Consider the following 72,089-nt stretch of genomic DNA (forward strand, 5'->3'; position numbering starts at 1 on the left):
CAGCCATCAGATAGGAAGAAAACATGACAGGTATCCAAACTGGAAAGGAGGAAGTAAAACTGTCATCATTTGCAGATGACATAATATTGTACATAGAAAACCCTAAAGACTGCATCAAAGTACTACTAGATTTGATAAACAAATTTGGCAAGGTAGCCAGATATAAAATCAACATCTGGAAATCAATGGCATTCTTATACACCAACAATGAACTTTCAGAAAGAGAAACTAAAAAAGCAATACCATTTACCATTACAACTAAAAAAATAAGATACCTAGGAATAAACTTAACCAAGGATGTAAAAGACCTGTGCTCGGAAAACTACGTGACACTGAAAAAAGAAGTAAAGGAAGATATAAACAAGTGGAAGAATATACCATGTTCATGGATTGGGAGAACTAATAACGTTAAAATGTCCATACTACCCAAAGCAATTTATAAATTCAATGTAATTCCTATTAAAATACCAACAGAATATTTTACAGAACTAGAACAAACATTCCAAAAATTTATATGGAACCAAAAAAGACCCTGAATTTCTGTAGCCATCTTGAGAAAAAGGAACAGAGTGGAAGGGATCACATTACCAGATTTCAAACTGTGTTACAAAGCCATTGTAATCAAAACAGCCTGGTATTGGTACAACAAGAAGCATATAGATCAATGGAACAGAACAGAGACCCCAGAAATAAACCCACACCATTATGTTCAGTTAATATTTGACAAAGGAGGAAAGAGCATCCAATGGAGTAAAGACAGTCTCTTCAATAAGTGGTGCTGGGAAAATTGGACAGATACATGCAAAAAAAATGAAACTAGACCACCAACTTTCAACATAAGCAAAAATAAACTCAAAATGGATAAAAAACTTAAATGTAATTCATGAAACCATAAAAATCCTGGACGAAAACATAGGCAGTAAAGCCACAAACATCCCACGTCGTGGAATTTTCACTGATACATCTCCTAGGGCAAGGGAAACAAAAGAAAAAAAGCACACATATGGGATTACATCAAACTAAAAAGCTTCTGCACAGCAAATGAAAAGAGCCTCAAAATACAAAGGAATACCACGGTCTGGGAAAACATATTTGCCAAAGATGTATCTGATAAAGGGTTAATTTCCAAAGTGTACAAAGAACTCATACTACTCAGCAAGAGGAAGACAAACAACCCAGTTAAGAAATGGGCAAAGGACATCAATAGACACTTCTCCAAATAAGAAATACAGATGGCCAAGAGAGAGACGAGAAAATGCTCAACTTTGCTAATCATCAGAGAGATGCAAATTAAAATCACAATGAGGTATCACTTCACACCTGTCAGAATGACTACCATCAACAAATCAACAAAGGACATGTGCTGGTGAGGATGAGGAGAAAGGGGAACCCTAGTACACTACTGGTGGGAATGCAGACTGGTGCAACCACTACGGAAAACAGTATGGAGGTTCCTCAAAAAATTAAAAATGGAGCTGCCTTTTAACCAGTGATTCCACTCCTAGGAATGTATCCTAAGAATCCTGAAACACTTATCAGAAAGAATATATGTACCCCTATGTTCATAGCAGCACAGTTTACAATAGCTAAGATCTGAAAACAACCCAAGTGCCCATCGGTAGATGAGTGGATGAAAAAGCTGTGGGACATTTACACCATGGAATACTATGCAGCTGTAAAGAAGAAGGATCTCGTACTCTTTGGGCTAATATGGATGGACCTGGAGAAAGTTATTCTAAGTGAAATAAGCCAGGCAGAGAAAGACAAACATTACTTTATCTCGCTTATATGTGGAATCTAAAGAACTTAATAAACTATGAATGGAATAGATTCAATGACATGGAAGCATAGATGAGACTGACAAATGTCAGAGGGATGAAGGCGGGCTGGTGGGTGGAGGGGGAGAGAGTAACCAAAGAATTTATATGCATATATGCACAACTCAAAGACATGGACAATGGTGGGTAGAGGGACTGGGGAGGGGGATGGGACAGGGTGGAACGGGTCATTGGGGAGAAAAAGGGACATCTGTAATACTTTAAACAAAAATAAAATTTAAAAAAAAAGAAATGCAGACTAAATGCTCAGCTTCCCACAGTATGCCCTGCTTTTTTTCTTTGTCTGAGTCAATCACTGCAGGGAAACCTTGTTTATATCTTTCTACCTCCAGACTGAGACCTGCTCCTTCCAATCAGAACTGCTCCATAGTAATCAATCGGGAAGCATAATAATGACCATTCAGGACTGTGAGAATCAAACCAATCAAGAGTGTAGGAATTTGGATACTTCATTTACATAAAATGGACCTAATTGGCAACCTGGATGGGAAATTTCAAGATAAAAGGCGGCTTCTCCTTTGTGTTGGCAGAACACAATTTAAGTTGCTACCTAAAGCTGTGTCTCCTGCGCTGCAGCTCCTTTTGCCCAAATAAATGCTTTTTGTCATTTAAAAATAATAAATAAATAAATAAAAATAAATAAATAAATAAATAAATAAATAAATAAATAAAGACACATGAAGTGGAAAGGCTTGAAAGACTACATTTTTTTGACTTGAAAGACTAATTTTTTTAAAGATGATAATATTGCTTTAAGAGATGTACAGATTCAACACAATTCTTATCAAAATTCCAACAGTGTTTTTTGCAGAAATAGAAAAACCATCTTAAGATTCGTATAAATCTCAAGGGAACCCAAACACTGTTGAAAAAAAAAAAAATTGGAGTACTTACTTGGTTTCGTAATTTACTACAAATCTTCAGTAACCAAAGCAGTGGGAGTAAGGACAGACATTTAGACCAATGATGTAGAGTAGAAATAAACCCTTGTGTGTAGACCAAATGATTTTTGACAAAGGTGCCAAAACCATTCCATGGGGAAAGAACAGTCTTTAGAACAAATGGTGCTGGGAAAACTAGATATCCACATGTAAAGAATAAAGTTGGACACTTACCTAACACCACATATAAAAATTAACCCAAAATTGATCAAAGGCTTAAACATAAGATCTAAAACTATACAATTTGTAGAAGAAAACATGGGAGGAAATCTTCATGACATTGCATTTGATAATGATTTCCTGTGTATGACACCAAAAGCACAAGCAACAAAAGAAAAAAATAGACAAATTGGACTTTATCAAAATTTTAAAAGTCTGTGCACCAAATAATACTATCAACAGAGTAAAAAGGCAACCCAGGGAATAAGAAAATATTTGCAAATTATGTATCTGAAAAGGGACTAGTATTCAGAATATAAAAACAATTCCTAAGCCTCAACAACAAAAACACAAACAACCCAACTCAAAAATGGGCAAAAGACTTGAATTGACATTCCTCCAAAGAAGATATATAAATGACCAATAAGCACATGAAAAGATAGATACTCAACATCATTAATTAGAGAAATACAAATCAAAACCACAATGAGACACCACTTCACATTCAGTAGGATGGTTATTATGAAAAAAAAAAAAAAGGAAAAAAAAATAAGTGTTGACCAGGATGAGAAGAAATTACACTTGTGCACTGATGGTGGGCATGTAAAATGGCACAACTGTGGAAATCAGTATGACAAAAAATTGAAAAGAGTTACTATATGATCCAATAATTCCATTTTTAGGTGTATACCCCAAAGAATTGAAAGCAGGGACTCAGATATTTATACTCCTATGTTTATAGCAGCATTATTCCCAATAGCCAAAAAGTAAAAACACCTCAAATGTCGATAGATGGATGAATACATAAACAGAATGTACATACAGTGAAATATTTTTCAGCCTTAACAAGGAAAATTCTGACACATGCTATAACATGGATGAACCTCAAAGACATTAGTAAGTGAAATATGCCAGACACAAAAGGACAAATGATTCCACTTGTATGAGATACCTAGAATAGTCAATTCCATAGATACAGAAAGTAGAATGATGGTTTCCAGGGACTGAAGAGAGTAATGGAGAGTTATTTTTTAATGGACAGAATTTTAGTTCAGAAGATGAAAAAGTTCTGAAGATAGATGCTAATCATTGCACCACAATGTGAATGCACTTAATGCTGATAATATTTACACTTAAAATAGTAAATGTTATGTTATGTATATTTTACCACAATAAAAAAAACTTTAACATACAGATGAAATATTTTCATTTGGAATTTTTCCAGTTTTATTAAGAAATATTTGACACACATCAGTGTATAAGTGTAAGGTATACAGCACAATGGTTTGATTTTTATATATTGTGAAATGATTAGTTAGCATCCATTATCTCATATAGATACAATAAAAAGAAAAGAAAAAAATGTTCTCCTTGTGATGAGAACTTTTAGGATCTACTCTCTTAACAACTTTTGTATATATTGTACAACAGTGTTAACTATAGTTACTATGTTGTACATTATATCCCAAGTGCTTATTTATTTTATGACTGGAAGTTTGTACCTTTGACAGCCTTTCTGCAAGTGCCCCTACCCCTATCCCTTGCCTCTGGTAACTCCAAGTCTGATTTCTCTTTCTATGAATGTGGCGTTTTTTGGTTTAGGGGTGGGTTTTTTTTTTTTTAGATTCCATATATAAGTGAGATCAAAAAACAGTTTTTAAAATTTTTGTTGACAAAATTATAGCTGCCCCCCCCCACTTTCCCCACATTTGCCCCCTCCACTTAGCCCTGTCCCACCTCAGGCAAAAAACACAATTTTGAAATTTAAAATATGCATAATAAATCTACTTGCTATCACAAATAAATGGTTACGAATTTTATGTTATGTATATTTTAACACACACATGCATACACACAAACCAACTAGAAATTCTGGAGTTGAAAAGTATAAATTAAATTTAAAAATTCACTGGAGGGGCTCAACAGCAGATTTGAGCTGACAGGAGAAAAAATCAGCAAACCTGAAATTGAAATGAGATTTTCCAATCAGAAGAATAAAAAGAAAAAACTATGAAGAAAACTGAACAGAGCCTCAGAGACACATGGGACACAATCAAGTGCACCAATATATGCATAATGGTAGTTCCAGAAGGAGGAGAGAGAGAAATGGCAGAAAGTACACTTGGAGAAAAAAATGACCAAAATGTCCCAAATTTGATTTTTTAAAACGAAAAATACCTATCCACATTTTCAAGTAGCTCAACAAATTCCAACTAAGATAAAAACAATGCAATATACACATAGATATGTCATAGTAAATTAATAAAAGTCAAAGAGAAGCTTGAAAGCAGTAAGAGAAAAATCACATCCAAGTGATCAGCAATAATATTAATAAGATACTGAGAAGTTAGCTTCTCATCAGAAACCATGAAGGCCACAAGACAGTGAGATGACATAACTGAAGTGCTGAAAGAAAATGATTATCAAGCAAGAATTGTCTGTTCAGCAAAACTATCCTTCAAAAATGAAGGAGAAATTAAGGAATTCTAAGATTTTTTAAAAAACCCAAAATCTCATTGCTAACAGATGTGTCATACAAAAAATACTATTGAGAGTTCTTGGGGCTGAGCTGAAAGGACTCTAGATGGTACCTTGAATCTACAGAAAGACATAAAGAGTACTAGTAAAGATAACTACATAGGTATATAAAACACAGTGCAACTGTATTTTTTGTTTGTATTACATTTTTTTTCTGTCCAACCTAAAAGATGGTGCCATAAAGCAATAATAATGAAACTGTTAATGTGCTTATAATGTATAAAGATGAAATTTGTATGGCAATGACAGCACAAAACAGGGGGGAGGAAATAAAGCTCTATGGGAGCAAAGTTTTTGTATACTATTGATATTAAATTAGTATTAGCCCAGACTAGATTGCTTTGAATTAATTGTAATCTCTAGGACAACCACTAAAAAAAGCCCTCAAAAATACACAGTAAAATAAATGACAAGAGAATTACAATGATAACTTAAAATATTTAATTAACACAAAAGAAAGCAATAATGGAGTAATAGAGAGGAAAAAGACATAAGACATATAGAAAACTAATAGCAAAATGACAGGTATAAATCCAATCTTACTAGTAATTGTATTAAATGTAAATGAATTAAGTACCTCAATCAAAAGGCAGGGATTGGCCAAAGGACCTGAATAGACACTTCTCCAAAGAGAACATACAGATGGCCAACAGACACATGAAAAAATGTTCACCATCACTAATCATCAGAGAAATACACATTAAAAACACAATGAGATATCACCTCACACCTATCAGAATGGCTACCATCAACAAATCAACAAGCAACAAGTGCTGGCAAAGAGGTGGAGAAAAGGGAACCCTCATGCACTGTTGGTGGGAATGTACATTGGTGAAGCCAGTGTGGAAAACAGTATGGAGTTTCCTCAAAAAATTAAAAATTGTACTGCCTTATGACCCAGTGATTCCACTTCTGGGAATCTATCTGAAGAAACCCAAAACACTAATTTGAAAGAATATATGCACCCCTATGTTCATAGCAGTGTTATTTACAATAGCCAAGATTTGGAAGCAGCCAAAGTGCCCATCATTAGATGAGTGTATAAAAATGCTGTGGTACATTTACAAAATGGAATACTACTTAGCAGTAAAAAAAGAAGGAAATCTTACCCTTTGTGACAGTATGGATGGACCTAAAGAGTATTATGCCAAGTAAAATAAGCCAGTCAGAGAAAGACAAATACCATATTATTTCACATGTATATGAAATCTAATGAACAAAATAAACAAACAAAATAGAAACAGACTCATAGATACGGGGAACAGACTGACAGCTGTCAGAGGGGAGAGGGGTTGGGGGGCTGGGTGAAAAAAGTGAAGGGATTAGCAAAATAAAACAACTCATAGACACAGAAAACAGTATGGTGATTACCAGAGGGAAAAGGGGTTGGAGAGATAGAAGAGGGTAAAGGGGAGAAAAATAGTGACAGAAAAAAACTTGACTTTGGGTGGTGAAGACAACACAATATACAGATGATGTATTTCAGAAATTGTACACTTGAGACCTATATAATTGATTAAGCAGTGTCACCCCAATAAATTCAATAAAAAGAGATGAGAAAAAAAACGAGATTGCAGAATGGATTTAAAAAGCCATAGTGAACTATATTATACATTTTTCTACAAGAGACATATATCATATTTAAAGGCATTGGGTTGGGAATAAATGGATGGAAAAAGTTGTATCATGCAAACAGTAACCAAAGGAAAACTCAAATAATTATGCTAATATCAACAAAATAAACTTTAAGACAAAATTATTACTAAAAAAATAATGTTTTATAATGATAAAATAGTCAACCCATCAGGAAGACAAAAAATATAAATGTATATACACTAATATAAAAGCCCTAAATTACATGAAGCATACACTGACAGAATTGAATAAAGAAATAAACAATTCAACAATAATTCTCAAAGATTTCAATACCCCACATTCAATAATGGATAGAACAAGTACACAGAAGAGTGACAAGGATATAGGAGACTTGAATAACACTATCAACTGACCTAACAAACATCTGTAGATATTCACCCAGTAACAGCTGTATACACACTCTTTTCAAGTGCACATGGAACATTCTTCAGGGTAGACCATATGTTAGATCATAAAACAAGCCTCGGTAAATTTAAAAGGACTAAAATAATATAAAGTATGTTCCCCACTCAAAATGGAAATAAATTAAAAGTCAATAAAACAAGGAAATTTGGGGAATTCACAAATATCTGGAAATTAAACAACACACTTCTAAATAATCAGTAAGCCAAATAGTAAATAACAAGGGAAATAAGAAAATACTTTGAGAGGAATGAAACCAAAAACACAACCTGCCAAAACTTAATGGATACAACTAAAGCAATACTTGGAAGGATATTTATAGCTGTAAATGCCCATATTTAAAAAAGAAAAAGAAAGATTTCAAACAAAAACCTAACCTTCCGTCTTAAAAAACTAAATTAACCAATAAAGAATAGAAAAACAATGGAGAAAATGAACAAAATCGAATTGATAAATCATTAACTAAGCTGACAAGAGAGGAGGAGACAGGAGAGAACCCAAATTGCTAAAATAAGAAATGAAAGCAGGACATGACTACCATACTTACAGAAATAGAAAGGATTATAAGGCTATACTATGAATAACTGCATGCCAATAAGCTAAATAAAGTAGATGAAATTGATAAATTTCTAGGAAGAAACCACTGAAACCGATGCAAGAAAAATTAAAAATTTGAGTAAACTATAAGTAAGTAGACAGACTACAAGTAGAATAGACTATAAGTAAATCTTAAGAGATTAAACTAGCAATAAAACCAAATCCCACAGAGAAAAACCCAGACTCAGATGACTGGTGAATTCTACCAAACTCTTCATGTTCTCTTCCAAAAAAAAAAAGTAATAATAATAATAATATTAATTCTTCACACTCTCTTCCAAAAAAATACAATAGTAGAGAATACTTCCTAACTCATTCTATGCGGCCAGTGTTACCTTGCTATGAAAACCAAAAACATCACAAGAAATGGAATCCAGCAACTTATAAAAAGATTTATACACCATGTCAAATAAGATTTATCCCAGGAACTTAAGGTTGCCTTAACAGTCAAAAATCAATGAATATATACTATATTAATAGAATAAAGGACCAATAAAATGCATTCATCCCAATGGACGCAGAAACAGCTTTTGACAAAATTCAACAAGCTTTCATGATAAAGCAATAAACAAACTAGGAATAGAAGGAAACTTCTTCAATCTGATCAAGGGCATCTACTAAAATGCCAGAACTGACATCATACTTCACAGTAAATGATTTGATGCTTTCCCCCTATGATCAGGAATAAGACAAGAATGTTTGCTTTCACCACTTCTATTAAACATTGTACTGAAGTTTCCAGTATACACATATGCATTCAGATTGTAAAGGAAGAGGTAAATTTCTATTTACAGATGACATAACCTTGTATATTAAAATTTTTAAGTGATGCACACACTATTAGAACTAATAACCAATTTCAGTAAGATTGCAGGATACAAAATCAACATATAAAAATTAATTGTATTTCTACACACTAACTGCACAATCTGAAGAAGAAATTAAGAAAACAATCCTGTCTACAATAGCATCAAAAAGAATAAAATACCTAGAAATATGTTTAATGAGTGAAGTGTAAGACTTGTACATTGAAAGCTGTAAAACGTTTCTGAAATAAATTAAAGACCCAAATAAATGGGAAGGCATCCCATGTTCGTGTATCAGAAGGCTTAATATTGTTAAGATGGCAATAAGCTGCAATTTGATCTGCAGTCATTCCTATAAAATATTCAGCTAGAGTTTGTTGTTGTTTTGGTTTTGCAGAAATGGATAAAATGATCCTAAAATTCATGTAGAAATACAAGGAATCCAGAATAACCAAAACAATCTTGAAAAGAAAGAACAAAATTGGAGCCCATTCTTCCCAATTTTAAAACGCACTACAAAGCTACAGTAATCAAGGAAGTATGGTACTGGCAAAAGAATAGATGTGGAGATCAATGGAACAGAATTGGGAGTCCAGAAATAATCCTTTGCATATACAGTCAGTTGATTTTCAACAAGAATGCCAAGACAACTCAGTGGGGAGAAAAAGTCTTTTTAAAAATAGTGGTGGGAAAACTGTATATCCACAGGCAAAAAAATAAAGTTAGATCCCTACCTCATACCATATTTAAAAATTAACTCAAAAAATATATACAACACTTTGCATAATTATAAAGGCAGTGTTTATTAAAATACATTTTGTTTTTCAAAACTGAGCTATCAGCTTTTAGAGTGTGTACACATTTGGAGAGGACACCCTGTATTAGATATAAGAGCTAAAACTATAAAACCCTTTCAAAGAAAACAGTTACTTTGGATTAGGTTCTTATGGTTTTTTTAGACACAATACCAAAAACACAAGTGACAAAGAAAGAATAGATAAATTGGACCTCATCAAAATTTTAAACTTTTGTGCTTCAAAGGGCACCATTAATAAAATGAAGACAAATACACATCACAAAATGGGAGAAAATATTTGCCAGTCATATATCTAAAGGACTTTTATTCAGAATAAAGAATTCATAACTCAACAATAAAAAGACAAACAATCTAATTTAAAAATTGACAAATGATCTTAACTGATATTTCTCCAGGGCAGATATGCAATTGGTCAATAATACATGAAAAGATGCTCAATGTTATTACCCATCATGAAAATATACACCAAAACCACAATGAGATACCAGTTCACACACACTAGGATTGTTATAATCAAAAAGACAATTAACAAGTGTTGGCAAGGATGTGGAGAAATTGGAACCATCATCCACTGCTGGTAGAAATGTAAAATGGTGCAGCTGCTTTAGAAAATAACCTGGCAGTTCCTCAAAAAGTTAAACATGGAGTTACTCTGTGATCCAACAATTCCACTCTCATGTATCTACCCAAGAAAAATAAAAACATATGTCCACATAAAAACTTGTACATGAATGTTCATAGCAGCAGTATTCATAGTAGTCAAAAAGTGGAAACAACCCAAATGTCTCTCAACTAATGAATAAACAGCGTGTTTATCCATATGATAGAACATTATTCAGCCTTGAAAAAGAATAAAGTACTGTTACACACTACAACATGAATGAAGCTTGAAAACATCATGCTAAATGGGAGAAACCAGATGTTAAAAGCCATATATTGCATGATTCCATTTATATGAAATTTCCACAAAAGGCAAATCCATAGAGACAAAAAGTAAGTTAGTGGTTGTCATAGGCATAGGGTGGGGGAGTTGGGAATGGGGAGTGACTGTTAATGGATTTAGGGCTTCTTTTGGGGGTTGATGAAAATGTTCTAAAGTTAGATAATGGTGGTGGCTGCACAACTCTGTGAATATATTAAAATCCACTGATTGTGCACTTTAAAAGAGTGAATTTTATGGTTTGTGAATTATATATCAATATAGGTCTTTTTTTTAAGTCACTCAAGTTCATTCTTCTGTGAAAGAGTCCTCTATTTCACAGCAAGGACAAAGGGACAGAAGGGAGAATTGGGAGGCCTGTGCTGCCATTTATTGAGTGCTTCCCCTTGGTAGGCATTGTGTGGAACACCTTACATACCTTCATTCATTTGAATCTAGAACTAACTTGTGAGAAAGGAATTACCATCTCCATTTTATAGCTGGAGAAACTGAGGCACTTGCAGGAAGCGGCAGAGGCAGGATTTAAACCCAGATCTGTGCTCCATCTTCTCTTTCTGAGGGCCTGGCTATGGGGACTCCTGCCATGGGTGATCCTGCTCCTTTGATCCACTTCTGCCTGGAGACAGAGTGAAGGACATAATGGGTACCGGTCTGGTCTCTGTCTCTGATGCCCCATCCAACTCTTCCTCTCAGGGCTGTGGGCTTGGGTGGGGTAGTGCAGATGCGCTCGGCCCTGGCTGGTGAAAACCTGTGTGGAGCTCAAGGTTCTCAGACTAGCTGTATTTTTATCACAAGTCATAGGGAATTTCCAGACCAGGAGATCAATACCACTTCATTATTCATGGCCAGAGCTGAGGTGGAGTCTGGGGCTGGCAGCCGGTGACAGCTGTGCTTAAGGGCTACTGCAGACATTTCCTCCACAGGACAGGGCTCCCACCCTCCCTTGCCCTAGCTCTGTCCCAGCACTACTAGGTGCTTTACAAAGGTTCACCTCATTTATTCCCATGGCTCAAGAGTAAGTAAGATTGATCTAATGCCTGGTTTACTAAAGTGCAGAGGGTTGAGACTTGCCCAAGGTCACACAGCTAGTAAGTGGCTGGGATGGGTTTCAAACGGAGGTGGGAGAGAGGTATCAGTGGCAACCCCTCTAAGGAAGTAATATCACCTTTCCAGACTCAGTTTCTTTCCCTGCCCCTGCCCCCTACACCTCCAGCCCAGCCTCCCCACCTGCCTGAGCTCTCTGAGGACAACCTTCCAAGCAGTGTCAGCTGACTCAGTAAGGTAGGCAACAATTCTCACTTGACAGGTGAGGAAACTGAGTCCCAGGAACGGAGAAACCACAAAGCAGCATATCAGTGGCTGGGCCCTGACCAGAACCCAGCTCCCTCCTTTCCAGCTGAGCACCATTCCCACAGCACACAGGCAGACACTCCAGTTTTCCAGCCCAGCCTGGAAAGTTTGGGATGAAGGCTTTTAATCACATCCTCCCCACAAGGGCCCAGGGCCCAGTCAGGAGTCTAAGCCCCAGCAGCTTCCAAAAGTAAGAAGATGCCCTGAGGCCTCATTGCCTTTCCCCACTATGCCCACCACCAGCTTGGCCTCAGCTAGAGCCTTGCAGAGGTGCAGAGGAGACCTGGGGAGCATCAGTTCTCAGGCAGGCAGCAGCAGCAGCTCTAGATGCTGACCCTGAGCCCCAAGTGTACCATATTCTCCAGCAGCCACAGGCTCCTTGCTCCTCCTCCCCCAGCAGCCCTCAGGACTGAGGCTGATGCCTGGAGCCAGGCAGTCGGTGGAAGCCTCATCCTCTGTCCCCAGAGACATCTCAAATGACCATTAAGCTTTGAGCAGATGCAGACAATGGTAGGCAAGGGCCCAGGGCAGGAAGCATTTTGTTCTCTGCTAATTGGCCTCTTATGGTCACTAGAATGTCTGGGGCCTATAAGGGAAACAGCCACATCAGTTCTCATGGCTGCTCCTCCGTGGTCCCAAACTTCAGTGCTTCAGGCCTGGTGGGCAAGCAGGCATCTGGACAGCCAGCACTCCACAGCAGGGAAGGCAAGAAGGGGGGTTGGCATATGATCTCAGCCCCATGGAGTCTCAGTCCCTGGGAGATGTAGGAGGGTCAGGGAGTCTGAGGGGCAGCAGACACCTTCCTTGCTCAGGCAGAGCTTCCCAGCCTTGTTTACACTGAGACCCTGGGCTCTGCTCCTGCTCTCACATGAGCCCCCTTCACCAACACAGACTCTTAGACCCTTAGAAAGTATCTTTCCCCCCGTCTTTCCTCCACTGTTCTGATGAGGAGGATGAGGCTTAGAGAGGGAAAAGGCTGTATTATGCAAAACAGTGGCAGAACTGAGGTGAAGCTCTGCCTATCTCTCACCCTGCCTGTGCCCCACTACCTTAGCTTAGAGACACCAACTCCTCAGAAGGTGAGGCTTGTGGGATTGACCTCTGTTTCTCCAGCTCTGGTGTCTGGTGTTTCGTAAGGGCTTAATAAGTGGTTTTAGACCGATAACTTCCTGATCTGAGCAACTCCTTAGAGACCAGTTGAGTTTTGGAGAATCCTGATGACTTCCTCAAGTAGGCTGATCCCTGGCTTTAAGCCTCCCTCAGCTTCTGCCCCTCAAAGCCCCTAGTCTTTCCTTGCTCTGGGATATTTCACATCCAACAGGCTTTGGTTCCCTGCTTTACCCAATTCCAGTCTCAGATCATGCTATGTCCTGAGCCACATCCAGAGAAGGTTCACCCAAGTCAATCCAAAGAGACATCAGGCACCAGAAAACTCTTAGGCAGGTCTTAAGTTACAGAAAGGGGCTGGCCTTTGAAATCTCTTTGATCCTTGGTCCCCAGACCACAACTTCATGTCTTTCTGGGTAATTAGAGTGTTGTCAGTATTCTCAACCACTGTCTTCCCAGTACCACCCAAAGGAATCCCTTCCCAAGCAACCTCTCTCCATGTTCCTCTTTATAGGCTTAAGTCCTTCAAGAAACATCCCCAGGGTCTGCTGAGAATGACCAGGTCTGCAGACCTTGCATCATGGCATCTGCCTGGCCCAAGAGTCAGATCAGCACTCCTGTCAGTGCCCACTGCCTGCGTCATGCCTAAGCTTGCTCGCCCTTCAGGCACTGCCTCAGTGAGCTTGGCTACCCTTATCAGGGCCTTCTTGGCATCCTTGTCAATTTTTCCAGCCCTTTGTACCCACCCTACCTTCAGGCTTAAGCCAAACTGGCCTCATACCTGAGCTCCCTGGATGTGAAAAGAAATATCCTTACTATGTGACAAGCATTGTAATAGGTACTTAGATGGCCACCACCTCATTTGATCCTCACATCAACTTGTTGAAGTGGGCATTTATAGTTCTGATTTACAGATAAAAAAACTGAGACTCAAAGAAATACTCACTAGTTAAATGGTGGAACAAGAAGTGAAACTAGGCCTGCCTGATTCCAAAGACCGAATTGGGGAATTAGGAATAAGATGAATTGGGGCCAAGGAGGAAGCCTGGAAATGTGGCAGCAACCGTGTGGGCTTAGAGATATCCTTAGTGGACCTCCGAGAACGATGGGGAATAACAGCTGGCATTTGTTGAGCACTTACTGTGTACTAAGCACTGTGCTAAGTGCTTTATATGCATTGTCTCCTTGAATCCACACAACACAAGAACTCAGTGACTTAGATAATATTATTGTTTCCCTTTTATAGAAACTAAGGCATAGAGAGCTGAAACACCTACCTAAGGCCACCCAGCAAATAAGTGTAATGAAGACCTGAATGCCATACATTGCACTTGCTCTTTCTACTTGTACACAGGGAGGGTGATTGATTGGCCCTGATGAACTCAGAGCTTAGATGACAGAACACTGGATGAAGGGAGCAACCTGCAAACTGTGAAGGGCCATGCACATGTGTTCCAGCTGGGGACAGAGGCCAAGGAACCAGGAAGCTGAGTTTTATTGGAAAAGGCAAAAGAGAATACGAGCTCAAGGCAAGGTGTTTCTAGGTGTTGTAGCCATGGGAAGAGGGTTAGACAGGGAGCCCTACAAAATGGGGCCTGCTGGGCCAATGCAGGCACTCAGAGCAGGCTGAAGCAGAGGTCCCAAACTGAATGACTTTGAGAAGCCAGGAATTGAGGATCTGAGCCAGGAGTCAGCAACCAAGGGCAGCCAAGGCACATTGAGGGAAGTTGAGGGGATGGGGCTCTTGCTGGGTAGGGAGTCAAGGATCCACCGGCCCACGGAGATTGGAGAGGAGGTGCAGGTGAGTATGCAGATACCTCCATTCGAGCCACCAGCAGGAACTCACAGCCTTGTTCCTGGGAACAGCACACAGACACCAATGCCTCTGAATCTAAGCCCCCTGGGGGAAATTGCAGAGGCAGACAGGAGTTGGGGACAGCCAAGAGAACCAGGAAGCTGGCCTTAAAGGCTGGCAGGATATTGGCAGATGGAGAGTGGGGAAGCATTCCTGGATGGGGGCGCAGCAGGCACAAAAGCCTGGCACAAATATCTCATCTGTAAGTGCCTTTTTTATTTTATTTTCATTTTTTTTTCAATTAGAGTTTGCATTCAATATTCTTTTGTATTAGTTTTAGGTGTACAGCATAGTGGTTAAACATTTATATAATTTACAAAGTGTTCCTCTCGATAAGTCTAGTGCCCATCTGGCACCAACCATAGTTATTACAATATTATTGACTATATTCTCTATGCTGTAATCTACATCCCCATGACTGTTTTGTAGCTACCAATTTGTACTTCTCAATCCCTTCACCTTTTTCACCCAGTCATTCAACCCCTTACCCCTCTGGCAACTACCAATCTGTTCTCTGTATCTATGAGTCTTTCTGTTTTGTTTGTTGGTTTATATTGTTCTGTAAGTACCAACTGAGTGGCATCCACACCCTCAGCGGTATCAACACAGATAACCCCTCTCTCCTTTATTATGCCCAAACTCCTCTGGCAGCACAGCACTGGATTTTAATTGCTTACCTATCAGACTAAGAGCAAGGCAGGACCTGTCTTCCTAGCCACAATTTATTGAGGGCCTATTTCGTGTTGGCCTCTTTACATACCTTGCTTCTCTCCATTGTCCAAAAATGCCGGGTTGTATCTCACTGAGGTCCATAGGCCTAGGGGCCTAACTTGGTGCTAAACCCCAGTGCATTCAGTGTAGATGCTAGTAGTAAAAAAAAAAAAAAAATGAGGAATGAGCATGGGCGTTGGTGACTAACCTTGGTCATGGGGTGAGTCTCCAGGGTAGTATTCAGGGATTAGGTGTGGAAGGGTGTGTGTGCATCTGCTAGTCTGTCTTGGTGGCAGCAGGCTCAATCCACTAGGAGCTTGTGCTAAGGGAAAGATGGGGCTTGGGACCAAATCTTCCTGAATTTCTCAAGGACTAGAGGAGACACCAAGAGCTCCACTCTGCTCCTCCTCCTGAGATTCCCATGATGGGCTTGGCACCCTACCCCCATCCCACATCCTTCCAGCCACTCTTCCTTCCTTAGCCCCAAATAAAATCTCATCAGCATATTAATAGGATATTGTAGTTTCTAATAAGAATCCAGAAAACATTTATCAAGCAGATTAAAGACAGCTTCACCCCATTAAACAGCTGGAGCCCTCCCCGGGGATCCTCAGGTAAGGGGAGGGGTGGAGTGGCTGGGAGACTGTTTTTTCTTCTGGCTTGGCAAGAGGGAAGTCAGAAAGAGAGCCACAGGGAGAGGAGCTGGGCTCAGCCCCCCAGGCTCCTGCTCCCCATTTATTTCTGGGTTCAAAGTTAAGAATTGGATCAGTAGAGCAGTGGCATTACTGCCATCCATGGCCCAGAAGGGTCTTCTGAGCAAAGAGGTCTGGTGCCTGGTGCTGACAGTACCACCACACCAGCTGGGGCCCTCCTCTAACCCCAATCTCAGCCTTAATCACACCCAGGCATGGAGGTAGCCAAGGCTGACCACACTGCCACCAGCCTCTGCCTTTTCACTTCAGTTAGATGAACATCTATAAAGAAGGGCCCACTTTGATTGGGCATCTACTATGCGCCAGGCACCACATGGAGCACTTCCCCATATGGGATCTCACTGAATCCATACAACAACTGTACGAACTAGATGTCTGCCTTCAGTCTGCTTTAGATATGAGAAAAATCAGGCCCAGAGAGGGGAAGCAACTTGCACAAGGTCACACAGCAACTCTGGGATTCTAGTCCCATTCTGTCTGATTTTAAAGCCCACATGCCTTCCTTTATACCCTGTGGATTAATCGCCACTTTCTCAATGTTAATGACCTTGCTATGTCCTGGGTTTCACTTCCCAACTTCCTACTTCTTTCCCAGAGCCTGGGTGGTATGATGGAAAATATGAGACAGTAGAGATAGAAAGGTCTGGATTTCAATTCCAGCTCTGCCATCACCTAGCTGTGTGACCTTGGAAAATGTCACTTCACCTCTCAGTCTCTGTTTTCTCATCTGTCAAAAGAGGCTGGGACTCTGAAGTCCTTGTGAAGACTCAATCAGAAGTACTTGGTAGACATTGACCACTAGCACTACCCTCTATACCTTGGCTTTTTTCATCTGTCAATGGGGCTAATGTCGCCAACCCTAACTGCTTCTGTGCGCAGGGAGGGCTGTGGCAGAATGAAGACAGTGCAAACAACAGAGTGCTACCCAAATGTAAAAGTCATTGCCAACAGCCTTCTTTGTCCTCAGCCAAGCTGGTAGAAGTGTCCTGTGTGCCTCAGATAGGGCCAACAAGACACCTGGGGAGCTGGCTCAAGCTGGGGCCTTACACTCAGGAAAGGAGAAAGAAGTAGGAAAGGAGAAAGAGGTAAGATTTTGAGACATTTCTTGGAAGGCAATTCTCAGTGCTCACAAGTCCTTGGTTCTTAGCTCCCCAAGCATGGGGAAGTGACAGGAGAGATGCCTGACTTGTGATTCATACCCCCTTGACACTATTCTCCCCTTCCAACACTGTGCCCCTTGCTGTTCTTCAGTCATGCCAGACACACTCCAACGTCCAGGCACTTATGTTTGCTGTTTCCTTTGCCCCAAATCCTCAGACTGGCTCTCTCAGTGCCTTTAGGTTTCTGCTGAAATGGCCACCCTATTTAAATTTCCACACATAACTCTCCTACCTACCCCACTCCCATAGTCCTTACCTTTTTATTTTTCCTATTATTTATCACCTTCTAACATGGCTTATAATTGACTTATAAGTCTTGGTCATTATCTATCACTTGCTAGAATGTAACCTCCAAGAAGGCAAGGATCTTTGATTTGTTCACCGTTAGGTCTCCAGTGCCTAAATCAGTGCCTAGTAATAATATTTATTGAATGAAACAGTCTAGGGACCCTTTCAGTTCAGGCCTGAACTTGTATTCTCTCTGCTAAGGCTGGACATCTTTTCTGGAAGGAAAATCTTGCTCTAGGTTTGGTCGTCTATTTATTCATTCATTTAATATGTGTGTGTGTGTGTGTATGTGTGTGTGTGTATGTGTGTGTACCGTTCTAGGTACTGGGGTTACAGCAGAAACCAGTGAGACGTGGTCCCTGCCCTAATGAGCTTCAATTTTAAGGTGTAGGGAAGACAATAAATAAGCAAGCTGATTTAAAAGCATGCTCAGGCCCTAGCCAGCTCAGACTGAAGGGTCTTGGGTTTGATTTCAGTCAAGGGCATGAACTTCTGGTTGCAAGTTGGATCCCCTGCTGGACCAAAGCCTCATGCGGGAGGAAACCAATGGATGTGTCTCACATCAATGTTTCTCTCTCTCTGTCTCTCTCTCTCCCTTCCTTCCACTCTCTCTGAAAAGCAAAAAAAAAAATATATAATGAGGATTAAAAAAAAAAGTTTAAATGAATAAATAAAAGCATGCTCAGTGCTATGAAGAACAGAAAACGGTGTGATGTCCTAGAGTGACTGTGTAGTCAGTGAAAGCTTCTCAGAAGATCAACATTGGAACTGATACCCTTGTGAAAAGACGAAGCCAGTCAGGCCATATGCTGTGGGGCAAAGCATTCCAGGTGGAGGGACCAACAAAAACAAAGGCTTAGAGACAAAAGTGCTAATCACCAGTGAGGGGTGCTAGGCCTGATCTGCTTTTCATGCATCACCCTTTTGGAAGGTGTCTTGTAAAGCCAAAGTAACATCCCACCTGGAAACATGCGTGTGTGTCAGTTACCTGCATTCATGTGCAAGTGTGTTTATGTATGTGTGGTGTGTGGGTGTGTATCTGGGTAGGGGTTACTGTAGAAATGGTGTCATGTGTCCCTAGGCATATCGCAGGGTACAGTCTGGGCAGCAGCTCACTCGATTCTCAGGAAGAGAAAGGAATGGTGGAAGGAGCATAAAACTTGGAGTCCAGAGGTCCTATGTTCAAGTTCAGGCTGCACCACTGGCTGGTATCTAATGTAAATTGCATATATAATTTTGGCCTCATCCCTTTACCTCCCTATGCCAGTGTCGTCATCAATAAGATGAAAGGAGGTGAGATTCCAAGATGGCAGTGGATTGAGTGGAAGCTACACTGACATTCTCCCAGGACCGAACTGGAATTATGACTAAAATAGAGAAAAACTGTCCTGAATAATCAACTGAAGACTAGCAAGAGAGCACCTTCATAACCAAGGACCTAAAGCTGAGACCACAGAGAGACTGGTAGGAAATGGGGAGGTATGAGAGAGCTGGCTGGGCTCCCACAGGCAACAGCTAAAGGTCCAGAGGGATATCCCAGGTGTGGGGGGTTTCCAGTAAGAACTCTGGGGCCTAAACCCCAAGCTGGGCTCCCCAGCCAAGAGCACCAGAACTGAGAAAGGTGCCCACATAACAATAGCTGTGAAAAAAACAGCGGGGTTGATGTCTGCCAGGGAGAGATGCCTAGAAATGCAGGCATCTACTTAAAGGGACAATGCACAAAGTTTTGTGTGTAACCACACACTTAGGGATCTGGCAGAGTGGACTAAAGCTGTGTGAGAAGAATTTGGGGTTTCAGGCTTTGGAGACAGAGCTCAGAAGGCAGCCATCTGGATTCCTGTGCTGAGTCATTCACCCATTCTACAGAGGACATCTTTATCAGGCAACCTTTGCCAGCCAGGCGTCTTTTGCCTGAGAGGGGAACCAATTGCTCCACTCATTGGAAAACCTCTCACCCCATGCTGTGGAGTTTACCCCTTGTTAGGGCTTACAGCTTGAGGCTCATTAAGAGACTCAGATTAATCAGCTTGCAGGTAGAGGCAGACCTCTGGGTGCTTTGAATCTTTGCCTGATCTGCTTCTGGACCTGAGTTTTGTAAAAGCAGACCTTAGTGTGAATCTTGGCCCTGTCCAGACACACCAATCCCCAGAAGAGGGCACCACAAGCAATGGATTGTTGATAGCTCCAAACAGGGCACTCAAGGCCAATCACAAACAGTGTCTGACATTGGCCTGCACCAAAGACCATCCAAAAGACTGAGAGTCTTAGCAGATCTACCTAATACAAAGAAACAAACCCAAACAGGCAGCCAAAATAGTTAGACAAAAAAACAACCTCCAAATAAAAGAACAAGATAATTCTCCAGAAGAAGAGAAAAATGAAATAAAGATAAGCAATCTATCAGATATAGAGTTCAGAATACTGATTATAAGGATAATGAGAAAAGATATGGAAACTATGATGGAAATCAAGAATGCCATAGCAGAAATAAAGAATACATTGGTATCAGATTTTTAAAAATTAATTATTGGAAGAAATAAACAGCAGAGTAGAGAAGACTGAAGATCAAATCAGCAAATTAAAAGGGTAGAAAAAATCACTCAGAGAACCAAAAAGAAAAAACAATTAAAAAACAGGATAGTTTAAGGGAGCTGTGGGACAACATGAAGAGTATCAATATTCACATTGTAGGAGGCCAGAGGGGGAAGAAAGTAAGCAAGGTATAGAGAATCTGTTAGAAGAAATAATTACAGAAAATTTCCCTAACCTGGTGAAGGAAAAAGTCACACACGATTAGGAGGCACAGAGAGTCCCAAGCAAGAAGAATCCAAACAGACCCATGCCCTGACACATAATAATTAAAATGCCAAAAATTCAAAACAAAGAGAAAATCTTAAAGGCAGCAAGAGAAAAGCAACCTGTTGCCTACAAAGGAGCTCCCATAAGGCTGTCAGCTGATTTCTCATCACTCTACAGGCCAGAAGGGAATGGCATTCAAAGTATTGCAAAAAAAAAAAAAAAAAAAAGGATCTGAAACCAAGAATACTCTATCCAGCAAGGCTATCATTCAAAATAGACAGTAAAATAAAGAGTTTCCCAGACAAAAAAGGTTAAAGGAGTTTATCACCACCAAACCAGCACTGCAAGAAATGTTAAAGGGACTTCTGTAATAAGAAGTGGAAATAGAGACAGAGAAACATAGGCATAAAGAATTAAAATGGCAATAGATAAGTACCTATCAATAATAACCTTAAATGTAAAAGGCCTAAATGCTCCAATCAAAAGGCATAGGGTAACTGAGTGGATAAGAAAACATGACCTAAATATACGCTGTCTACAGGAGACCCACCTCAGAACAAGACTCACACAGGATGAAAGTGAAGGGATGAAAAAAATTTTTCCATGAAAATGAAAATGAAAAAAAAGTTGGGTAGCAATACTCATATCTGACAAAATAGACTTCAAAATGAAGACCATAACCAGAAAAAAGAAAGGTTACCACATAATACTAAAGGGATCTATCCAACAAGAGGATATAACCCTGATAAACATATATGCACCCAATATAGGAGCACCTAAATTTATTTTTAAAAATCTTCTGGAGGACTTTAAGGGAGACATCAACAGCAATAAAGTATTAGTAGGGGAATTTAACACCCCACCAACTTCACTGAATATGTCTTCCAGACAAATAATCAACAAGGAAATGGTGACCCCAAATGACACTCTAGATCACATGGATTTAATGGACATTTATAGAACATTCTACCCCAAAATTGCAGAATAAACATTCTTCTCAAATGCACATGGGACATTCTCCAAGATAGACCACATGTTAAGACACAAAACAAGTCTCTACAAGTTCAAGAAGACTGAAATCATATAAAGCATCTTCTCAGACCACAATGGCATGAAATTAGAAAATAACTGCAATAAAAAACAGAAAAAACATTCAAACACATGTAGGCTAAATAGCATGTTAGCAAACAATGAATGAGTTAACCGATGAGATCAAGGAAAAAATAAGAAACTTCCTGGAAAGAAATGAAAATGAAAACACAACAATCCCAAATCTATGGGACACAGCGAAAGCAGTCATGAGAGGGAAGTTCATAGCACTATAGGCCTACCTAAAAACACACACAAGAAAAACCTTTTATAAGCTAACTCTACAACTTAAAGACTTAGAAAAAGAACAACAAGAAAAGCCCAGGGTAAGTGGAAGGAAGAAAATAATAAAGATCAGAGTGGAAATAAATGACATAGAGACTAAAAATAAACAAATAAATGAATACAAAAGATCAATGAAACCAAGAACTGGTTCTTTGAAAATATAAACATGATTGATGAACCTTTAGCCAGACTCCTCAAGAAACAAAGAGAGAGGACTCAAATAAGTAAAATCAGAAATGAAAGAGGTGAAATAACAACTGACACCACAGAAATACAAAGGATTGTAAGAAAATACTATGAGTAACTGTATGCCGACAAGTTGGAGAATGTGGATGAAATGGACAAATTCCTAGGAAAATACAACCTTCCAAAGTTGAGTCAGGAAAAATCAGAGAACCTGAATGGGCTAATAATAGCTGATGAAAGTGAAACACTAATAGAAAAACGCCAAGCACAAAAAAGCCCTAGCCCAGATGGCTTCACAGGGGAGTTTTACCAAGCATTCAAAGAAGAACTAACACTTATTCTCCTCAAACTATTCCAAAAAATCCAAGAGGAAGGAACACTTCCAAGCTCTTTTTATGAGGCGAGCATCATCCTAATTTCAAAACCAGATAAGGACACTGCAAAGAAAGAGAATTATAGGCCAATATCCCTGATGAACATAGATGTTAGAATCCTCAACAAAATATTAGAAATTGGATCCAGCAATATATTAAAAAGATCATACACCATGACCAACTGGGATTTATTCCAGGGATACAAGGCTGGTACAACATTCTCAAATCAATAAAGGTGATACATCATATAAACAAATTGAAAGACAAAAATCACATGATCATATCAATAGTCGCAGAAAAAGCACTCAACAAAATGCAACGCAAATTTTTGATAAAAAAACAAAGCAAAACAAAAAAAAAAAAACTCTCAGCAAAGTGGAAATAGAGGGAACATACCTCAACATAATAAAGACCATATACGACAAACCTACGGTCAACATCATACTCAATGGAAAAAATCTAAAAGCATTTCCCCTAAGAACTGCAGCAAGACAGGAGTGTCCACTTTCACCACTCTTACTCAACATAGTACAGGAAGTCCTAGCCACAGCAATCAGACAAGAAGAAAAATAAAAGTTATCCAAATTGGAAAGGAGGAAGTAAAACAGTCATTATTTGCAGATTACATAATATTGTACATAGAAAACCCTAAAGACCACCAAAAAACTACTATATTTATTTATTAATTAAATATATCTTTATTGATTTCAGAGAGAGGAAAGGAGAGGGAGAGAGAGATAGAAACATCAATGATGAGAGAGTCATTGATCAAGCCCACAAATCGGGCATGTACCCTGACCAGGAATCGAACCCCGATTGCCTGGATCCTAGGTTGACGTTCAACCGCTGAGCCATGCCCGGCCAGGCAACTACTAGATTTAATAAATGAATTTGGCAATGAAGCAGGATACAAAATTAACACACAGAAATCCATGGCATTTTTATACCCCAACAGTGAACTCTCAGAAGGAGAAACTAAAAAAACAATCCCATTTACCATTGCAACAAAAAAATTAAGATACTTAGGAATAAACCTAACCAAGGAGGTAAAAGATCTGTACTCGAAAAATTACCAGACACTGCAAAAAGAGATAGAGGAAGATATAAACAAGTGGAAGAATATACTGTGTTCATGTATTGGAATAATCAACATCATTAAAATGTCGAAACTGCCCAAAGTAAATTTAAATTCAATGCAATCCCTATTAAAATACCAACAGCGTATTTCACAGATCTAGAATAAACACTTCAAAAATTTATATGGAACCAAAAAAGACCTCAAATATCCACGGCAATCTTGAGAAATAAGAACAAAGTAGAGGGATCACAATACCAGATATCAAGTTCTACTACAAAGCCACTGTAATCAAAACAGCCTGGTACTGGCACAAGAACAGACATATAGATCAGTGGAACAGAACAGAGAACCCAGAGATCTACCCAAGCCATTATGGTCCATTGATATTTGACAAAGGAGGCAAGAACATCAATGGAGTAAAGAGAGTCTCTTTGATAAATGATGTTGGGAAAATTGGATAGGTACATGAAAAAAATAAAACTAGACCACCAACTTACACCATACACAAAAATAAACTCAAAATGGATAAAAGACTTAAATGTAACATGTGAAACCATAAAAATCTTAGACGAAAACCTAGGCAGCAAAATCTCAGACATCTCTCATAGCAATATGTTTGCCGATACATTTCCTAGGGCAAGAGAAACAAAGGAGAAAATAAACAAATGGGACTACATCAAAATAAAAAGCTTCTGCACAGCAAAAGAAACTATCAACAAAATGTAAAGGGAACCTACTGTATGGGAGAACATATTTGCCAATGACACATCTGATAAGGGGTTAATATCCAAAATGTATAAGGAACTCATACGACTTAACAAAAGGAAGACAAACAATCCGATTAAAAAATGGGCAAAGGACCTGAATACACACTTCTCCAAAGGGGACATACAAATGGCTAAGAGACATATGAAAAAATTCTCAAAGTCACAAATCATCAGAGAGATGCAAATTAAACAACAATGAGATATCACCTCACACCTGTCAGAAAGGCTACCATCAACAAATCAACAAACAACAAGTGCTGGAGAGGATGTGGAAAAAAGGGAGCCCTACTACACTGCTGGTGGGAATTCAGACTGGTGTAGCCACTGTGGAAAACATATAGAATTTGGTCAAAAAATTAAATATGGAACTGCCATTTGACCCAGTGATCTCACGTTTAGGAATATATCATATGAAAGTCCAAACACCAATCAGAAAGAATTTATGCACCCCTATGTTCATAGCAGCGCAATTTACAGTAGCTAAGTTCTGGAAACAGCCCAAGTGCCCATCAGTAGGTGAGTGGATAAAAAAGCTGTGGGACATTTACACCATACTATGCAGCTATGAAAAAAAGGATCTCTTACCCTTTCGGACTGCATGGATGAATCTGAAGAGTATTAACACTAAGCGAAATTAGCCAGTCAGAGAAAGACAAGTATCACATGATCTCACTCATTTGTGGAATCTAATGAACAAAATAAACTGATAAACAAAATAGACCCAGAGACATAGACACATGGGACAGATCACCAAATAGCAGGGGGAAGGAGGGGGTGGCAAAGTGGATGGGGAGACATTAATCAAAGAACTTATATGCATATGTGCATAACCCATGGACACAGATAATTGTCTAGGGTAGGCCTGGGGGTGGGGGTGAATACAGTGTGGAGGGGATCAATGGGGTGGAAAGGGGGCCATCTGTAATACTTTCAACAATAAAGATAAATTTTGAAAAAAGGGAGAGGTTGAAGTGTGTCCCTCCTGCATGCCAGCCTCTTCCCTTTGCTTCTCACTCCAAGAAAGTGGCATCTCCTAACTCACAGAGGTAGTGGCAGAGGTGGGAATTGGTGGGGTGGCATTTAAAGGCTGATGACTGGGTTCTGTGCTGGCTTGTGCCTGGGTACCCTGGCTCATGGTGGAGAGGAGCTCCCTTCCCTCTCTCTTCCCAGCTAGCTCATTTCTTCCCTTGTTGGGGATGCCCTTATCCAAATGCTGGCGCACAGATGCTGAGCTTCTCAGGTTCCTTGCTGGGCCTGGCCGAGCCAAGTGCCTGAGCTTAGGCTCTGACTGCTCCCCTCCCCCTGCCACAAGTGCCAGCACCAGCACCAGGCCCCCTTCACCCCACATTGCTTTCACTGCTCTTCTCTGAACTGCCTCCAGCTTGGCTGCATCGCTGTGATAATGAGGTGTTTGAGACTGAACGCAGTGGGCTCAGTGGGGCAAAACAGCAGGCCAGAGGCTTGGGAGACAAGCTGGAGCAAGGGCGGAGGCTGCCCCTGCTGGCCCTGGAAGCCACCAGGTACTCCTACTGGGCCCACCAGCCCCAGTATCATCCTAGGCCCCACTGCCTGGATCCCAGGGGCAAAGGCTTAAGATGAAAATAGGGCCACTTGTGGAAAATCCAGCTCTAGGATGATGCCAGTGATGATAAGAAGAATCTTGGGTTTCAAAGGGATAACCTGCTAATAACCCCTCATATCGGTACAATAAGTCGGTGTTTATGAGGCACTTTCACTCATTCTGTAAATGTTTACTGAGCGCAAACTCAGTGCCAGGCCTCATGCTGGTCAGGGGGGAAAAGAGGAACAAGATGGTGAGCTGGCTGCCCAGTGGGGAGACAGACACAGAACTGGGCAATGATGATAGGGGGTAGTGGGTCTCAACAGGAGGCACAGTAAGCCAGGGAATGTGGTGCCCAAGGCAGTCTGGAGTATGGTGGGGGTTGGTGGAAGGTGGGAAGGTTGCTCAGAAGAGGAAACTTTTGGAGCTGTCATGAAGAAAGAACAAGGATTAAGCAGGCAAGGGAGAGTGAAGGTTGGAAAGAGGTGTCCTGTGCACAGGGAACAGCCTGAAAAGCCCAGAGGACACCTTAATCCTCAAAACAAGCCCAGAAGGCAGGCATTCTATTTTCTAGGTGGTAAAACAAAGGCCCAGGTGTAATCATAATGCTTTGCTTTTGGGACAGTGTTAGATTGATAAAATGGTTTCTCATCCATCCGCTCACTTTTCTGCTAACCCTATGATGTAGGGACTTTATCTGCATTTCACAGATGGGAAATAGGCTCAGAGAAGGAAAGTAGCTAGAGATACAAGTGCTCAGCTTTTCCCAAGTTTCCCAAATTGGAGATCAGCATTTGGAGAGACAGAGGGTTCTAAAGGTTCTAAGGGAGATGATGGTGCCATAAAGTCATACTCCTGAGCCTTCTTTCCACCCTTGGGTATCCCTACCTTATGCCATCCCCCTTTCCCCATGCTGATCTTCCCATAGCTAGAACAGAGTTTGGTTGAGAAACCACTTGCTCAGAGCCTCCATTCAATCAGAGGATGACTGGAGTATTGGTACTTCCATGAATCATTCAGGAGCTGTGGCAGGCAGGATAGGAGCTGGGAGGAGGAAGGGAGCAGGTGTTCCCGCATACCAAAGATGGTAGCTGCACAGGAAGTGACCCCAGAAGCTGGACCCTCATCAGTTGCCTAGTCTTTCTCTCTCCACCCTGAGAGAAATGGAGAAATTGCAAGCCCATAGTGTAGGGGAGGAGAGGACTCTGACAATAGGTCATACATAGTTCCTGAGTGCTTCCAATACACTACACCTCAGCTCCTTTACTCCTCACGATAAGTCTGCTCTTAGTGTTATTGTGCAGATGAGGAAAGAGAGAGCTGAAGTAACTTGCCTAGAGCCTATAATGGGCCCAAAGTTTGTGTGCCCCAGAATTCATATGTTGAAGTCGTAAACCACTAATGTGGTGGTATTAGGAGGTAGGGTCTTTGGTGAGTAATTAGGTTTAGATAAGGTAATGAGGGAGGAGTCTTCAGGATGGCATTGGTGCCCTTACAAGAAGAGACCAGAGAGCTTGTTTTCTCTGCACTCTTGCTCACTCAACACGTCCCCATCCCCCACCCCTCCCATGTGGCGACACAGCAAGATGATGGCCATCTATACACAAGAAAGCAGGCTCTCACCAGACACCGAATCTGTTGGTACCTTGATCTTGAATTTCCCAGCCTCCAGAACTGGGGAAAAATAAATGCCTGTTGCTATGACCAAGTAACTCAGTTGGTTAGAACGTCATTCCCATAAGCCAAGGTTGCAGGTTCAATCTCTGGTCAGAGCACATACAGGAAGCAACCAATGAATGCATAAATAAGTGGAACAACAAATATCTCTCTCTCTCTCTCCCTCCCTTCCTTTCTCTCTCTAAATCAATAAATAAAAATTAAAACATAATTGTTGCTTAAGCCATACAGTCTATGGTATTTTTTTAATAGCAGCCTCAACTGACTAAAACAGGTCACACCACAAATAAATGGCAGTTACAGGATTCAAATCCAGGTTTGCACACTCCAGAGTGAGGACACCCTTTCCACTGTTCCACTCCTTAACATTGGGACTCAAGCCTCTGGGATTTGGGTCCCTGGGGGACAACCTGCTCCTCTGGCAATCCCCTTGCAATGACTCCCTGGCTGCTCTGGACCCCACTGAGATCTGAGATCCAACCTTTCATCCATTAAAAATAACCCCAGAGAGGCCGAGGGGCCGGTTATGGGCTTCTAAAAGTATAATTACCAGATGTGGAATTGCAGGTGGGTGAGAGAGAGAGTTTAGGGTCACAGGCCGAGGGAGAGCCTCAACCACTTTCTCAGAGGCCTTAGAGTGTGGCTGGGGGTGGGGTGGGGTTGTTTTAGGGACTGTTGAAAATGCAGCTGTTGGAGTTAAGCTTGCTAAATCTAGAAAAACAAAAACAAAACAATGCCCAGTTGAGTTTGAATTTCAGACTAACAATAAATACTTTTTAGCATAGGTATGTCACTTTTAGTTTCAGTATATACTAAAAGAGTTTGTTATTCATTTAACTCAAGTGGCCTGTATTTTATCTGGCAAATGTAACTGGAGTCAAGTTGCCTGGGCTTCAATGCCAGATCTGCTAAGTACCTAGCTGTGCAACCTTGGGCAAGTTAGTAACCTCTCAGTGCCTCAATTTCCTCATCTGTGAAGGATTGCTGAGGTGTTTAAATGAAGTGATAAAGACTGCAAAGCACTCCACAGCTGTTTTTACTTCTTTTCTTCTTCTTTCCCTATGAATTGCCCTCTCCTCAGATGCTCCTCTGGTTTCTTTTCCTAGTGTGTGTTCCCCCAGGCCATACTCTGGGGGGGGGGGGGATTCATATTGAGTCTTTTACATTCTTACTATGCACTTATCTCTGCTAGGCCTTCTCCTTCACTCACCGGTCCACCATAAGCCTGCAGGATGCTCACTATTCTTTTACAGACAGGGAAAGGAGGCTGAGGATGATGAATGCACTTGCCCCAGTTCATCCAGCTAACCCAGGCCAATCTGACCCTCCCCACCTGGCTCTGCTTCCCTCACCTGCATTCTTCTCACCGAGGCCCCAGGTTCCAGTTTACTGAAGGAAAATCCCTGTTGGGGTTTGAGGAGCATGTGCAGGGAACAGAGCACCTTGAGAGAGGAAGCCTGGGGCCCTCCTGGCTGATGGGCTGGCTCCCACAGGAACACAACCTGTGGGTCTCCCTCCCTCTGCAGCCCTCCCCGACCCAGACCATGCTGATAGTTCTATCCTGCAGAAAAATGCACTTCTCTTCAATATGCCCAGCTGCATGTCCACTATGCATGCTAATCATCAGTCAACGCTTGCCAGCAATTTTCTCCAGTTCTGGGTTTGTTTATTTATTTATTTATTTATTTATTTATTTATTTATTTATTTATTTATACCTGTGTGCAGAGATGGCTAACTTGGAGTGGGAACAGGGTCTAGGGAAGAAGCCCAGCAGCAATGGGAGGAGTAAAGAACTCAAAAGCTAGAAGCCAGGAGGAAATTCAGGAGTCATCTTTGTCATTTCTCTGCCTCCTGACAGACCTGCACCTAAAGGAGAATACCACTGAAAAGGATAACCCGAACCTTTATCTAGAGTATTCCTGGCAGCCTTGGGAGACAGGCCCAGCAAGGCTTAGCAAGCCCTTGTTAAAGAGGAGAAAATCAAGGCTCCGGGGGTTATGTGATACATTGATTCTTCCAGCTCAAATATTTTTACTACAGACAGTAAAGACTGAGGTTTCATATTGCCCCCCTACCCCACATATTGGGAAGAAACTTAGGCCCAGAGAGGGAAAGGCACCTGGCCAAGGTCACACAGTGAATATGAACCAGAACCAGGATGAACACCTGGGACTGCTGACTGCCACCTCTCACGATTGTATCCCTTTGGAAGCTGGCCAGGAGACAGATGTCTTCCCCCATTCACCATGTCTAGACAGCCTGAATGCTCGTCCCAGAGAGTCCTCCACAAGTTCATGGAAATTGACTGCTTACAACCTTACCCCTTTCCCTCTGCTCCTCACTTTAAAGGCAATGGCTTCTCCTGTACTGCTATCACACCAGGGTTTAGCACATAATAAATGCTTGGTAAACATTTGTCCTATGAATATACAAATGAATAGGGCAACTTGGCAACATCTGGTAAGAATGAGCACATACCTTCAGACTCAACAAGAGCCCAAAAGCATGCACATACATGTGTTCACCTGGAGACATGTGCAAAGATGTTCATAGCAGCACTTTTTATTATGATAAGATGTATAAAACTACCTAAATGTTCATGGTTAAGAAAACAGATAAGTTGTAACATATTTAGACAATGGAATACCATGTGGCAATGCAAATGAATGAACTATGGCTACATATGTTAGTATGGACACATCTCAGACATGATGGAGAATGATAAAGCAAGTCACTAAGTATACACAGAGTACCATTAGTGCAAAGCTTTTCACACATTGAAATCAAGAGAGTAGCTACCTTGGGACAGGTTAAGAAGGAGATTAGGATCTCAAAGTGTACACAGAAAGCTCCAACTATATCTGTGATGTTTTATGTCTAAAGCTGAATGATGGGTAATGGGGTTGTTATACTATTCTTTTTTTTTTAAATCCTCACCCGAGGATATTTTTTCTATTGCTTTTCAGAAAGTGGAAGGGAGATCAAGCGAGCGAGTGAGAGAGACAGAAAGAGAGAAAGAAACATCAGTGTGAGAGAGACATATCGATCGATTGCCTCCGCATGCTCCCCAACTAGGGCCGGGGATCGAACCTGCAACCAACTTATGTGCCCCTGGCCAAAATTGAACCTGGGACCCTTTAGTCCTTGAGCTGATGCTCTTACCACTGAGCCAAACCGGCTAGGGCTGTTATACTATTCTTGAGACCTTTTCACACATCAGAAATATTTCATTATAAAAACAAACAAATGGACAGAAGAAATAGTTTGAATGAATGAATGAATGAATGAATGCTGCTTCCCCTCAGCCAGAGGGCTAATTCTCCTGCCTTTCTTTTGTTTTGTGTATGTGTGTGTCTCTCTCCGGGACTCATGTAAGCAGAACTTTGTAGTCCAACTAACCTAGGCTGGAATCCTGTCTCTGCCACTTGCTGCCTTGTGACCTGGGGACCCTACTACTTCCCTGCCCTACCCACTTCAGGAAACTATTTGTGGTCATTCACTAAGATTATGAAATGCTTTGGAGTTTATCTAGTCTAACCTCCCATTTCACACATGGCAAAAGTGAGGCCCAAATTAGAACCTCAGCCCCTACCATGTAGACTAAGAAGATCACTGCTCCTTTCCCCACCACTGATCAGACAAGGCCAGGGAAGGAGGCAGCTCAGATGGTGATCAGGACTTCAAGACAGCAGCTCCAGTGAGGGAGGAGAAGTAGTGTGGTGCTGAGGCTGGGCCTCGCTTGAAAAGTCAGGCCGTAGTCCAAACCTCTGTTAGGTGGGGATCTGCCCTGATCAGGAGGGCCCTTAATTCGACCTCTAGGACTTGTGTCAAGAGTGGCCTGCCCTGAGATGAAGAGCAGAACTCAGACCTGTGTATGGGGGTGAGGAAGGATAGGGAGAAGAGTTGTTTCATGAGGACAAATTTAGATTCAATCAGAATTTCTGACAAAAGCCATAAGAGAAAGGACAGACTGCCTAGAGAGAGAAGGAAACAAACTGTCTGGCCTCTCCTACCCTACGACTCAAGGATACTATGATTGTCAGAGTTTGTGGAAAAGTCTAAAGTGGGCAGAATGAAAGCTAATTATTCAGAAGGCAATGATCTGATTTGAAGAAACAAGGAATCAAGGTCCACCACAGAACAGGGCAAGAGAGAAGGCCTGTATGGGACACTGTGGCATCCTGCTAGACACTGACACAGAGCTTGTTCCTCCTCCCAGCCACTAGGCTCTAATAGGTATATTACCATATCCATTTTCCAGATGAGGAAATTGAGACCCAGAGAGGCTCAGTGAAGCAAAGATCTAAATTGAAAGCCTGGGCTCTTTGCAAAGATCTAAATTGAAAGCCTGGGCTCTGGTGACTTCACGACCTCTTGGCCCTCTCTTCTCTCTGTCTGGTCCTGGTACAACAATGGTGGTCTGTCCAGTCAGTTATTACCAAGAGAGGGGGCCAGAGAGGCCACTGTGGAGGTCCTGCAGCCCAGCCACTGGCCTCTGTTGTTCTTGGGCCCTAGCCGGGAACTCCTCGGGTGGGTGGTGAGGTCTTGGAGCTCACATCTGCTGCAAGCTCAGGGCTCCTTGAGGAAAACCCCTTCAACAGCAGCCCTTGTCCTCGCTCTAATTATACAAACAATTTTTCTCAGCTTCTCCAAATAAACAGTGCGCAGTCTGCGGGCCATGGCATGCTGGGAAATCTGAAATGAGAAGCCACTGCTAATGGGCTCCTTAGCTGCAGGGCTAAACAGATTGCTTAAAAGGCTGGGCCTGACCAGCCTCTGCTGCCTTCCTGACCAGCCTCTTCCACACTGCACTGTGCACCCCACTCTATCCATCTCTAGGCCCCCATGCCCCACTGATGCCTGCCCGCCTGCAGCCTCCACGTGATAGAATAACTAGCTGGGCTGCATGAGAACCAGATTTCTGAGTCCTGTGGACAGGGCTCCTGCAGACAGAGTTTCAAGGTAGTGGTTGTGTACATAAGGATGGGCACATGTGTGCAAGGATAGGGCTGTGCATATGCATAGGAGTGTGTATGTTTGCAGGGAGAGGTGTGTGCATGTCTACAAGTAGTGTTTTTTCTTGGGGCACAGTGGGGTTGCTGGGGTATGAGTACTGTTGGCTTGGGAGACACAAGTTTATACTGGGATAAGCACACAGACGGGTGCATGCAGATTGTCTCAAAATATATATATACACACTTTGGCTGCTGTGGTTAATTCCAATGGGTTAAATCTGAAAAGAAAGAGACATCTATTGAGCTATCAGCTATTATAGTGGGTATACATTTTGGGGGGACACCCTATATAATTGACCGGTGGGGAACTGAACATGGGGTTTGTGAGCAGGGTGCTATAGAAGGTCCCTCCCTCTGCTCTGTAAGGGTTACTAGACACTTTCACATATGGATCAACCCAACAGGCCTGTGATTTAGGGTTCTGGCTTTGTCTGAGGTCAGATAACCTGCCCAAGGTCACACAGCTCAGAACTGGAATGCAGTTGCCTGACTCACCAAGTTGTTTACTTGACATTATTTGCTAGCCTGAAAGGTAGCTTCTTGCTGTCAGAGGGTCTCTCTTCCAGGCCTGTCCACCCTCTGAGGGAAGGATCTATTTTGTTTATCTCTGCATAGCACAGTGTTGAAGTTCATGGGCTCTGAAGCCAAGCTGCCAAGTTTAAAACCATCTGTGTCACTTACTTGTTGTATGATCTTGAGCAAGTTATTTAACTAGTTTGGGCCTCCCTTTTCTCTTCTGGAAAATGGGTTTTTGAGGATTTTAAAATTTTTTTTCCTTGTTATTGAATTTATTGGGGTGACAATGATTAACAAAATTATACCAATTTCAGGTGCACAATTCTACAACACATCATCTGTACACTGTATTGTGAGTGTTCACCACACCAATGCAAGTCCATGTCCATCACCATTTATCCACACTATACCCTCCTCTACCTCCCTCCACCCTCCTCCCCCAGCAGAAAATGGGGGTTTTAATCTTACCAGATTCCTTGGATTGTTGCAGGATTTCATGAATTCATGCATGTGAAACACCCAAAACAGTGCCTGGCACATGGCAAGCACTCAGAGACAGTTGGCTGCTTATTTTTAGTAGTACTTTCCCTTATTGGCTGATCACAGTGCTTGGGGACTAGAGATTTGTAATATGTAATTTTAGAGGCAAATAATAAACTCACATGTATGACGTCACTAACTGGAGCTAATGCGTTAAGATATCCCTTCTCCAGGTGACACTTTGGACATTTAATAGGGTTTTTCACTACTCAACACTTCACTTGGTAAGCCCCTTGGAAAGCTTGTCCTTATTTGGTGTGCATGCATGTGTGTGTGTGTGTGTGTGTGTGTGTGTGTGTGTATGTGTGTGTGTATTGGAGGAGGGACAGGAGTCAGTGTGGATTTGATGGACCTTCTGGGCCTCTCAAGCTTGGCTGTCTGTGAGTCCCCATGTGTTGACTCCTCTGAGTCCTTATTCAGGGATCTCCCCAGTTTAGTCCTGGCCAATAGCATCCCCTCTCCTCAGTTCATGCCCCTGGTCTCCAAGCCCTTCACCCTCGCACCCTGACTACACCACCAGTCCTATCACCAGCCTGCCTCCCCATTCAGCCCTCATTATAATCATCAGAGAAATGCTCCCTTTGGGCTGAACTTTCCATCCTCTCCCCATTGAAGGAGACTATTTGAGGAGAGGTTTATTTAAATCTATTCAGATGATTTTGAGTTACCAGAGGGAACTGAAGAGAGAGAAAATGAAAAGGGAGAAATGACATAGCCAATGAGATCCAGCTTGAGAGAGTGCACAGAGAATTAAAAAAAGAGAGAAAGAGAGCCTTAGAGAGAATGAGAATTCCTTTTCTGCTTTTCCCCATGAGCACTGGGAGACAGAAAATTGCCAATGACCTGGTTATACAAGTTTTTAATGTTCTTTGTGAGTAGAGAGGACTACATGAGCTATAGAAACAAGCATTGGGCTGGGGCCTTTGCGAGGCCACCCAGGAGACCTGGGTTTTGGCCAAGTTCTGCCTTGAACTCATTGTGTGAACTTGGGTGAGTCTCTTCTTTCCCTCTGGGCCTCGGCTTCCTAATTTACAGTGTAAGAGGTTGCTGAGACTGGGGAAGGGAGAACTAGCTCAATGAGTGTCCACCAGGTGAGTACTATTATTCTATTAGTGTCCACATTTTAAGGATGAAGAATCTGAGGTATAGAAAAAGAAGTTACTCAAGTTCACACAGCTGAAGTGATAGAGCCAGAATTTGAACCCAGGGCAGTCTGGCTCCAGAGGCTGCACACTTAAGGACTATACCACCTCCCACCCTGCTAGAATGATCTTTAAGGATCCTTCTATGGCTACCATCAATAAATCAACAAATTACAAGTGCTGGGGAAGATGTGGAGAAAAGGGAGCCCTGGTACATTGTTGGTGGGAAAGCAGACTGGTGCAGCCACTATGGAAAACAGTGTGGAATTTCCTCAAAAAATTAAAAATTGAACAACCTTTTGACCCATCTATCCCACTTCTAGGAATATATCATAAGAATCCCAAAACACCAATTAGAAAGTACCTATGCACCCCTATGTTGATAGCAGCGTTATTTACAATAGCTAAGATCTGGAAACAGCCCAAGTGCCCATCAGTAGATGAGTGGATAAAAAAGCTGTGGTACATTTACACAATGGAATACTATGTGGCTATAAAAAAGAAGGAACTTTTACTCTTTCGACAGCATAGATGGACCTGGAGAGTATTATGCTAAGTGAAAAAAGCCAGTCAGAGAAAGGAAAATCCCATATGATATCACTAATATGTGAAATCTAATGAACAAAATAAACTGACAAACTAAACAGAAACAGAGGCATGAATATGTGGAACAGACTGGCAGGTGCCGGAGGAAAGGGGTAGGGTGACTGGATTAAGAAATTGAAGGGATTAGCTAAAGAATTTATAGGGCCCGGCCGGGCGTGGCTCAGTGGTTGGGTGTCAACCTAGGATCCAGGCGATCAGGGTTTGATTCCTTGTCAGGGCACATGCCCGGGTTGTGGGCTTGATCCCCAGTGGGGAGAGTGCAGGAGGCAGCCGATCAATGACTCTCTCATCATCGATGTTTCTATCTCTCCCTCTCCTTTCCTCTCTCTGAAATCAATAAAGATATATTTTTTAAAAAAAAGAATTTATAGGAATACCTCAGGAGTGAGAACAATAGTTTGGTGAAGGCCAAGGGAGGGGGGAGGGGGGAAGGGAGGGGGGAGGGAGGAAGGGAAGGGGGAGGGGAGGCAGGGTGGGTTGAGGTGGGCAAAAGGTAGGGAAAAGGGGGACACCTGCAATTACGTCAACATTAAAAAATTTTTTTTCTCATTCATGAGATATTTATTAAAATAACATTTAGGGGAAAAAAATCAATACAATGTATACATCATTACTGAAACTGTATACCATTGTACAAAAAAGGATTTTACTTGGGAAAGTGATTCCTAATTTATGGCAAGTTTTACTTTCAGAAATAAGACCACAAAACAACACGATCTAATTCAATATTAAAGGCTGGCATGCTGAGCAAGGAATGTTATTCTTTGTAGAAGCTCCTTCTCTACATTGTCAGGTACTAGGGCTCTGCCTTTTGGTGTGATTTCAGCCACCAAGACATTAACAGTAGCGTGTTCTAGTCCTTTTTCTTTAATTGCCTCTTTACAGTGTGCCTTCAATTGATCCTTCCAGCCACATTCAATTAATTTAGCTCTCAGCAATTCTTTGAGGCGTTCTCTTTCTCCAGTTTCTATCAACTTTTGGTTAATCGTTGCTCTCATATGCGCATCTTTGTTCATCTTGCTAACCACACTCTTTGCCTGCCTGGACTTAGACCCTCAGTAGCTCAGGCGCCTCCAAAATTTTTAATAATAGAAAAGGTAGACTCACTAAGGAACAAAGAGAAAAAACTCAAAAAAATAAAATCAAGAAATAAATATTTTAAATAATTTTTTTAAAAAAAGGATCCTTTCGGTGTGGCTCAATGGTTGAGCATCGACCCATGCACCAAGAGGTCACCAGTTCAATTCCCAGTCAGGGCACATGCCCAGATTGTGGGCTCAATCCCCAGTAGGAGGCTTGCAGGAGGCAGCCAATCGATATTTCTCCCTCATCATTGATGTTTTTCGCTCCCTCTCCCTTCCTTTCCCTCTAAAATCAATAAAAACATACATAAAAAATAAATAAATAAAAATAAAAATAAATAAATAAAGGATCCTTCTAGCTACAAGACCTTGACCAGTAACTTCCCCTTTCTGAACCTCAGTCTACTCATGTGTAGTGTCTGCTTCATTAACCTTCTTACCTCGCAGAGTTTTGCTGAGGAGCCCAATGCCAGGTACATAGTCAACTACAAAGTGAAAATCAAAGCTAGAGACAGATTTGGTGAACACTGTCTCTGTGCCCAGAATTGCTCTAAAGACTTGAGTGCTTTGCATGCATTATCTCATTTAACCCTCTCACCCCTTCTAAATCTGAGATAACTGAGGCACAAAGAAGGTACGTAACTTGCCCGTGGTCACTGTTGGGAAGGGCCAGGACCAGGGGCTAGGCTCCCAATCTCTACCCTGAAGTGGCATGCGTCCAAGGTACTAGACAGCCGGAAGTGCTGCTTCTCAGCGCTGTCTGTACATTAGGATCGCCTGGGGAGCTTTTAAAAACTTGGCCCTGGCCCCACCCCAAAATAGTTCAATCAGAATCTCTGGGGATCGACACTGGGATTTTTGTAAATCTCCCTAAGTGAGTCTAATGTGCATCCAGGGTGGTCTACAGAACAAGGACGATAGTATTATAACGATGGGGCAGGGGACCAAGTCCAGGCTGGGGTCAGGATTGAATGGACTCTGAAGGCTCCACATCTGATAATATGCCAGAGTTGGAGAAGAGTCCTTGAAACCAAACAGCCTGTTTTACAAGGGGGAACCTGAGGCCCACATAGGAGAAAGCTCCTGCCCAGGGGGGCAGAGGGACATCTGGAATTTCATTCTCTTCCTGACTTTTAAGAGAGAAACTTTTCTGCTGCTGAGGACAGGTGGGATCCACGGTTTACAGATCCCTTTGCTCCCATTTTGTAGACGAGGAAACTGAGGCTCAGAGGTGAAAGTGAGTGGCCCAAGAGCTCAAGGTTAGTAAGAGGCAGAGCCAGAATTCCAAGGCCGTCTTGGCTGGTTCCCTATGGGTGCTTGCTCCAGCCTTCGGCCCGACTGCGTCCTAGGCTGCTCAGATAGGCATGGGAGGGGATAGGGTTAAAGCTATGGAGCAGGGGCCCACAGACACCCAACCCCGCCCCGCCCCTCCCCGCCCCACCCAACCCCACCCCACCCGCCCAAACCCGCAGAGCCAGTTTGAAACCGGACGCGATTGGAAGGAAGGCTTTCCTGGCTGAGCCTCCGAGCCTCCCCCTGGAGACTCCCAGGGCCTGGAATTCTTTTAATAGGAGACAAAGCCTTTAATTCCTAGAGATCAGATGAAAGGCTCCAAATGCAAATGTGTGGACAGGGAAGCTGTTGGTGAGAATAAGCTGCCTTCAAAGTGTAAATGACTAAACGCTGGGGCCGGCTAGGGAGGAGGGGGCAGAGCAGCGGCGGGGGGGGGGGCGGGGGGAGGCGAGGCCGCTTTGGCTTCCTCAATTGCTTTGATTCAGTAATCCATGGGTCTTGGCGGTTGGGGCCCTGGAGCCCCTGGCGTGAGGAGTCCCAGAGACCTGAGCAGGCAGCTAGGCTCAGCTTTCTGACCCAGGGTGATTTCACTTCATTTTTCTCAGCGCTTCACTTTCTTCGACCGTGAAATGGGATGAGTGGAAGACACTCCGCGGAGGTGAAGCTGGAAGGAGAAACTGGGTCTGAATTGCCTGGCCCCGCGGGTACTGAGGCAAGTTAGGGGCCTTCTTTCCTTCAGATGCCCATCTTACTATTCCTCTTGCTTGATCAAGGCTCCTCAGTAAATCTCCTCACTTTTTTCATTCAATTCTCGGCTATCCTTTAGGCTCCCTGCCATCACCCGCCTCAAAATATTCACCAGTTCCCTCCCTGGACTTGAGGGAAATGTCAGCTGATTGGCAGGGCATTGGTGCTGTCCTCTCTTCCAGAACTAGAGTGCCTGTTTTCCTGAGATTTGCTGACTGGCACAGAGGGAGGCAGAAGGCTAGGTGTTTAGGAGGAGGAACCAGTCAGCCAAGGCAGCATGAAGGGCAGTGTTTGGGGAAGGGTGATAGAATCGGTGTGGGGAAAGCAGGAGATGCTTGGGGTGATGGTGGATGGGTGGGTGGGGGAGTTGGAGCTGGAGGCCCAGATCTTAGAGCACCCTGAGGGCTGTGTAAGGAGCCTAGCTTTATTGTAAAGGCAAGAGAAGCCAGCAGTGGGTGTTGAACAGGGCTGTGTCACAATCTGATTTACACATTTGTACTCCCCCCTGGCTGCTGGGTGCAGAATTAATTGGAGGGGGACGAGAGTGGCAAGAGACGATGGCATTGTGCACTGATTGGGGTGGGAGCTGTAGAGGAAGGAAGAGGACAAGAGGGCCACATTCAGCATAAACCCTTCTCAGTACTTTCTCTGTGTCACTCAAATAGCCTCTCTGGGGCATTGGAAGGAGGAGGCAGCAATTCCTTCACAGTATGTAACCAAGCCTGAAACTCCCACCTAGCCTGCAGTTCTACCTTCCTTTCAATAGGCTGATTCAAGAGGCTCCCTTTGCTGCTCCTCTTTCCTCAGACAGGTTGCTGGGTTTTTCTCTTTTCTTCTTTGTCTCCCTCAGACGGTCTGTCTTCTAAGAAAGCTGCCTCAGTGAAGTGAGAAGCTCTTAGGGATGAGAGGGGGCCTGCAGAGCTGTGTGACCTTAGCAAATTACTGCCCCTCTCTGGTCTTCACCTTTTCCTTTTCTATAAGGCTGGCATAATGATAAAAGGAGATGGCAGCCTACAGATACTCTGGGGCAAAGGTGCTAGGTAAGGACATACTACTGGGTTTTTTGCGGGGGAGGGAGGCAGGAGGAAGGTGTTTTGTTGTTCTGCAGGCCCCTTGCCAGATGCATGCTGTGTTGCCATAAGGAAAGAGATTTCGTTTCAGCATCAAGTCTTAGTCACTTTGGGGGTCAAAGTCTGTTACCTGCATATTGGGGATGGTTGCCATAGGCCCTACCTGGGCTCAAGATGGGTCCTGGGGTGAAGTTTGATCTTAGGAGCTTTAGGATGTAGCTTCAACCTCTTATGATGGCTGTCCCCTGGCTCTGGAGGGACTGGGACTGGGGCCAGTGTCTTCCCTTCTACAGGTATGTTCTTCCATTTGAAAAAGAGGGAAAAGGTGCCTGCTGCGAAAGGCTGACCAGACAAATGGATCAAAGGGGAAAAGACAAGAGGCTAGGCTTGGGCCAGTGTGGGGTGTGGAATATGGGTGGAGAGATTGGAAAGAGGTGGGGAGGAGTTGCAGAGAAGAGGTTGCCACGGGCCAGGTGTGCTGGGTGGAGCTCAGGAAGGCCGCTGAGGCAGATTCAGAAAATTGAACAGATGCTGAGCTGTGGGCCTGAAACCCAGGTTGCTCAAGGATCCGTGAACTAACAGCCAAGAGGGTGCCCAGCTTTTCTTTAGGACTAGAACAGGTGGCCCCAGGACTCCAAAGGGCCTAACCTAGAGTGGAGCCAACTGATAAGAATGCCACAGGGAAACCCCTGAAGGAAAGCAATGCTTCAGCAATTTCCAGGGAGCCCTGGAAATTGGCCTGCTCTTGGCAGTTTGGCCTGCCAATGGAGCACCGCAGAGAGGATGGAGGGATGGAGAGAGAAGAGTATGGAACCCTGTGACAGTAGAGTCCTTTAGGACTGGGACTGATGGATGTTGCAGGAGAGGTGCCTTGTAGAAATCATTTAGCCTCTTTGGTCCTGGATCGCCTATCTAGGCGCCAGGGCTGCTGCCAAGATCCAGCCTGGCACTGTCTGGCCAAGAGCAGCACATGAGGCAGGTTCTTGACATTTACAGTCTTCCCTTTTCCTGCCTACCCCCATTCACGCAGCACCCTCCAAGCCCAGGTAACTGCATGCAGCTTGCTCCCTGCTGCTCTGCTTCCTTTCAGTCACTGGGTGGCTGTGTTTTTTCTCTTCTATGTGTTTTATTTTCTTTCCTGTTGTCAATCAAAATCTGCGTAGTAGCCCAGGCAGTCTAAGAACGTGTGTGCTTGGCAGGCCCAGCCTGGGAGGCTGCCCTCATCCACCCGATGAGCTGCATCTGGCCCATGGGAAGGGGGGGGCAGGGCATCCCACATCTGCTCCCCACATTGCTCATCTCGGCCTCTGCTGCTGCCCAAGAGGGAGAGGCAGCCCAGCCTGGAGAGACAAGAAAGGAGAGGAGAATCAGTGATAGCGGGAAAGGGGGATGCAGAAAGGGCCCAAAGCAAGAGCACACACAGAGCAAGGATGGGTTGACATAGCAGCTGCTGACAAAGCTCCCTACCCAAAAGATACCTCTGTGAGATAGGCCGAAGGAGGGGAAAGAAGGCCTGAGACAGAAAGATGGAGAGTAAAGAGACCAGAGACAGCCCAGAGGCCCTTCAAAGAGCTCAGAGAGACCCTGGGAGATTCACAGAGTGGAAGAAGAAGAAACAAGGAATAAAAGAGAAAACCCAGGAGTGGGAAGCAATACAGAATGCAAGGAAAAAATGTGGGATTTGGAAACTCCAGTTTCACTTTTCGCACCATTTCACCCTGGTGAGTGCAGCTGTCCCATAAACCTTGGGATTAGCTGCTCTGCTGTCCTGGGCTGCCCGGCACCTAATGGAAGCCACCTGGCTGGCCATAGGCCCTAGCTCCACCCCAGCCCTGAACCCAAGGGACTCCCCCTAGAAATTACTTTACTTACAAATTTACAGTTGGGGAGCAACACTGAGACCAGGGACCAGGATGGGATGCCCTTGTCCTCCATGAAGCCAAGTAGTACCTTCCTGGCAAAATAACCCTAGCATCCCTCCACAATGCACCCACACCAGATGTCCCCATTTTATCTCTGTGTGACTAGTTCAGAAGGGCAGGTGGAGCTCTTGGGAATCCTGTGGAGGGAATTCGGGTCCGAAGGGTAGATCACCTCTCTTGCCTCTGAGTCCCTGTCCCATGACACTGTCAGCAGGGCCAGCCACAGTGGCCAGGCCTGCTCCAAACCACCAGTTCAGCCCATTTCTCCCCCTTGCTGTGACCCGAAGCAGGTAAGACTTGTGTGATTACCCTCATTTCACAATTGGCTTAAGGGAATCAGAGAGAGGAAGTGTGATGTTCAGGACCACACAGTAAGTCAGACTCAGGAACCAAGACGCTTGTGGGGAGGAATGAATAATTAGGAATTTGTCCTGGGAAAGGAGGAGAGAAGGAGAGGGAGAGCTAGCTGTAGAGGGTGTGTCTGTGGTAGAGCACTGGAGGGCCAGGAAGGGACCTCCACCCAGAGATAGAGGGAGAAGAAATGGGGGAAACCCCTGGCAGGAGCTGGTAGAAAGAGGCAGGTCTTGAGGCTGGGAGAAGGGGACCAGGACAGTGCCATTCTCAGAGGAACACAGGTGCGCCGGGTAGGGGCAAGTGGCAGTCAGTCTGTACCAGGAAGGCTGGATCCCAGTTACCCACAGGCTCCTTGCCGTATGGGAGAGAAATCAGCTTGAGAAAAGGGGGAGATTTGGGACTCCACAGTTTTCCCCCAAGGAGTGCACATGAACACACACATTCTCATTCTCTCTCTCATGAGGATCTAGGTTAGATTCTAGACTAACCTGACTCAACATAGGATGGTTTCTAGAAATGCAATATTAAACCTGGAAAGATCCAGGGAGCCCTTGGCATATATGGAAGCACCATGAAGGCCTTCGATGGATGAGGGAAGTGAGGTTAAAGGGCTGCCCAAGCTTGCGCTGCGAGTACAAGGGGACCTGGAAGATCTGCCGCCAGAACCTGCCTCTCTTGTGGCTGGAGGGAGCAGGGAGATCCAGGACCAAGCAAGAAGCCACCAAGATGAGAGGAGATGGGGCCAGCAGGATAGTGAAGGAGGGTGCTGGAATTACCCACATTTTTAAAAAAATATGTTTTTTATTGATTTCAGGGAGAAGGAGAGAGAGATAGAAACATCAATTATGAGAGTCATTGATCAGCTGCCTCTTGCATGCCCCCCACTGGGGATCAAGCCTGCAACCCAGGCATGTACCCTGACCAGAAATTGATCCTTGACTTCCTGGTTCATAGATCAACGACACTCAACCACTGATCAACACTGGCTGGGCTGGAATTACCCACATTTATTGAACATTTACTGTGTGACAAACATGTGCCATGCAATTCTTAGGATGTGCATTGTCCCCTTTAAGTTGCACACAAATCCCAGGAAGGAATTGGGGTTAGCTCCCTTTTTACTGACAAGGAAACTGAGGCCCAGAGAAATGAAATGACTCACAGCTAGTAAGTAGAAGATCCAGGTTTATCAGAGCCCAAGTTCAAGGTTTCAACCCTATTGGGAACCAGAGCCCTATGGTCGTCAGGAGAGGGAGGCAGGGTGGATGGGCGGGGAGATTGGGCCAGCCGCCTTCATTCCAGGGTTCCTACCACTGGGCCCATCAGGGAAGATAGTCTGGGAACTGTCTTCCCTGCAGTCCTCTCCCGGAAGTAGGCCAGAGCTGCCCACCAGACTGTGAGGACAGGAAATTGTCATTCCTTCTCCTCCAGAACAAAGACCTCTGACCTCCTCCACAGCTGCATGTGGGCTCACTGGGGGGGTCCAGAGACATGGTAAGTAGTGCACTGAACTCAGGGTGGCCTGAGTCCAGCCTTCTACTTCTAGCTCTGCCAAATGACGCAGTATACGTTTTTTATCTGCTCGGGGCCTCAGTGCCCCCATCTGCACCAAGAGGGGTGGGCCTAGTTTGTCTGAGAGCTCTGCCAGCTCTCCCAGTCTGGGAATCTATGACATAAGCACATGGAAAGAGAACTGACAGTCTCAGGTGGGCCATGCCAAGCACCAGATCAAGAGGGCTCTGAGGTCCTCAGTGTGGAGTTGGAGCTCATAGGGAACAAGGTCATCATGGGGAGGGGGCGCTAGTGAGGACAAATGCATTTTTTTTAAGTCAAGTTTTTTAAAAATATTTTTTTATTGATTTTATTAGAGAGAGAGGAAGGGAGAGAAACATCGACTTGTTGCCTCCCATATGCAACCCGACCAGGGACCAAACCCACAGCCCCGGCATGTGCCCTGACTAGGAATCAACTGGCAACCTTTTGGTGCACAGGGCAACACTCAACCAACTGAGTCACACTGTCCAGGGCCAAATGTGCTTTCATTCATTCCTTCAAATAAGCGAACATGTCCTGAGCACTTACTGTATGCCAGCTAGTTCCTCATTGGGTGCTGTTGATGCAACAGGGAACCCGTTTTCTCAAGGAAACCTACTGCCTTCCAGATCAGCTGCATTGCCTTGGGGAGCAATGGAGTGATGAACACCAAACCTGACCTCCTCTTTTCCCCATGCACTTGAGCTTTGCCTTTTCCCCTTTCTTTCCATCTCCCCCCTTAGCTAGCCATATCTCTGTCTGCCCTCCCCTTCCCTGAGTTCCAAGGACAGGAGTAAGGGGCGGGGATCTGAGGGGTGTGAATTCCCACTTGAGCTCCCCTGCCAGCCTGGATGGGGTCATTTGGAAACCAAGAGGAGACTATATTAAATAAGACTATTGACCAAGCCTTGGCCTGGCTTGGGGTCAAGGGGAAGGGCAGTGGCAAGGCAGGGACAGCTATGGGCACAGGCCTCAGTCAATGGGAGACTAGCCCCAGGAAGAAGGTAGGGTAAGACTGCAGCAGGGAGGATAGGTCCCCAAGGAAGTCCAGAGTGGGGACTGGGACCAAGGAAGAGGCCTTTGGACAGATGCCAGCTGTCATTTTCGTGCCTGGAATTCCAATGGGGACTGGAGTTGAGGTGACTGAGATGAGATTACAAGAGAGCCCTGTGCCTGGGATCAGTCAGATGACCTGGGTTCAAGGCTCCATATGTAATGTTGTTGAGCCTCAGTTTCTTCAAGTGTAAAAGAGATCATGACAGTCACCCAGAGTGGGACCTAAATGATGGTGCTTTTGAAATGAGAGGGATTGGCCAGCAGGCCACAGAGCTAGGAAATGGGCTCAGACTTTAGGAGGGACATCCCGGCTCAGGGAAGATAGAGCTGGGGAGGACAGGGTGAGGGTTGAGAAGGGAAGAGTGAAGTGTGGGAGGGTCCGCGTTGGGGCATTGAAGTGAGGATAGCTGTCAGGGGCACCCAGGCTTGGAGCCCAGAACAGAGCGTTATTCGTTTTGGAGTCCTGCTCGGCACACCTCACTGGACTCAGAGGCAGTGTCCCGGTGGTGGCAAAAGCATGTACTTTTGAATCAGAAGGCCCAGAGCTCAAATCTTGGTTCAGTTCCTTCCAGCTTTGTGGCCTTGGACAAATCAGTTATCCTTGGAGTCCTCAATTTCTCCATCTATAAACCAGGCTCATCATGCCTTGCTCATCAGGTCCGCATGGCTCCTGGCAGATGGTGAACATGCGAGTTTTCAAGTCCCTTATCACCTTAAGTAGGCCTCAGTTCCCCATTTTCATAAAAGGGAGATTGGAGTAAATGATCTGTCAGGCCCCATTGAGCCCGAAAGTGCAGAAACAGGCCATGATCATCATTTGTGTTTTGTGATTGTGTCCATTGAGTCAGTTAACCAGCAAGAACTTGATTGGATGGGCGCTCTCTTAGGCACTAGACTGCGGGGAAGGAGGGTGTTCCAGGAACTACGGAACAGAGGCCTTGGGGCCCTGGCCCTAGGAGGAAAGGCTGCATATCTGCTTTCTCCCACTGGAAGGCTTTGTTATAGCCCAGTGATAGCTCCTGACCCAGCCTGTGCACCCCTGCCAGAGACCCCATTGGCAGGGTAAGGCTGGAGTCCTATCTGGCTCTGGGACTTGGGAGCTTGGCTACAGCAGCTGGAAGCGAGAAGCCTCACCCACCCCAGCCCATGTGTTTCCCTTCCTAAAGGAAGCAAAAAGAAAGACTTAAAGGATTTAGACCTCAGGGGGAAAGAAGAGAATTAGAACTCAAATCCACATCTGGACTGACAATATGTCTAACCCTAAGCTCTCTGCCCACTGAGGTATGGGGGTTGGGGTGAGCGAAAGAGCAGCTGGTTGCTCCCTCCAAGCTGCCTTTCTGGTGACATCACTGACAACAGAGGCGCCCACATGGGGAAGGGTTGACCACCCCCATCTGTATCCACCCAGAACAAGGAAGAAGGGATGGGGCTTCTGAAGGAAGCTGCAGTTCCTGCTTTGGCTCAGCCTGGAATCTCTCAGAGCCTAGTTCTCCCCAGCTACAGAATGGGGTCCACCTGGCTCCCTCATGTGGCAGAGGGATATTGTGTTTAAGCCTTCTCCGCAGGAAAAGGTGAGCAACAGACACACATGAGTGCCCTTGGAGCACCTTGATAGTCCCAGCATTAGTGTCACTGAGCCTGCCTCTGGGGGACCAGTGGTGGGTAGGCCCTTCTTGTTCCCTTCAGTCATTCAGAGGCACTTCCAACAGAAACTGGCAGAATTTGCACCAGTGGGGCCCTCACACCTTGCCCAGTCTTGGAGCTTAGGGTGTTTGTCCCTGTCCCTGTCCCAGCCCAGGCCTGGACGCCCAGCTCCTAGAGCCTTGCAAACTTCCAGACTAAAGTTGCCAGCTAAAATACAGGATGCCCAGTTAAATTTGAATTTGAGATAAACAATATTTTTAAGTATAAGTATGTCCCAAATAATGCATAGGACATACTTGAACTAAAAAAGATACTGTTTTTCTAAAGCTAGGATTTTAATTGGGTGTCCTGTATTTTTATTTGCTAAATTTGGCGACTCTACTGCTGCCAGGCCACCTTAAGGAACAGGAGGAGATGGCTGCCTTAAGGTCTCTGGCCCATGGGGCAGGGACTTCCCACTTTCAAATCCCCAGGACTCAGCTGATCAGCTGGAACAGATTGCTGGCTGAGAGAGCATGTTTAATTTGGTTGTTCATTAATTTACATAGCCCTCTCCCTCCGTCCTCCCGGGCCTGGTGCTGCTCTAATGAGTTGAAGCTGGTAATGAACAGGAACTCCTTCATGTGGAACAGCACAGGCCCATGAGCTCTTGGGTGGGCCCTATGCTGACACCTCAGCTGCCTGCCTCACCACCAGGCCTGTGGCAATGAGCAGCTCTGAAGGGACACCCTACCTCTCAGGCTGGCCTCAGGGAAGAGGTCGGAAGAGGGATTTGGCAGCCGCCCCCTCTGACCCCTCTTTGATGAATTCAGCAAACATGGGGAGGGCATAGAGACTGTGGGGACATAGAGCAGGCTGTTGACCCAGGCAAGAGATTGGGTGGCAAGGTCCCAACCTTCTACATTGGGACTTAGGACACTAGGCAAGATTCTAGTATGCGAGGGCAACAGAAGAAGGCTGAGCCCAGGGGCTGGAGAAAACTCAAGGCCACATTTCTCAAAGTGAACACTTACTCTGAGATATTCTGTGGAGAAAGGCCTTTGTGGTGAAATTTGTTTAGGAAACATAATAGACGAACACATACAAACATACACCCTCAGGGATTTGATAGTATGTTAGCATATTGAAGGCTCTGAGAAGTCCTGCCTTAATACAAGCAAAAGAAACCTATTTGCATTGGTTTAACTGGCTGTTTCCCATATTCATTTGACATCTAATCTTTTTTTTTTTTTTTTTTTTAATCATAATACCTCTTACCCTTCCCAGGCACTCATGTTCTCTGGGATACACTTTGCCACAAGATGTTCTGTGGGCCATGCCTGCTGGATCCCATGAGGCTGGCCCAGTGACTAGGCCTCAGGTCAGCTCTGTGCCACCTCCCTTCTTCCATTTCACATTAACCTTTTTTTCTCAGACTTTACCTGTGCCTATGACAATGCATGTCTATGTGTGCATGTCTTTACATATATCTATACATACATGCATGTAGGGATACCAGTGACATGCCTGCCAGTGTGGGCTAACTGTGAGAGCGCGAGAATGTGAGAGACAGAGAGAGAGAGAGAGATTTTGATAGATTGATTTTCTTTCCAGGTACACTTTTTGGATAACTCTAATTTCTTCTTCCACTATTCTATCCTCCAAGAAATATTGTAGTCTAGAAGCCAGCTATTGACAAAGTCCATACTGGTCACACCATTTGCTCCAGCTTATGTGCTGATGCCTTTTAGGATTATGCAGAGCTGACAGGCCTAGCCTGTACCCACTGAGAAAGGCAGAGCAGAGAGCAGCAGAGGCTGCATTGTAGACCTGGCAGTGTCAATTTGAATACTCATTCTACTTTTGGCTATTTGGGAAGATTCTAGAAATGGGAGCAAGGCCTCGACCAGAGGGTCAGTTCAGGACTGAATGTCAGCTCTGCAGGGGCAAGGACTGTGTCTGTCTTGCTATCCCTGTGTTTCTTGTGCCTAACACAAGGCCTGGTATGTAATCTATATCTGTGAGCATATGTGTACACACAGGCACACACACATGTAACAAGTGTTTATCGAGCATTTACTATGTGCCCAGCATTGTCTTAATCCCTTACATGGAATAATGTATTGAATCCTCACAACCATGGTCTGAGATAACTACTATTAAATCCTTTTCAGACATGCAGACACTGAGGCACTGGGAGTGAGTAACTCATCCCAGGTCATGCAGTTATGAAAAGTACAGCCAGGATTCAACACAGGTAGTCTGACTCTAGAGCTCACTCTCCAAACCACTATTTCATACTTGGTGGTTCGATGAATGGTTGTTTGGTGAGTGCATGAATGAACCCATGCATGCATGAATGAATAAAAGAAACACCCATGATGTTGTCCTACAACCTTTCATCGGCCTGATGCTAAGCATCCAGCCCTGCCAGGGCCTTTCTCCAGTAACACAGAGAACATGCCCTGCCAGCTGCCCACACCATCACTTCTTTCCTCCCTCCCTTCTTCCCTCCCGGCCTTTGCCACTGCTCCTCTCCAGCCATTCCTTAGTCCACCAGCTCCTCGGTCTGCCTGCTTGCCAAAGCCCCTGTCTTCCTTTACATGTGCATGCTTGCGTGTGCACCACAAAACCCAAGCAAAACAGAGCAGGGAGCTGCCTCACGCATGTGCTGTGCTTTTGATGTCCCCTTCCTGGCAGCTGTGGGGCACAGAGCCACCCTCCTCAGGCTTGTGGCCCAGAAGCCAGGGGCTGGTTGAGAAGCTCCACACACAAAGGCCAAGCCAAAAGGAACATGGGTCATCAGAAACCCAGCAAGCAGGAGGCCTGGAAGCGATGGCTCTCCTGCTGGATAGCACCTGAGGGAGGCATGGCCAGATCCTCAGGATCCAGGGATCTCTCACACAGCAGCCTCATGTCCAGGGTATCTCCACGGACTAGCTGATAGCATGATTCATAAATAGCAACACCACCCACTCCTCTCATTGGAAGAGCAATCAGTATAAAGGTGACAAAGCACTTTTGCACCCATTTGCTTAATCAATCTGCATTATGGCATAATTGATCAAAGCTTTGGAGTGAGGATGCCTGGGTTTGAATCCTGCTTCTGCTGCTTCCTAGCTGTGGGACATAGGGAAAGTCATTTATACCCTCAGAACCTTGAGGAAAATAACACCTATCTCATAGGATCCGTATGGGGAGTAAATGAGCCAATGACATGCTGCACTCAGAACAGTAGCTGTTATGCAGACATATAACATTTAGTGAGTTTGTACTACATGCCAAACTTTGTGCTAACTTCTTTTATTCACATCGTCTTTTCAACAATTACATAAGTAGAAGAAGAAACAGGCTTATGGAGAAGTCACCTGCCCAGAGTCACAGAAGTGATAAAGTTGGAATTCGATCCAGGTGGGTCTGTCACCAAAGCCCATGCACTTTGGGGAAACTGAAATTCAGAATATGGCACTTGCCTGGGTTTGGAACCAGGCTAGCTAAACTCCACATCTTTTCACAACCTCTCCAACACTGCCTTTGTCTCCTAGATGAGACAGATTCAGGTGTCTCCCACCCCCTCAACCTCCCAGAGCATGAGGCTTCCTATCCTTTTCTGTCCCACCCAAATGGCATGGAGAGGAGAGTGTTCTTCAAAGACATTGGGGGGAAGTTTAAAGCTGGGCTCTGAGCCGAGTAATCCTGTCCCATGCGTCCCTGGAATACAAGTGCCCAGGCCAGCAGGTGCCAGGCATAGTTAGGCCTACCTACACGTGCTGGTTATGTCTGGTCCATGACATCACTGGCCTGTCTTGTCTGCACCACAGGTGCTTTTCCCATGATATGTGTTAGCACCTGACCCGTAAGAGGTAGGCCCCTAGTCACTATTCCTGGCTTATATGCCAAGTGCCCTTGGCTGGTAACAGAAAGACTGGGGAGCTGCTCTTAAAGGGAAAGGCTATGGAGCCCAGAGGTAGAGGAAGATGCAAAGGGAGCTCCTTGGCCCCTAACCCTTGTTACCACGACCCTGGCCCCCCCCCCCAATCTCTTGGCATACACCAGTCCTGCCCAGAGCCAGCATCACCTCTAAGCTCCACTGTCCTTACCAAAATGTCTGAGAACAGAGGCCCCTGTGCTGCTGCTCCCTGAGGTCCTTCCACAAGGGACAGATGGAACACATGAGCTGGGTCACAACATCCAGACCTCTGGAAGGATATCTTCTCAAAGGAGGAGAGGGCACCAAGTGACTCCCTACTGTGCACTGAGGGCCAAACATGTGGTTTGAAACAGATGGGTTTAGAAAGGCAAGTGATTGGTGAAGAGTTCCAGGGGCAGTAAGTGGTGGAGTTGGTATTAGATTCAGGACTGGCTCTCAAGCCAGCAAGCACATCTCACAGAGCATTGGTTCTTGGTGGGATGGGGAACCCTGCTAACTTTAGCTCTGCAGGGCTTGAGGAACAAAGAACTCGGGACTTTAAGACTTACCTCAAAGGTAAGGTTTTATTCCTATGAGTGTGCACTTCAGAATTATTCATTTTTGATGGAAGTGTTGAGGAAACATTCCTTATCTGCCCTCCCTCCTTGAACAGGGCATAATTGAGCTCTTTCTGAAGCTTGGGGGCTGGAATCATTAATCCCCATCATTATTAGCACTGCGCCACGGTGATCTCAGGCCTGTTTCTCAGCACCAAATGGCCCCAGCTCCTTTGCGATCTTTGAGCTCTTGTACCTGGTTGGGGTTGTTTTGTGTTTTACTAGTTTTGCTGCCTACTCCCCTGCTGTCAGGCCATCAGCTCTCACTTCTTGACACTTTTAGTGTGCCTGCTTCCAGCAGCCCCTCTGCCCCCTTTTGATTTACTGCTTCTAATTTGCTGTGGGCTTGGGAACCAGATAACCAAGCTTGTTAGAGTAAACAGGCGGAGAAATTCTATGGAGGGTCCTCCTGCAGGCAGCTGGCCTGAGCTTCAGAGTCAGCAACCGGGAACTGAGGAACGGCCCCCAGCGCTCAGCCCCAAAGCCCATGGCCCCACATCCATACTGTCAGGGGCCTCCTTCTCCTGACTTGAGGGGTGACATCTAGGTTGAGTGAGTCTGAGTCCAGGCCTTACTTAAACCTAAATGGACTGGTCAGGAAACTGACCCTGTCCTTGGCCACACAATGGAGGTGTGGCACACCCAAGATGACAGGACTGCCGAATCTTGCTGGGCTGCCAAGAATGATGTACAGAGGGCTGCTCTGGTCTCAAGGCAGAAGAATGGGCAAGAGGACCTCCAGAGACCTCCAGTGTTCCTTTCTTATCCTGTCCCCCAGTGGTCCTGCAGAGAATTCTGGGCTGAGAAGGATCCCTCTCTCAGTCTTGTCCCTAGTCCTGCCCTGGGTGGGGGGACACATTCCAGGGTCCATTACAGCATGGGGGAACCACTGCAAGCTTCCAAGCCTAGGTAGGCTGGGCCCATCTCTACCAGCTTCCAGACCTGGTTCCTCATACTCCTACAGTTGCCTACCTCACCCCCCAACTCTGGCAGGAAATGGGCCCAACTGAGCTGGGCCTGGTTTGCCACCTCAGCAGTCCAAGGACCTGCCTCTCCTTTGGCCTGGGGGAGGAAGGCGCCACCAAGGGGGAAGCACCGAGGTAGATTTAGGACTTGGGAGGAGTTTGAAGCCCCCAAAAGCCATTTTTCAACCTGAAAACTGAACCAAGCTGGTCTGGAATTGAGGCTGGAGGATAAATGTGGACCCCATGGTGTCATTTTATGGTCAATTTTTAGAGTGTAACTGCACTTTAAGCACTAAAGCTGAGTAGCAGGAAAAAACTTCTTAACCATAAGATCTATTAAGAGTGCAGAGCTGGCTCCCAGGGGCAAAGTGGGAATGCATAGACGTGAATCATTGGAAACAGGTCTAGACCAGGCACTAGAGAATAGCCCAGCCCAAGCTGGGCTGCAGGGAGGGAGGGGTCAGTGTTGGAAGGGCCAGAGGGCCCCTCCAGCTCCTCAGATCCTGAGCACTGCATCTTCCAGTCTCCTTTCCCAGGGACCTGGAGTCCAGCCTGAGTCCTGAACCCTGCCCTCTCCTGGGCTGGCTGCTCCAGGCGAGAAAGGGAATAAGGCAACACCTGGCATAGCAGTGAGCCTAGTGGGTTGGGGCAAGGTGGGAGGGCCAGCTGTCTGCTGAGCTGGACTGGATTGATGCCTCTGTTTCCCTGGTTGTCTTATTTTCAAGCAGGCAAAGCTAGCCCTCAGGGAAACAGGACAAAAGATGGTCTAGGCTATCTGGGGTTAAGTACCTTCAGGGTCAAGCAGAGTTGAGGGCAAGGAGGTTGAAGAGGGGATTGGAGGGCACAGAGATGGAGGCTAATGATGGCAGATGGGAGATGGGAGAGAAGGCTGGGGGACCAAGTGATCTACAAGGTTCCTTCCCTCTGGAAAAACTCTCTGGCTCCAAGGGACACAGGATAGAGGAGGTGAGCTGACTGTCAGACAAGACCTCCAGCAAACCCAGGGTGAGCCTCCTCAACTCAGATCTCAGGGTGGTGCTCCAGCCATTGAGACACTTGCCAAGATCTCTTTGGAGAAGATTCAGGTTCGGGGCTGACAAGCATGGGCACTGGAGGATGCCCATCTGGGGAAGGACAAAAAGTGAGGCTCAACTGGGCATGGCCCGGCGGTTGAGCATCAACCTAAGATCCAGGAGATGGCGGTTCAATTCCCGGTCAGGGCACATGTCTGGGTTGCTGGCTCGATCCCCAGTCTGGGGCCAGCAGGAGGCAGCCGATCAATGACTCTCTCATCATTGATGTTTCTATCTCTCTCTCTCCCCCTCCTTCTCTCTGAAATCAATATGTTAAAAAAAAAAAAAGAAAGAAATAGAAAAAGAAAAACCCCCACTCACTAGATGTCAGGGAATATTCTAAGTGGTTTTTTTGTTTGTTTGTTTTTTACAAATACTAGCTTATTTAACCCTCACAAGAGCTCTGCAAGGTGAGTACTAACACTGCCATTTTACAGATGAGGAAATTGAGGAACAGAGAGGTTAGCAGATGGACTCAGCACCAAACTGACTCTGAAACCAAAGACTCGGCCATCTTTCTGATTCCTCCAGCTGGCGGATCCTGCCTCCCCACCTTCCAGGGCTCAGTCTTCACAAACTGGGCCTGGGCTCCCCTGCCTGAGCCAGCCGGCCTCCTTGAGGTGCCCTTCACCTCCCTGTGCTCCTCCCTCCCTCCCCTCACCTCTAGGGGACCTGAACCAGGCTCAGGTTTCTCCATTTCCAGGCTCAGGCTCCTGCCTTGGGTTGGGCTCACTGATGAGATCTTGCTGACCTTGCACTTTACATTCGCCCTGGGGCCCTGGGCTCTGAATGGACATATGAAGATGTCTGCATGCCCTGACATGGTGGGGGACTGAGGAAAGGCTAGCCTCTTGCCCTTGACCCTCTGGGTAAGAGAAGGCACTCCAGTCTCACTGAGCAGGTCTGACTTTGGTACCACAGGTCTCTCTGAGCAGATTTGTGGCAGGAGTATTGCTGAGGGCACTGGAAGAGTCAGGGATGAGGGCTAGGTGGGATGTCCTCAGGGTTGTATGTACTAGCCACTTCTCAAAAATCATAATGGAATGCTAATTCTGCCTACCATTGGACTCATTCCTTCTTCAAGATCTGTCTATAAGAATTAAAAAATTGCAGAGTGTTACAGATAGGCTCTTAGAAGTCATTGAGGCCCAAAACTTTTGGTTTCAGCTGGGGAGCCTGAGGCTCAAAGAGGGCCAGGATGTGCTCAAAATTGTACGGCATGACAGCCATTGTGGCAAGGTGGAACCTAGGCTTCCTGACTCTTCCAAGTGGCTGCCTTTTCCATCTCAGCTCCCTGCTGGTCCTCCAGGGTCAGCTGTGTACCATCCTCTTTGTAGTGGCCCTGCTTAAGGCCCCACCCTTTGCCATGCACAAGATCCCTCCTATACACACACACACACACACACACACACACACACACACACACACACGTACACACGCTGCCCCTAGAGATGCAGGCTCTGGAGTGAAGTGAGAGGCATCCAGAGGCCCAGGTGAAAGGCAGAGGCCAGGATGGCAAGAACTGACACTGTGCCACTGGAGTCAGGGGCATTCTGAGACACAAGTGTGCCCTGGTTTTCTCCTGCCTTAGAGCCTCACACCTACCCCTGGTGAATGGGAGAGGCTGAAGGAAAACCCCCAGGCTCGCTGGTTTAGCCTTTGATGCTTGACGGTCTTGGAGGTCTCCAACAAAGCCATGGGCTCATCTCTGGGGCTCTCTCTCCCACCTGTTTCCTTTCCTGTCCAAAACCAAAGCTGGTGCCCCCTCCCACCAGATTTTCCAGTCCGCCTTTGCTGCAGGGCGATCGAGCACTGTGGCCACAAGGGGGCGCTGGCGTTCCATGGCTCCTGGGGTGTTAGAGGCACTCTTTCTTGCTGACTTGAGATGGGGAGGTAGCAAGAGTTTGTGTTAGGCTCCCTCACTCCTGGCACTCTCCCATTTCCTCATGGAAGTTTCCCTAATCCTCTTATGGCGGGGGTCACATCCCTGGGTTCGGGGACAAGGTGTTTCATTTTCTATTTGCCCCCAGTGCCCCTGAGGGAGCTCCATGAAATGGGGAATGGAGCCCCCTGGGCTGCAGCCTTCTTCTCTCCCCTCCGCAAATCCAGTTTCTTTGTTTATATCTTTTTGGGGTGTCTCTCGCCCACCTGCTGACCCTCCAGTCCCTCCCTGGCCCGATTCTCCCTTCTCAGAGCTCTTGTTCCCATTTCCTCTTCTTAGGTCTTTCCTTTTTCCCACATAAACTCTCAGCTTTCACTCTCTCCTCATATCCTTCCCCTCCTTCTCTCCCCTCGCCTCCCCTGCCCCTCCCCCTTCTCCCTTTTCCTCTGCTTCCTCTCTCCTCTCTCTTCTGCCCCTGCTCCACCGCGGCGGTGTCCTCTCAGGCTGGTGACAGTGTGGAGTGGGCCTTGGTCCCAGCCTTTGCTGACTGAGGTGGGGAGTCTGATAGGGGACATCAACCGCTGCTGGAATCTAAGAGTGAAGGAGGCTCTGAGTCGGAGACTGTCTTCAGTTCATTTAGCAGACGCAGCCTCTGGGGTGGGGGAGGGGGAGATTGAGAATCCAGGGACAGATGCCTGGTCTCAGCCCTGGGCCTGACTGGCTGTGTGGCCTTTCCCATCACCCCCTGGGCTTCTATTTGCCTTGAAGAGGATGGAGAGCTAGATCTCTGAAGACTCTCCCAGTTCTTGTTTTATTTGTTTCATTTTTCAGCAGTGACTGTTCACTCTCAGGAGGCCTGAGCACAGCTCCTTCCAGATTTGCCCTCTGTCCTCACTACCACTCCCTTTTAGAATGTTGGGGACCCTTGGTGGGATAGGCAGGGCCCTGCCAGTATATGTGTGTTACACTGGAGAGGGACTGGCTGGGAGGGGGCCATAAAGTCAGCGTGCTGAGGAATCTGTCTGGCATATTTGCTTGCTGACTTTGCTGGGACAGCTCTTGGGGAATATAATTGTAGAATGTCAGTGCTGGAAGAGGTTTGGGGAGGAGTAAGTCAAACACAAATTATGGGCCCCATGTAGTCCTCACTCCACCCTGAGCTCTGATCCTGAGATCCAAGCCAAGGCCCATGGTCTGCCTTCTAAGTCCCATTTCAGAAGAACCTACCCCCCCTGAGGTACAAATAAAAAAGCCAAAGTCCAAAGAGGAGCAAAGGCTTGCCCAGGTACACATAGCAAGGGGGTGGCAAGCTGAGGCTGGGTCCCAAAGCTCCTGCCTCCCAGCCAAGAGAGTTTTGAGGTTCTAAGGATGTCTGTAGGGAGGGGTTGCCATCTGGATGGGCACTGGGGCACTGGGTGGCTGGCAAAGTGGAGGGAGGGAATGTGCATGGCAGAGCTGGGGCTGGGGTTTGAGGTGGGAGTGGGTAGGGACAATTGCCTGCTCCTACCTCTTGTGACGGGCATACAGATCCTGGGAGGGAGGCAGATTCCTGCCACAGCTGGAGGGTAGCACCCCCACCTGACAGTGTGATTTATCACATTCTCCCTTATTCCCCTCAACCCTCAACCTTCTTGCAGACCCCAGAGAGGGCCCAGCCTGACTTAGAGGCAATTCACCTGTTTTTGATTTGAAACTCAGGTGGACTTTTCTTCTCATCAAAGAAGTGGTGAGGGGAAGGCAGGGCCCCATCCATCACCCCCGCCTCTCAGCAGCCTTGGGGAGGGGGAGAAGAAGGAGAGGGGAAAGGCCCAAGGATCTTGCAGCCTCCTTAATTCCCAAAGGGAACCTCCCAGACAGCCAGGCAGGGCATTACTGGCCCAGACATTTAGATCTTGGCCACAAATGCTCAGGAGAAACCGCCCAGGGGTTCCTCCATTGGTGCTCTGGAGCACAGGAGGTCCTGTGGCCAATTTTTGTTTTCAAATCTCTGCTGCCTGTGGGCTGGGAGGGGGCTTGGGCCCCAAACAAAAGCAGAACTAAGATTTAGCACCCAGGGAAAGAGGGAGAGGTATAGAAGAGGGAATTCACTTTGTTTTTTATTACCTACTCTGTGCCAAACACTGTCCATGTTATCTATGTCATTTAACCCTCCCAACACTGCCCCATTCTACAGATAAGGAACCTAAGGCTCAAAGAGGTAAGGTGATTGATTCAAGGTCGAATCACAGGAGAGTAAGTAATGGGAGCCAGATTCAAGGTCATAGCTGTTTGGCTCCAAAGAGAAGGCAGAGGAAAGAGGTAAGGTCTCTGAATTCTGGCATAGCCAGGAAAGAGATGAGCTGTGGCATCTCATCCCTACCCCACCCCCAATACATGCTCCTGTGTGTTTTGGCTCAAGGCCACTGCTAACTCACATGGAGTCTTTGTGGAATTACAAAAAGGCACCCCTTCTTCTGGGAATGACCCAGCCTCAGGGCAGGGCACATGGCCTAGTGCAAGAAGCAGGACTGAATTTCAGCCCACACTGTTCACATGCACCAGGCCCCCAGGAGCAGGGCTCAGCATACACCACCATCTGGTTGGCCCTGCTCAGGCTCTTCTTTCTTTCGAGTGGGCCGAGCAAACCCTTATCTGAGAGGGGAAGTGACGGGCCTGAGAGTCTTGGTCACAGCCCACATGATGCCATCTGCCTCCTTGTTCTCCCCCTTGCCCTGAATGTTATCATCATCATCACTACCATCTTCCCAGGCATCCTCGTGATACTACAATTACTAATAACAGAGACTCCACTGCAGCTCAATCTGTTTGGAATTCTTCCCCTGAAGCAACCCATTTTCTCCCTGTTGGACTCTTTCCTCCTCATTACACTCCTCCAGTTTCCAGCTCCCACTCAGGAGCCCATCCCCTGGGGAAACATGTTTGTGGGCTGGCCAGCTGGCCATGACCCCTGGGTGGCCTGGGGAGACCTGAGAGAGGTAGGAGAGCAAGGGCACTGCGCATCTCTCTGGGCCCAGCTCCAATCCAAAAGGGAAGGGTGCATGATATCCATGGTCATTTATAGCTTGACCTCTTGGAGTACTGGAATCTCTGAGTCCAGAAGTCCTAATCCTCCTTATGCACCAAGTGATGAGAATAGGCCACATCTTGGGTCTGTCTAGGGCTTCTGGCCAGGAAAGGACACCAAAAGCCAGCTAGAGGGGTGGAAAGTAAGTCCTGACTTTGCCAATTCCTGTGACCTAGGGCAGATTACTTCACATCTCTGAGCTTCAGTTTCTTCAACTGAACAATGAAGATGATTGCACACACACACCCCTCCAAGGAAACACTGCTGTGAGGAGTCAATAAAATAATGTATGTAACTGTGAACTGTATGGCAACTCTCAGTTGGCATTCATTCAGTCGCTCAACATTTCTTGAGTATTTACTAAGGGAGGTAGGATAGTGTAGTAAAAGTTCAGGCTCCGGAGCTGAAAACCCAGTTCTGCCTTTTATTACCTGTGTGACCCTGGTAAAGTGACTTAACCTCTCTGTGCTCCAGTTTACCTATCTTTAAAATGAGTAGGACTGCTGTCAGATTGTTAGTTAATCCATGTAAATCATTTACTGTTCAGCACACAGTAGGAGCTCATTAAATGTTATGACACCATTCTAAATTCTGGTGTTGGGCAGGAACATATGGACAAGGTTCTGCTCCTATATGGAGCAGTCAATAATTGTTGGCTCCTTTCTGTCTTTCTGTTGTTCTCTCCTGTAAAGAAGTGTCTTGGATAGCTCAAGCTAAAAATCATCCTTTGCTCCTTCTCTTCTTCCAACCAATCCATAAATATTCAACAAACATTCACACGCACAGCACAAAATCATTGAGCACGTTGCCTAGCTCTGTGCTAGATGCCAAGACTATAGAGATGACTCAGCCTTCATTCACAAATGCTCTGTGGGGGTGGGGATAGGGAAAGGGAGGGAGGGAGGGATAGTTTTTTCTGAGGGCCATGAGGGCAGACTTCTCAAAGGAGGTAGCCATGTGTTCTGAGTTATGACGAAGGCATTCCAGACAGAAGGAAGGGCATGAGCAAGGGCACAGAGGTGCCGAGAGATGGCCACTAGTGCAGTGTGGCTGCAGCATCAGTGAGGGTGGAGGGCAGGCTTCATATCTTCTCTCTAAAGCACTATTTACAGGTTATCTACCCCGAGCCAGGTGCTGTGCCTGGTGCTCTCTGCGTGTTCTCTCACCATAGAGGTGGCGATGCTTACCTGCCTTTCACACATGAGGAAACAGACTCAGAGTGGTAAAGGGACATGCTTGGGGCCACCCACATAGCAAACGGCAGGACTGAGATAGGTTCCCAAGTCTGTCCACTTCTCTCAAAACTTCTCTGCTATATGTATATAACAAATCAGCCAGATAGCTATGTGGAGCGGGGGGGTGGCTGAGGAGGGGATGCCTGAGGATCTGGGTTCACTGCAGTGAGCCCCTGCTTCCCTGCCCTGGTGTGGGTACATCTGGGCAGGAGGAAGTAGCAAGGCCTACTTCCAGTACACCCAAGAACTCACCATAAAGAAGGCTGAGCCTCTCTCCCACCCCTTTACATACACCCGCAAGCATACACACACATACCCCTCTCCATCCTCCCTTGCTCCTAAAAATATCAAACCAGTGGAGCTGCAAGGGAAATGAATGTTTGGCAGTCAAGCAAGTGGCCTAGGAGTGGTGTCAGGCTCCGTAAATATTTACCCACTGGATTAGAGCAGAAGTTGGAAACATTAGGCAGCTGAAAATTACTGTTTTAATAGTATGGCTGATAAATCCAAACTTGGGGGGTTTGTTTGGAAGTCTCAGCTTCTGGGAATTTCAGCGTGTAAACTATAGGCCTGGGGTGGCTGGGAACAGAACAGAGGGGAGTGGATGTGACTTGGTGGGAAGCTCTGCCTTGAGGAGAGGGCAGCTAGTCCAGAGAAGGCCCAGTGCCTCAGGCTAGAGCCACTCTGAAGGCCTAGCATTAATTCATTACTTCATTCATGCATCCATTCATCAGAGCCTGTCAAAGAGAGGAGTGACAAGCAAACATTTATTGGACACCAACCATTAGCACATATTTCAGGGGGACTTGACCTTTTTGTCCCGCATTTCATATTTACTGTAACCCTGAGTGGTAGAAAGTACTAATTTCATCCTACAAAGGCTGAGGAAAATCAAATCTCAGAGTGGGAAGAGGACACCAGCTGGAAAGAGCCAGAACAGGGCTTTAAGTCCAGGTGTCCCTGGCTCCAATGCCATGGTCTTCCCGCTGCCCCCCACCATGTGGGGTGTGAAGTAAGCACTCAATACATTTCTGAGAAATCTGAACCAAAAGGCAGGACAATACAAAAATAAATCTGACACAATTCCTCTCTCAGAGAGCTCCTGGTCTGGCAGGGATGTAAGATGTGTATTCAGCTGACTATAATTCCGGGGAGAAAGCGGCTAGTGCCTTAAGAAGAGAAAATAGTTTCTTTCAGCTTGGGGGACAAAGAGGGAGGTATCATAGTAAGGAGGACCAGGGCGGCTGCCTGCAGGAAGAGACAGTTGGGCCCTAACTAATGGGTAGGATTTGAAGGGTGGCTGTTCCAGACAACAGGAACAGCATGAAAGAAGGCATGGAGGAGGAATATTGAGTTTAGTTGAATCACAGAGTGTATAAAGACATGGGGTGGGAAATAAGTTCCAGAAGGTAGATGGGAACCAGATTGTGAAGGACTTCATGTCACCAAACTGTAACCCTTCAGAGCTGAGGGAGCCAAGTGGTCCCAGGCAGGGCGCGGGCCACATTTTACCTCCTGCCCTTGGAAAAAGCAAAGAGAACAGTTCCCTGTGCAATCTCCACCTCAACTCATCCCAGGGTGGGTGGGACAATGCCCTGAGCACCCTCCCACCCCAGTGTGTGTGCAAAGTTGCACTTCCTTCCACAAGGCTTGCCTTCTGTCTGCTTCCTGCTCACACCAGCCCCCATGCCATTCTGAGGCCAAAGTCCCAGCTCCCCACTGCTGGGGCCTAGGGCCTCGGGGCCCTGTGAGGACTGCAAATTTGGTTGATGGCAAGACAGTGAAGCTGACAGGGGCAGTGTGGGGAGAAGAAAGCATTGTTTTGGCAGGCAGTAGTCCTGGATGGGAATCCCTCTTCTGATGTGTGACCTTGGGAAAGTCACTGTACTTTTATGAACCTCGGTTTCTGTGTCTGTCACACAGGGACACCTACCTGGAGGCATTCTGTGAGGTTTCAATGAGATGATGCATGGAAAGCACTTAGCATGCTCCCTGACAAATAGTAAGCACTAAGCAAATGTCAACCACATCATCACAAATAAGTGAACACTTGTGAATCTCCACAAGGAAGGTTTTTACATATCAGGAAAACTTCCAGAGAGCTGAGTTAATCCCTTGGAGGCTTAGAATAGGGAGTGCCCACAGAGACAGGAGAATGATCCAGGGAGCCCGGCTGGGCGTGGCTCAGCTGTCGAGCATCGACCTAGGATCCAGGAGATCGGGGTTCTATTCCTGGTCAGGGCACATGCCCAGGGTGCGGGCTAGGCAGCCGATCGATGACTCTCTCATCATTGATGTTTCTACCTCTCTCTCTCCCCCTCCTTTCCTCTCTCTGAAATCAATAAAGATATGTTAAAAAAAAAAAAGAGAGAGAGAGAGAGAATGATCCAGGGAGATTGTGGGTTTCCTTGTGCTGTCTAAACTGTAAGTTTCACAACTCAGTGAAAAGAAAGGGGTTTCAGGTTTGGGAAATTGGGGTGTCAGGACTTCCAACTTCTGCCTCAAGGTCCCAACATCAGACCCAGCCTTGTGCTCTACCTCCCCTCACCAGGTCCTTTGACTTTCCTTCTGCCAAATGGGAATATACAGGCACACTACATTCTGTGGGGTGGGGGAGACCAAGGAAGGAATGTCAGCAAGAAGGAAGTGACAGGCAGGGCTGTGTGCAAGGAGCGGGGGAGGGGGCCCCAGTCAGACCCAGGAAAGGTGTGAGTGAAATGGAGGAATTTGTTCCTTGGGGATTTGTCTTCCCCAGTCCTCAGCAAGAATAGGGGGAGAGGAAGCGGACCCAGAGGGGCTTGAGGCCGTCCCCAAATTTGGTAATTAGGCCTCTTCGTGTGGTTTTCCTACTCCAGAAAATGTTAATTTATTGTAATTTGAAAAATGATCGAGCAAAGGCTGGGGACTCAGCAGCTGATGCAAGGGAGGGAGAAATCTCTTTTTGTTCTGCAGGGAATTGGACTGCAGCCCCCACCTCCACCCTACTCCCTTCCAGGTCATCCTTCTCCGGGAGTGTCGAATGTCAACAGGCTCCTCCCAGGAGCCACCGACCTTCCACAGGGGCTGAACCAGCCGGCATTTATCAGAAGCCTGGAAGCTTCTGTGGGAAGGAGGTGTGTGGGGAGGTATATGAGACAGCCCTATGGGGGTGGGGCCCCAGTGATTCTCTGCAGCCTCTGGGGTCAATATAGGGGCTACAGCAGAGGACCTGAGCTAGGAACGGAGGCCTGGAATGGGACAGCTGGCTACAAGCTTTGTGGGAGCCTCCTGTCCTCCTCCTCAGTCCTGTCAAGCTATGTCCCACCCGCCTGGATGCCCCCCTCACCTCTATTGTTCAGCCAGACAAAAGATGATTATGGAGAAACAGCCTGCATCCAGCAGGCCGGCTCAGCAAATCAACAAATCCCTAAAGCTGCTGCTGCTGCTGCATGGCTAGGCCTTACTGGGCCCTAACAGTCCTTACTCCACACCCACCACTGGCACAGAGCACCATCTACTATGCCTCTTGGGGACAGATCCACCTCTGACCTTGGGGGCATGGACATCCATTCTATGGAACCTCTGCCCCACACGGTGTACTCCAACATGGCCACTTCCTCTAGCTGCCAGGGCCATCCTTGCCATCCTTCCTGCCCCAAACCACTCTGTCCTCTGTTTATCAGCAAGCACTGCTCACACCCACTATGTGCAGGGCACTGGGCTATGTACTGGGGCACAAAGGTGAGTGAGGCACAGGCCCAGCCCTGAAGGAGGTTCTAGAAAGGGAAACAGACATATAAAGAGAGAAGAGGGAACAGTGCCTTCAAAGGTATGGGCAACTCAGACCACTACCTTCACCACCCATTCACTCACTATTTCCATCTGCATCAGCCTACTGTCCACCTCCCTCCACCCCACATCCACCTTCCCCCACCACTTCTCTGGCTCCTCCTGCTCTTCCTCCTCCTCTTCTCTCTCCCTATACTGTGCCTACCAGCATCAACCTTAATACTATAATGCTCATTACTGTCATCCCCATCATCACTATTTTCAGTTCCTCATCCCTATATATCTATCTTCTGCCCTCTAGGAATTTATAGTCTGAAAACGGACAAGCCAACAGGACACAACTATTAACACATGAAAATAAACTCCCCTTGCTCTGGCAGGTTTGGCTCAGTGGTTAGAGTGTCGGCAGGCAGACTGAACAGTTGTGGGTTCGATTCTGGTCAAGGGCACATACCTTAGTTGCAGGCTCGATCCCCAGCCCCAGTCAAGGCGTGTGCGGGAGGCAACCAATCAATTAGTCTCTTTCACATCAATGTTTCTCTCCATCTCTCCCCCTCCCTTCTACTCTCTCTAAAAAAAAAAAAAAAAAAAATCAATGGGAAAAATATCCTTGGGTGAAGATCAACAAAAAAATAAAAATACCCCCCCCCCCTTGCATGAATGTGTAGGCAAGTACTTACACTGTAGTCTTCAGTTCAGGCAACCGCTTGGGTACTTATGGAATCTCTCACATCTGACTGGAGCTTTGCAATAAGTTTCAAATCAGTTCCTGGCCTACAGAAATGTTCTTCATCCTGTCTCTCCTCCCAGTGGGTCAGTGTTAGCCCTTCTGGAGGCTGGGAGCCAAGGAGTCAAAGAAATCCAGCCCAGGGACTAACATTGGTGTCTGTTTGCATTTCAGCTGGAACCTATGCCAGCAGCTAGCCAGTTTGGAATTCTTAGCATTCCTACCAGGCTTGGGCTCGGCTCAGGTGCCACCACCCTGGTCTGGCAGACAGTAGATAAGAAGGCTCAGAAGCTCCAGAGTGACAGATGAAGCACCCCTTCACTAAGTCACAGTGCCTCAATGAACTTCCCAGAGGAGAATGGCAGGTGTCCAGGAAAGTCAAGGTTAAGGTTAGAAGCTTATCAGCACCAAGAAGTAGCAGCTGCCACTGGGTCAGCCCAGTACACACTGTCAGGTGAGCAGAAGTGAATGGAGATTTTTAAGCAAAGCCTGTATAGCACTTTGCAGTTCATAAAGTATATGTGGTCCATGCATCTTTTCTCTTAGGAGTCTCACTGACCACTGTTAGAGGTAAGGAGGATGGGCTAGGACTCCTAGGTTCCAGTTTACAGACGAGCAAACTGAAGCACAGAAAAGCCACAGCAAGTGACAGTGGTGGAATGTGAGGCTCCTCCCTTCATGCTGCTTTCCTTGGGGGTAGAGGAATTCCCAGACAAGTAAGAAGAGAATTGACTGTGACAATCTCCAGGGCTTTCATGTGATATGCAAGAGGGTGGAAGCCAGGATGGCCATATTGGCCTCCCCCAAGTCCCCCAAAGTCCCATGACGAGCATCTGCAGAACTCAGCCAAACTCTTAAGTTATTTTCTGTTTGCTAAAGAGGAAGAGGTATGAGAAGAGGGTTCTCACTAACCAAGTACCTAAGCAAGGGCAGACTCCCTCATGCCAGACTGTGCTGAAGAGCCTGTCTGAGGCCAGGGGTTCCCAGCCTGGGCATTCCTCTAACCAGTCCCTTCCCTTTCATGTCTTCAGGTCTGCCCAGGCACTTTTGCTTGAAAGTCTCCCCTGCTGCTCTGTGCCAGCTCACTTCCTGCTCTTCTCAGCTGGAACCTGCGGGTGCCCACTCCACACCTGCCACAAGACCCCTGGCCTCAGCTAATGCTCCATCCTAGTGGTTTTCCAAATAAGTCTGCAGACCATGAGCATGAACAATCTCTTGGGACCTTATTAGACATGCAAGCTGGGCCCCAGACCTACTGAATAAGGGCCTTTGCATTAGGACCCAGCTCTCTGTGCTTTAAACAAAAACCCTCCTGGTAATTCTGTTGCACACTAGAGTTTGAAAACCAGGAGTAGAAAGAGGGCCAACCTGGATTCAAATGCCAGCTCTGCCATTACTAACTGTAACCTAGGTCAGGTCAGTACACCTCCTTAAACTTCACTTTCCTCATTTGTAAATGGAGATAAGAGCACCAGGCTGCCTGAAAATAGTATTAATTTTGGTTTGATATAAGGAAAAGAAGAGTTTGTGAACAATTGGAACTGAAGCTGCTGATCCCAGTTATTCAAGAGGAGGTGAACACACTGGAGTGGATGGTGCCTTTGCTTAGCCAGCAGTCCTTGCAGGCTGGGATCCAGTATCCACTACATGTCCCACCTCCTCAGTTACCCCTGCAAACTCTATCACATGTCACACATTTCAAGCCCCATGCCTTGGAATGCTATTTCTTCAGTTTGGGATTATTTATCCTAAGAGCTCATGCAAATTATTTCTTCCCTGTGAAGCTTTCTGAATCAGTTAGGATTGCATTCAGTGTAAGGAACTGAAACTCCCCAAAATCTGGCTTAAACACACAGGTGTTTATAGTCTCACATGCAAGAAGTCTGGAAGTAGGTAGTTAGGGATGGTACAGTGGCACATTGAAGTCATCTGTTGTAACATTCTACCACCAACTTAAATTTCAAAGTCCCATTGGGTTTCAAAATGGTTGCTGGAGCTCCAGTCATCATATCACCATTCCAGACAACAGAAAAGGAAAAAGGACAAAGACACATATCCTAGATAAGTCAGCTTCCTTTTAAGCAGTCTCTCTAGAAGTCCCACATGGCTTTTTGTTTTATATTTCATTGGTCAGAATTTAGTCACATGTTATGTGAGAGGCTAGGCATTGCCATCATTGATAAATTTGAGGCTCTGTCACTAGAGGAGAGGGGAGAGTAGATATTGGATGATAACTCCCAAAGCAGCCTCCATAGCAGCTTTGATTCTCCTCCCAGAAGTGCTGATCATCAGCTGGGCTCTTCTAGCCCTGGTTCCACCTGCCTCCCAGCATTTACCACTCTACATTGAAATCTAGCACCTAGCTTCAATACGTACACCAGGAAGGAAGGAGTCCCTCAACTGCTGCTTCACTCAGCCCAGCTGGAAAGAAAGGCTTGAGTGCCAGTGCCAGTGCCCATGAGCAAGTGGGATCATAAGGGCACAGAGCCCCGTGAAGAGTGTTGGCTTTAGAGTCAGCCTTGAATTAGAATCGTAGCCCTGCTATGTGGTGACTGTCACCTCAGCAATGACCTTTGAGGACTTGCTATGTGCCAGCCCAGTTGTTTACATATATTTTGTCATTTAATCCTCAGTAAGACAGGTACTATTATTATCTCCATTTTAAAGTTGAGAAACCTGGAGGTTAAATAACATGTCCACGATCCCCCAGTCAATAAGAAGTGGAGCCAGGCCTTAAATCAGGCAGTCTGAGCCCTAGTTCCTCCCCACTGCACCTCATCATATCTCAGGCTCCTCATCCGTGACAGTTGCCTCAGGGATTTAATGCCATCACATGTGAATGCTTGAATGCACCTTCCATTTTGCCTGGCACAATAAACGTTCATCTCTCCCCCTTCTGACAAAGGCCCGGTGCTGGCAGGGGAAACCTGCCTTTCTCCCTAAAAACCCTCCTGAGGCCTACAGGACTCTTCCATAACCCGGCTGCCATTCCTCCTGTGGAACCCTTTTGGGAGTCAGACTTGCTGTCTTCCCATTCTTTTCTTCCTATCAGCACCCAAGCCCTCTGAGCACAAGGACCTGCCCATTTCTGCACTGGGACAGAACTATTGTCACAGATACCCTCCATCCAGGAGACAACCCACACCTACAGTGTGGAGGGATGTGGGCACCCTCAGCTCTGAGAATTGGTGGACTTGCTGTTTCATTTTAGGATAGATAAAGGCCAGAGGGGGACTGTGGGCTGGCCCAGGTCACACAGTGGGTCAGTGGCAGGGTAGGGGTTCAGAGCAGAGGTAGACAATACTCTGGGCACATCTCTTCCCCTCTTAGTATCATCCATTTCTTGAGAGCCTCAGATTGTCTGGTCTTGAAGGAACCTTCAGCCGGGACACAATGACATCTCAATCCTAACTGAACTTTAAGATCTAGCCTCAATAGCACCTCCAGGAAATTGACATCTCCCTCACCTCTGCTGTGCCTCTCACATGGCTGCCCTGCCTTCCTGCTCTCATGCTGATCACATTTTAATTGGGTCATTCCCCCACTGGACCAGAGACTGTGTCCTATGGCACACACTTTCACGGGGCCGAGCCGTGGGCTGCTCCCACAGTGGGTGCTCGACAAATGTTTGATGGCAGAATAACTGAATAAATGAAGAACAAATGAGTGAGTGACAGTGCACACCCCTTTTCTTTACCTGGGCCCTAGGGGGCTGTGTGGGTGCTATCAGCCCGGGGCTGGCAGACTATAAGAAAAGTGAAGAGAGAAAGCAATATTACAGGAAGCCAATTCCCCATGGCATTAATAGTCCAAGTTTTGCTGCAAGGGAGAGGAGAATGGCAAAACAAGTGTGTGAGCAGATAATACAATCTTCTTCACTAACACCCACAATGGTGAGCCAGGGCACAGGCAGTCAGAAGATTAAGGCCCCACCATCTAACAGTGCCAATCAATATTTACTATAACAAGGCAAAGATTGCTGTCAGCCAGTGAGAGAGAATGCATATATAAGAAAACAAGGCATGGCTTATTATGCCTACCTAGACACAAGGGAAGGAAATAACAGCAACAACTATAATAATGACGATAATAATACAAGACAGCGTTGGAAAAGGAGCGTTGTTGATTTCTTGTGCTGAAAAGATAGCTCCTTCAGCGAGAGCCTCGCTGTCTCCATGTGTCCACCCCACTGAGGTTTTGATGTTCCACTTTCATCAAGAATATTGAGCATGAAATGCCAACGTTATGTGGGCTGTCTGGTGACAGCTGATGAAGAGATGGAGTGTGGAGCGGAAGAGTGCCAGGGAGGCCGGCCTCCACCGCCCAGGGACAAAGCCTTGGCTTAATTGGGTCCATTGGAACAGTGACAGCCCAAGAGAGCAGAGCAAGGTACATCTGGGCCCTCTGCCACCCATCACCACTAAAGCCTGACTTGGGGGCCAGGTTCAGGGGCTTGGAGGAGGCTGAAGGGGCCTCATTCCTGAGGATAACGGGATCTGGTTCCACTGCTGCTGACCTTTGGAAGGAGGGGTGGGCCAGTGCATGCCTAGCCTCTTGAGGTCAGTGGATGAGAAGGCCGTGAGCTGTGGGATTTGGCTTCTAGGTACAAATTCTGAGCTCCAAATAACTGGCTCACAGAGCTTCCTGCGCTGGTGATGGGAATCTTCTCACTCGGCCAGTACTGCTGCCTCACGACCAAACCTCAGACTTTTTTAGATGAGCTGGGCCTCAGCTGCCTAAACTATGAAGTTTTGCAGTGTCCTCAGAGGCCAGGTCCAAGCTTCAGGCCCCACACCAGCTACCCAGTCCCAGACTTCAGAGGATTCAAGGGGCACACTTGTCTTAGAGGCATCTTAGAGTGCTATGCAGTGTTGGCAGCATGGGCATACCCTGGCAGTTAGAAGCACAGATTCTCCCCCCTCCTCCCACCTACTGAATTTGAGTCCTCATTGAACAACCCCCCCCACCCCCTGCAACTTCTCCTCACATTCTCACATTCCAGTTTGAGAAGCTCTGCTCCAGATGAATGGTTCTCAGACTCAGAAGCACACTAGAATCACCTAGGAGCTGTTTAAAGATGTTGCTGGCCAGGCCACATCCCAAACTGGGAGATGAGATCTGAGCACAAGTGTTTCTAAACAGCTTCCAGGTGATTCTAAAGTGCAGTCCAGGTTGAGCGCCCTGGGCCAGAGAGCTATCTAGGGGCACCTATTCAGATATTTCCCCAAGCCATATAGTCAGGTCATCCCCCCAGGGCTCTAAGCTCAGGCCTCCCATCGGGATACTGCCTAGAGGCTCTGTCAGTCAGGAGAAAGAGTCTTCAGCATGCCCTGCTCCCTAAGAAACTTCTGAGGCTCTCCAGTGCCCTGGCAGCCATTGTTCCTATGGCCTCACTTCTGTAACAAGCCCCAGCAGACTTCGCAGAGAGGCAGGAGAACTGGGAAGCCTCATTTCCCCGGGGCTCACCTCAATCCTCATGTCCAAGTGCACTGACTCCCAGCCAGGCTCTGCCCACACTATTGGGTGCTCTCATGTCTGGAAGCACAGCAGGCCAAGAGCTCCCAGTTGTGACACCCCTTTCTTTGCCTCTCTACTGCAGTCTGATGGCTTTGGGCTAATGGTACCTGAGGAGGACACATCACCTCTAGTCTTTTCCCATCTCCAGAAAAATTGCTTTGCGGGCTCATAACTTGGGAGTGCTGGTAGGAGATAGTGCTGACTCAATTCTAGGTGTTTCTCAAGAAAGCAACTAGGATCAAAGGCAAATATTTTAAGAAGGTAAATTCTCACATGATTTTCTTAAAGAGCTTTCCTAAAAGTTACAGCTGTGTAACAGTAGGATTGTCTGCCACGTGAAGAAATGAGCTCTCTGACACAGGAGGTGAGCAAGTATGGGCATCTGAGAGGGAAACTAGAAGAGCCTGTTTCATCCAGTGTAAGTGTTAGTGGGGGCTGGAGCTCCTCAAAGATTTCCAGCCCTGAGCAGTCACATTGTAATTTACAAGGTCAATTGTCCAATAAGGCTGACAGTCCAAGGGCTCATTCTACAGAAGCTTGGGGTGGGGGGGTTAATACCCAGAGCAAGTCTACCATAGAGAAAAAGGAAAGGCAGTCTGTTTTCTAGTCCTCATACTGCCACTGACTGGCTGGGCTGTGTGACCTTGGGCAAGTGTATTCCCATCTCTGGGCATCAATCCAAGAGACTAAACTCTATCCCGATAGCCAGGGTTGCTATTTCGCATGCTCTAGTGGGTGCCGTTTACACAGACCACACTCTGTCCTGTGACGATATGCTATAAAATTTCAAGGCCCAGTGCAAAATAAAAATGTTTTGATCAAAAATTAAGAATTTCAAAGCAGGGACAGCAGAGCACTACTCCACTTTTGGGGCTCTGTGGACTCCATCAGTAGAGTGCCCAGGAAGCCAGCCCTGACTGCATGGGCAAGGCAGAGGTGGGGCCTCATCCCTTAGCATTTCCCCTCCTGCTGCCCCATTCCCCTTGCACCTGGCAGCCCTTCCATGAAGCCCTTAACTGTTTAGTTAGAAGAGTGGGAACAATGCCCAGGGAAGCCAGGGACCTCTTGACCCTGGAGGACTGAATTAGGGGGAAATTATGTGAGAGGTAATCAATATGCTCAATTGCAGTTTATTAACATCTAATGAGTCCTCTAACTGCTCAGCATCCACTGGGGCCTAGCCAGCGCTGTTACTACTCCTTGCTTCTGCTCCCCGGTGTAATTTATTCTCCTGGGGGCTGATCCCAAGTGTGAGGCAGCTGCAGGGGCTTGGGGAGCACCAGACAGCCACTGAGAGAATGACGAACCTGGAAGGGCTCTTAGGTGCCTTCCGGTCCAACCCCTTCAGGATACAGGTGATGAAACTGTGCCCAGAGGAGTTCAGGCTCCAAACATGGAATTGGAATTGAGCATTAACCCTTTACAGGGGCTCTTTTCCCACTGTCTTGACAACAGAACACCCAAGCTCACACCCCAGTTCTGCCATATAATGGAGCTGTGCCCCTTTACTTCTTAGAACCTCAGTTTCCCCATCTATCAGATGGAGACAGTACTACCCATTTTACAGGTCTGCGGTATAGTTTCAGTGAGATAAGAGATGTGAAAAGCACTGAATAAAGCAAAGAGCCCTTCAAATGTAAGATGTCCAATGAAATTCAACACTTAATGAGGCCCTGCTTATGTGCCTGGTGCTATGCTCCATGCTGGGGGCCGAGTAGTGGATCATACAGTCCCTGACCCTCATGGGAGACTTCCATGTAGCAGGGGGTGTGCTCTGGTACAGGGCAGCCTCTTTCCAGGCCAGGAAGGGGCAGGAGGAGGTGAGCTCATGGGAGGCAGAAGATGTAAATTGGGGTTTTCAGTGGGGGAGTGTTATCTTTGACAACACTTACATAGCACTTACTACATGTCAGACCCTGTTCTAAGCACCTTGCAAGTATTAACTCACACAATCCTTATAACAAGTCTGTGAAGTTTCCTAGGGAAACTGAAGTCCAGAGAGGTGAAGCAACTCATGCATGTCACAAAGTAGTAGAACTAGAACCCACACCCAGAAAAAGCCCACCGTCTTAATCCCTAAACTACACTGCCTCTAACCCAGGCCAACTGTCCTTGTGGCAGCAATGATATGCACAGTTGAAGGGGGCAGACCTGGAGGCAGGGAGGAGAGCAGTGAGGAGTCAGGGCAAAGGCTGGGTGAGAGATATTAAGGATATTGAGGGAGAAGTAACAGATTGGCAGTTTGGAGGCAGGAAAATGGACTTGGTGATATTTAAACTTGAACTCAAAGTGTGATGACCTTTCTCTGTTAATACACACTGATAAAGTTGTATTGGTCAAAGTCCACATTTAGAGTTAACCTTCACTCTAGTTTTCATGTCCAGAGAATCCACGCTGATTATTGTTTTTCTCCTTTCTGGACTCCTTTTTCTTCTTCTTTAGGTAATAGATCCAGCCTGCTTGGCCACAGGGGTGAGCATGTGACCTGAGCCAGCCAATCAGAGTGCTTCTCTGAGATTCCTGACTGGTGGTTTAGGGAGAAACTCTGTTTCCTCACCGCTACAGAAAGCAATAAGAACGCAAGCACTGCTTCTGCCTTCCCTTGGCATGGCCCTGAGCCAGCTGTGCTTGAATCAGGCCTCCTGCTCTACTTAGGGGTTTAAACCCTCACTGATACCTGGGAATCAAGCCACCCTCTCCCTCACCCACATACAAATTGTCACCAAGTCCCTTAAATTCCACTGCCTCAATATCTCCCATTCCTCTGCTCTTCCTATCCAACCACCCCTGGCCCCCTGCACCTCACAGGAGTGCAGACCCTTGTCACCCCTCTTGGATGGCTATAATCAACTTCTAACTGCTCTCTTCTTTCATCTAACACCTTAGAATGCATCCTCCATTCAGTGGCTAGAGGTCTCTGATAAATCACGTAGATCTGGTCATGACCCACATCTGTGATGCAGCATGTTAGACTTCTTCACATCCTTGGCCTTTGCTCTACTCTTTCTCTTCCTGAAATGGCAATGAATGAAGTTGTCCTGCAAACATCTATTCAATCTTCCATCCCTGATTCAGACATGGCTGTCCCTTGAACTCCTTGTCTGACTGGCAGGCCAAGGCTCTTCCTTGGGCCTTCA

The 72,089-nt window shown here is 45.9% G+C and overlaps 1 pseudogene across 1 annotated transcript; it reads right to left on the bottom strand.

Moving 5' to 3' along the window:
• Positions 1 to 36,242: 36,242 nt before the first annotated feature.
• On the bottom strand, positions 36,243 to 36,581 carry LOC308551204 (transcription and mRNA export factor ENY2 pseudogene; annotated as a pseudogene). The gene has a single exon. The product of its transcript is annotated as a transcription and mRNA export factor ENY2 pseudogene (transcript).
• Between the last annotated feature and the right edge of the window lie 35,508 nt (positions 36,582 to 72,089).

The sequence above is a fragment of the Miniopterus schreibersii genome (assembly GCF_964146895.1).
Source record: "Miniopterus schreibersii genome assembly, chromosome: X".
Classification (NCBI taxonomy): Eukaryota; Metazoa; Chordata; class Mammalia; order Chiroptera; family Miniopteridae; genus Miniopterus; species Miniopterus schreibersii.